Source organism: Camellia sinensis, chromosome 10, assembly GCF_055761805.1.
Source record: "Camellia sinensis isolate YWXY chromosome 10, ASM5576180v1, whole genome shotgun sequence".
In the NCBI taxonomy this organism is placed as follows: domain Eukaryota; kingdom Viridiplantae; phylum Streptophyta; class Magnoliopsida; order Ericales; family Theaceae; genus Camellia; species Camellia sinensis.
Genome location: NC_138970.1, coordinates 179,404,068 through 179,476,156, shown reverse-complemented (window position 1 = coordinate 179,476,156; position 72,089 = coordinate 179,404,068). Strand labels below are relative to the sequence as shown.

Here is a 72,089-nt window from a genome sequence, read left to right as displayed (position 1 = left end):
TCTGATGATTCTTATTGAATAGCTTTCGTTGATTTGACCTTGTATAAAAGGGTAGAGAAAGAAACAAAAGCAGCAGAAGCAGAGAGTTCACTATCTAAGAGAGTAGACATAGAGTTTGAGATGGTTGAGGAAAAGAGAAAAGCAGGAGAAGCAGAAGCAGAAGCAGAATCAACAATAACTTTCACAACAATTTCTGATCTTGTTAATAATTGTGCTGAGATTGTTAATAACCGTGCTGCTGAACAAACACTGCGGTTTAATCTTGTTAGGTTTTATTATTGGTAATCCCGTTTGACAAGGATTTCTTTAAGAAGTTGATTTTCTTCCAAAATTATGATTACTTTTGGATTTCTATAAGTAATTGGATTTCTTCCAAAACTAGGATTACTTTTGGATTTTCTATAAGTAGTTGGTTTTCTCCCAAAATTGATTTAATTCCTCCAGATCTTCTTTTTGGTTCTTAAGGTTTATATCTAGGGATATTTTTTTAGTTTTCTTTGATGTTTTATTGAGTACTCAACTCATGGTTTAAAGAGAGTACATCAAAGGTTTTGTTTGTTATACACAAGAGAGAGAAAGTTGTTCTTCGGTAGATTCTGAAGAATTCGAGCCTGAAGCTTCGGTGGATTCTGGAGTGGCTCATCGTAAAGACAATTCCGAGGTGAAGACGGGATTGGAAGAGGCACATAGAGGTTGGTTCAATTAGGCGTGGATTCGCTAGGTAATTGAGAGTATACCTATGTAATTCCTTTAAATCTTCTTAGTGGATTGTTTTGTGGATGTTGCCCATGGTTTTTAATCATAGTTGGAGGTGTCTAATTGTGATTTTTCCACGTTAAAATCATTGTGTTGATTTGTCTTGATTGTTTGATTGGGATTGTTATATACTGCTAAAATTGTGACATAATCACAAATCAATATTTGGGGGATTTCTAGATTTTTCAATTGGTATCAGAGCAGGTCGTTCTATTTTTTTTAAAAAAAATTCTTTTAGAACGAGATCTTGTTTGATTTGTGATAATGGATTCAATTCGTGAGGAAAATTCTATGATTCGACCAACCCTACTTGACGAATCCTCAGAGAGTGATGATGAAGAGCTTGAGCAAGCTTATGAAAAGTTATATAAGGAGTCTCTTAACTTATTCAAATTAAATGACAAACTCACAATGAAACTCAAAGCATGTGAAAGTGAGAATGTCAAACTAAAGGAGGAGATTTCCGAGGCTAGGATTGATGCCATCAAGATTTCTAATGATCGACAAGCTCTTTGTGCAAAACTCTTGACTTGTGAGACAGAAAGGAATGAGCTACAACAAATCTATGCAACATATGAAGAAAAAATTGAAACTCTCGAGATGTCTCAAGTTGCTTTGGAAGAACTAATGATCAAGAAAGAGGAAGAACTCAAGTGTGCTATGGCTACCATTGGTCTTTGGAACAGAGGATCAAAGACTTTGGACAATATCATTAGGTCTCAACAAATTTGTTCTAACAAGAGTGGCATTGGCTTTGGTGATAACAAAGAGCAAAAACAGAGTGCATCTACATCTCATGATACAAGAACTCAAGGAAAGGGAGAACACAAATTTCAACATAAGGATGGACTTCTCAAACTTCCTAGAGTTGGTAAGGTAAAAGAAAAGAAGGTACACCCTGTTTTTATTGTCATCATTGTGGTATGCATGGTCATATTTGCCCTTATTGTTATAAGTTGCATGGGAGAGTGTATTTGCCTAGACCTAGAAATAAGAAGTTGGAAACCATGTTGAGACAGGTCCCCATTGAAAGGGAAGGGAACCACAATGTCAAGACACCACCCAAGAACTGCAATTCTCACAACTTTGTTCGTACTAAAGCAGTTTGGGTGAGAAAACTTGATTTGTGTTAATTTGTTTATTTGTTTTAGCTTTTGGATTTTTGTGTGTTATTTTTAATGAAAAAAAAAAGAAAAAAAAAGCGTGCTTGTTCGTTTTTTTGTCTTGCTTTATTTTTGAAAAAAAAAGAAAAAAAAATCCCAAAAAGATTTTCTTAGTATGGTTTTGCAAGCTTGAAATTTTTGAGTGGTCCTTGGTGCATATTGGATTTGATGAGAATATCCATTACATGTTAATATATGTGTGCTTTCTGTGGTCATTACTCGTTTTGGAGTGTGTGTTTTTTGATTAGTATGTCTCATTCTGTACACACTCTTGGATTAGCAAATTTTGGAGTTTTCCGCCTTAGTGATTATTTTTTCTCTATGGACTTCTGTCATTGATCTTTTGCGTTTCTAGAGGAATTGACCTATACTAGCATATCATGGGTGATGTTGAGTCTCTTAACCACCTTCCATCTTTTTGCACCTCCACGGCTTTCCCCTTAATTCTTTGCAGTCTAGCCATGAGGAAAATGCTACCTCAGAGTCACCAACCAGGCCATCCTTATTATATCCATGCTTCTCTGGTTCGGTTTCCATACTCTTGAGCGTGTCAGCCGCCAATGATTGTGCAAAAGAAAAAGAAAAAGAAAAAGAAAAAAAAAGAAAAATTATGCAAAAGAAAGAAAAAATGTGCAAAAGAAAGAAAGAAAAAAAAAAGATTCATTGATTGAGGGGGAGCCTCCGCCTTTACTCACCAAATACCCCTTGATTCCTGGTGGTTTGACTTTCCTTTGTTGTGCTTAGATTCTCTTGTCGGAGGTTCAACTTTCATATCACTACTAGGATTGAATCTAATGTTTGTCGAACTCCAAGAGTCACACACACACTTTTATCATGGGATCTATGCTTTTCATATAATGCATCACTTTCTTTTGTGAGGAATCTTTTAGAGGCTGTGCACATTGTGTTTTCTTGTAGTGGTGCTTCTTGGATAATCTTGTGTGTTTCAAGGTACAAATTAGAAATTCCTTACTTGCTCTACCATAATATTTTTTGTCGTTTTCTTCTTGTTCATTGTTTTTAGTAAGGGTGAGTTTGGTTTATCATTACAAGAGTTTGTTAGCATTAACACTTTGCTTTGTTTGGTAAGGGAGATTGGCTTTAGTTGTTTTGCATGTTGCTATGCACTGTTTGCTTATTATTTCCTTCTTACATGCTCCTGATATTTATATCATCATATCATTACTTGTGTGGTTTATGATATGGCTTTAGTTGATTGCGCTTCCTTTGTCAATTCGTGACAAAAAAGGGGGAGTACGTGTCTTAGTTTTCAGGTTTTCATATTACATGTTCTTAAAATCTCCAAGTCGCATATATTCATGTTTTCCATCTCATGCTTCAAATGCTTCAAGATAATCTAGCCATATGTTTATTGCTTTTTCATATACTCTTGTGAGACTTATAGTTGTTTTGGAGATTGTGGCACTAATTGCTGTTTTGCAGATCTTAATCTTGAGAAAGAAGTTTGTGTTTGTTGGTTGTAATGGGTTGGGGTGATTATGATTTTATTTGTTAGGTGTGTTTTGTCACGGCATTGCCAAAGGGGGAGATTGTTAGGTTTTATTATTGGCAATCCCGTTTGACAAGGATTTCTTTAAGAAGTTGATTTTCTTCCAAAACTAGGATTACTTTTGGATTTCTATAAGTAATTAAATTTCTTCCAAAACTAGGATTACTTTTGAATTTTCTATAAGTAGTTGGTTTTCTCCCAAAATTGATTTAATTCGTCCAGATCTTCTTTTTGGTTCTTAAGGTTTATATCTAGGGATATTTTTTTAGTTTTCTTTGATGTTTTATTGAGTACTCAACTCATGGTTTAAAGAGAGTACATCAAAGGTTTTGTTTGTTATACACAAGAGAGAGAGAGTTGTTTTTCGGTAGATTCTGAAGAATTCAAGCTTGAAGCTTCGGTGGATTCTGGAGTGGCTCATCGTAAAGACAATTCCGAGGTGAAGACGGGGTTGGAAGAGGCACATAGAGGTTGGTTCAATTAGGCGTGGATTTGCTAGGTAATTGAGAGTATACCTGTGTAATTCCTTTAAATCTTCTTAGTGGATTGTTTTGTGGCTGTTGCCCGTGGTTTTTTAATCACAGTTGGAGGTGTCCAATTGTGGTTTTTCCATGTTAAAATCGTTGTGTTGATTTGTCTTGATTGTTTGATTGGGATTGTTATATACTGCTTAAAATTGTTACATAATCACAAATCAATATCTAGGGGATTTCTAGATTTTTCAAATCTGATGGTGGTGGTGGTGATTAAATCAATCTTGGTAGACTCATTTAGAACTCATCGGCCTTATTTAACAAGTCCAGAATTATGCATTCCATGCGTGATCTTTGATGACACAGGGTCCTTCATATGTTCAAGGCCAGACTTGATCAAGGTCAGCTCTTTATATATATGTTTGTGTACTTTTCTTAGTCTTTTATTATCACTACTTACAAAAATTTGTTAATGTTTCAGTGGAATTTCTGAAAGTGTGCTATGCTGATCCTATACAATGCAAAGGTTGGCTGTTTGGGTCAAGCAATGTGGCTTGAAGTCGACGATTCGGGTCATATTGAAGTCTGTTCATGCTAGTACAAGGTTTTTTTTTGGATACTGTTGCAACTTGTTTAGGCAGCTTTATGTTAAAACCCCAGGATGATTGATTTGCAGTGATATAACGTTGGAATTTACCCGCTTTCTATTTTATTTTGCATGTTCTTGTCTGCTTTTTCTTTTCTTTTTTTCTCTTGTCTCTTACCTTGCTGAATTGCCATTATTGAAATATATATACCCACAATTGATCTTTTGATTTCTGTTAGTTTAGGCAGATATCCCTGATTTGTTTCTTAATTCTTATATGATAACCACCTTTGGGTTTTTTTTTTTCGTTCATAAATTGCGTTTAGATGAGTTTTCACTTATTTTTAATAATTTTTAAAATATATTTTAATCAATTCTTTGTATTTTTTAGATACACCTAATCAATATGAATCTAGAAAGTAAAATAAATTTACTAAAATATTTTAAAAAATAAATAATAAATTATGAAAATTTGAACAAAAATCTATGTGCATTTTTGTTTAGATTTTCATTTGTTTTTAGTGAATTTTTTCATATTTTATTTAAACTTTTTTTTTTACTTTTTAGATGTATCTAATCTTAATGCATCTATAAAATAAAATTAAAAAAAAATTTAACTAAAATATGAAAAAATTTCTGTATTGACAAACAAAAACTCGTTTAAAAATAGTTTCTCAAAATTAAAACCAAACAAAGAGTTGTTGTGACTCAAGTTCTCATTATGTTTGGAATGTCATGATCTTGGTTTGAAAGACCCTTAGTATAGGTGCCATGATAGATACAGGAGCTAGCAAATCATATATTGAACAACAAGTAGTTCCACCAGGATGGAGCACAAGTTTAACAACCCCAGCTTTAGTTAGTATAGCCGATGGCACTAAACAGACATACACACATTGCATCAATGGAGCACAGATTAGTTTTCATCATCTAGGTACTCAAGATCAGCATATAGAATGGTTCCCTTTACCTCAAGTTTGGATTGGAAATACCCGACAGAATCATCCTTTCATCTTAGGACTTAATTTCATACTTAGTTTACAGGGTGGCATGTTTCTCAGCCAACACAACATTAGTTTCTTCAAGCAAACTGTACATATACCCACCGCATTTGCCCTTAGCACCATAGCCCATTCATCAGAGTTGCGTGCGAAGCGTGGTGGTACCCTAGGAGTAGATTCAGTCCCCGCTAGTTTTTTATTTCCTAGTAGAAATATTTTTCCCGAGCTAGCCCAAAAATACATACTTGATGAGATAACAAATACTTCTTTAGAAAATTTAGACATAGAAAATTATGAAGATCTAGAAGATTTTGAAGAAAAGGAGACTATTGGAATTTAGAAGATTTTCAACAAATAGTTAACCTAGAATTAATTTTTGCAAAAATAGGAAAATTAAAGAAAAAACCAGTATACAGAAGAACAGAAAATGATTTAGATGAGATAATAAGATTAGCTGAAACAACAAAAATTTTAGGAGAACAGCCCATGAAATATTGGGAAAGAAATAAAATTTTAGCCAGCTTAGATATAAAAAATAAAGATTACAGGATTACCTCAGCACAAATAGATCATACGCCAGCAGATATAGAAGAATTTAGAACACAGATTAAGGAGTAACTAGACTTAGGAGTAATTAGACCTAGTAATAGTCCGCATAGGAGCGCTACATTTATGGTTAGAAATCATGCAGAGATAAAAAGAGGAAAGGCTAGAATGGTTATAAATTATAAAAGATTAAATGACAATACAGAAGATGATAAATACAATATACTAGATAAAGATCAGCTCATAAACAGAATACAGACAGCTAAGATATTTAGCAAATTTGATTGTAAGTCAGGATTTTGGCAGATAAAAATGGAAAAGGAAAGCATACCTTGGACAGCCTTTTGTTGCCCACAGGGACATTATGAGTGGCTAGTCATGCCTTTTGGACTAAAAAATGCACCTTTCATATTTCAGCGTAAAATGGATAGTATATTTAATAAATATAATTTTATATTGGTATACATAGATGACATATTAATATTCAGCCCCAGATAAAAATAGTCACATAGATCATTTATATTTAGCATTAGAAGAATTCATAAACAATGGAATAATAATTAGCAAGAAAAAGATGGTATTAAATAAGCCACATATAGAATTCTTAGGAATGGAGTTAGGAGATGGAAAAATTAAGTTACAACCTCATATAGTCAAGAAAATTCTAGAATATCCAGATAAATTAGAAGATACAAAACAACTTCAATCTTTTTTAGGAATCTTAAATTATGCGCGAATGTATATTCCTAACCTTAGTAAAATAATAGGACCTCTATACAGCAAGACCACACCCACAGGACAAAAATATTTTAATCAACAAGATATAGCTCTAGTTAGAAAAATTAAAGACATTTGTAGAAATTTACCAGACCTACAACTTCCCTTAGAATCAGAATATATAGTCGTAGAAACAGACGCAAATCAATCAGGATGGGGAACAATATTATTAGCTAAACCTAGTAAGTATGATAGTAAAAAAAAAGAACGCATTTGTAGATATAGTTCTGGAAAATTTAAAGAAAAAGACACGACCATGACCAGCCTAGATTTTGAAATACTAGGAGTAGTATATGCAATAAATAAATTCAGATTATTTTTGCACAAACCTTTTACTATTAGAACAGATTGTGAAGCTATAGTTAGATTTCATAATAAACTTAACGAGTGTAAATTGAGTACTAGAAGATGGGCAAAATTTTTAAACTGTATAGTAGGACAAGGATATAAAGTAAAGTTTGAACACATTAAAGGGAGTGATAATAGGTTAACTGATTGGTTAAGTAGGAAGATTTATTTAGAAAAAGAAAATAACCAGTTTAATTTTTGTGCAGATAATAGAGAACAGCAAAACCATGAACTTCGAGGGATTCGCTCTTCCCATTCATGAAGGCAGAAACAAGTTCAGACCACTAACAGGAATAGTCCTAGACCCAGTCCAACAGTGTCTTTTAGATAACCTTTGGAATAGCCATAGCCACCCAGCTAAACGCCTGTCATCCTTAAACTCTCTTAGTATATATTTTTCAAAAATCCAAAATAAACCTTTGTTTAAAAGTTTTTCTTTCTATGTAGTAGCTAAAGGAACCAAGCCTGGTATTTATCATGACTGGATAAAAGTAGAACCCTTAGTTAAAATTTTTTCCATACCCTAGTTTAAAGGATTTTATGATTTCGAGTCAGCTAGTCCTATGCCCGAAGACAAATAGGAACCAGCTATTTTATCAGTCAGATAGCTAAAGATTACCTGGACACATTAAGCAAAATGAGGTCAACCATTCTTGCTACTGGTGGAGTTCCAGTTAGCCAGATAATTGGAAGCAGTAGTTCTAAAAGTAGTAGTTCTAACTCTCAGATAGATTCACAAAATCCCCTCCAGATGTGCAGACATTGCGAAGGCCTTACCAAAAATTTCAAGAAAATTATGGATAAAGGCAAAAGGGTCAGTGAAGAGCTAGACCAGCTCCGAGACAAAGAAAAACAATTGAGAGTCACTATTCGAACCCTAACCAACCAGCTTAAAAAATTAGCTCCAGGAAAAACAACTACCCACTTTCCTAACCCAGAAATCAGACAACTCACCAGTGAGGAATTTGACCATTTAAGTGCTAGAATGTATTTCTTCAGACATTTTATCATTCGATCTTTTTGTGAGAAAAGCCAAGAAATAGAAGACCTCAAACCCCATATATACACCTTAGCCGAAGATAGCAGAAATAACGAGTTAATCACCATACAACAGTTTCTTCAAGATCTCTCTATAGCAGGAGTTGATTGCCCTGGCTTAGCTTACCAATGGACCTATACCTATGAAGATGAAGAGCAACCCTGTTTAGAAGAAGAAAAGTGCAACAAGAGGTCAGAACATTTTGGTAGATGTCAGTGTAACTTAGACTTCAACATTTTCCTTTGCCAGATAAATCTAGCTACACTCGAGCCATTGGAAATAGAGATTAGGGGCAAAACGTGTTATCTAACAGCCTCACAATTGTTAGATTACGGCTTTGTCTCCAGAATAATTTTTTCAGATCCAGATCAAATAGATAGCTTCTGAAATAAACTAGCTCATGGAGTACTTTGTGTAATGGAAGATCATCACCCATATGTAGAAGCAATAATTGATAGCAGATTACCATAGTGGAAAGGAATATGGTGCAATCCAGCTAAACATAAAATGTATCTCAGAGGAACTTCAACATTCCTAGGATTTCCAGGACTTCTCAATCGAAGACCCTGGCCATGCAGAAGATTTCCACTCAAAGAACAGCTTAATAAATGGAGGAAATTTTCCAACAATCCTCTATTAGCATATAATGGAAATTATGGACGACTAGTCTGCGAAGATAGAAACCAGAAGATATATTGTAACTTAGCCATCCCAGGATATCCCTTCAGCAAAGAGATGTTTGTCGATGAAGGTCAATATCCCAACTATAAGCATAGCGTCTCCCATGAGTCACCAATAATAGATGACCAAGATAGTCAATGGCACGATGAACCAGCCATGGGGGATGGAGATGACTTTTACGACCAACTCTCAGTAGCAAACCTGGACGATCTCTCAGACAGAATGTATGGATAAAAAAAAAAAAAAAAGGTGGCACTTCAAAATTAAGACTCATATAATTGATTGAAAATATTTCCAAGATTCTTGACTCTTCAAATTTTGCAAATGTTCCGCAAAGAATCCGCTTTGAAATTCCAGCCTCTAAGCGTCAATAATTGGCACTCCAGCAGAAGAAGACAAAATCCGTAGAAGATAAGGCTTCTTTTCAATTATCAGAAAGATGCACGCCAAGAAAAGACAAAAGATTTTATAGATATTTGTGTCTGTAATTATTTGAGTCTGTCAGTCATAAGGCTTCTCCTTCACTCACTACTTTAATAAAGCAGATAACCCCTACCTTGTTTTATTAAAGAAAAGCTGTGAGAATCCTTACATGTGTCCTGTAATAAATTATAGTGTTAAAAAGAGAGGATTGAATGATGTGCGATGGGGCCCAAAGCAGTACCCGGCATCATTATCTAAACCCTCTATTTTATTTTTATCCGTAAAAAGCTTGTCAAAGTAGGCATATAATTGTATACATATAGTTTTGTCTTATTAGGAAAGCCTAAGTCTAGGCTTGAGTAGGTTTTGAATTTAGGAAAAGTTGGAAAAGTTTGAACGTCAAGCTTTGATTTGGAATTTTGTTTTCATCTTCCTTTTGTATTGTATAAATTGGCATGCTTGCCAATGAAAGAGGCAGAATGAAAAATACCCCTTCACTCTGCGCTATAAAATTTCCAACCCCTCTCAAAAACCTCTTAGCGTATTAAGTCTTTCAGAATCTCAGAGTCTCAGAGTCTGTAATATAATCTTTGTAAGTATATTTCTTATTAATATGAAGTGTGAGTAGTTTCTCTTTTTCCTTAAATATTTCAAAAGGGTAACTCTTCTATTCTAAAAGTTTATATTTTTTTTGGAAAAACTAAGTTTATGGAATGCTTGTTTGCTCATTAATATTACATGCTTTGAACCTTCGTAGTATCTGCTGTTTTCTATTTTGTTACTGAGTGACCTTAGCTGAAGAGCCCGTGTGAGCCGTGGTTAGGCGTTGGAGGGCGAATTGTAGGCAGAAAGGGAAAGGTAAAAAATGGAAAATAAAAATATACTATGTTGAACGAAGCTTAGCTTTAAGGTGGGAGTACATGTAATGAAAACAAACATTGCCTAAAAATAGTTTTGCCATAGAAAAAAATTTTAGAATACAAGAAGAGCAACCCGAGTAGAAATATTAAGGAAATATTGTTCATAAAAGAATTTAAAATATCAAATTGTATGCCTTTAGATGAAGAACTTAGGATTAAAATCAGAATCAGTACTGAGCTTATACAAGAATTAGAAGATCAAAAATTAAGGTATCTATTTCTTTTATCATTAGCATCTGGCAGATCCCTAGAAAATTACAGTTTAAAAATTTCTCAAATAAATAGATAGCTAACTGTAAAACAAGAAGCCTTAAAGCTAGTCATACAACAGCTTGAAGACCTATTAGCATAACTGTACAATTAATTAGATAATTCTCAGCCCAATTTCAAAATAGTGGTAGACCACTAACTCATTCCCCAAAAAAATTGGTATCAGAGCAGTGTTCGGTTTTAGGACACTTTAAGTTAGTTTATGCATTTTGCATATGGTAATAGAGTAGTTTTTATTTTTGGACATTTTAGTTATAAATTTCATGTTATAGTAGCTTGTAATAATTTTAAAGTGGGAGTTAGTTTTGTGTATGAAAAGAGTAGAATATTTAGATTTAGAGCTCAGCAATTATAATCATCGTCTTAGCATAGATAAAAATAAATTTCGTTGTAATTTTAAAGATACTTTTACACATCAACTTCATAGTGAACATAATCCTCAGCTAAACAGTATCATAGATTATCAAATTAACTTTGCAGAAAATATCAAAAAGGACATAGATAAAATTAGTAATCTTTTTATTTCATCCATAGATCATCTTCGAAATAATCGTAGCATAATTAAAGATCAAGATAAAAAATTAGATTATATCCAAGACCAATGTAGTTCTATTTTATAAAAACGAATAGATTTAAATTTAGAAAAATTTCCCACTAAATTAGAAATAGAAACTCTAATTTCAGCCACAAATAATAGCAGCTCAAAACAAATAGAGTTAGAATTTAAACAATTAATTAAAAAAATCCATAGTCAGATAAATCAAATAGTTAAACAAATAGAACAAATCAACCAAATTCAAGATAATCTAAAACAGAAATTAGAAATTTTAGAACAACTTGTGAGATCTTAGTTTATGAGTAGTGATAAAAAAGCTAATAGAGATTACCAGATTATTTTAAAACAAGCATAAGATTTTCATAATAACTCAGAAGGAATCAGTAGATATCAAGGAATAAATCAGTCAGATAAAATATCAGTAAGACAAAATAATATAGAAATTTTATTTCTTATTAGATTATGTAAAAAATTTGAATATTTATCAGAACAACTACATAGCTTAGAAAATCGTTTAGCTTCTTTAGAAAAAATAATACTTCAAAAAGGAAAATGAGTAGAAGGACAAACTAATAGACCTCAATCTCAGGTAAACGAAGAAAATATAGCCAGATATTTTGAAAAGCTTAAATTACCAAGAAAATCCACCTATAGAATTTACAGAAAATAAAAATGTTTAAACAGCTAATAAAAGGAAGTAGCAGTAAAAAGTGTAATGAAGATGAAGATATTAAAATGGAAGAATTTATAGATGTAGAACAACAAATGGAAAAATTTAAGAAAGAGAAATTAGAATTAATTCCAGCTAAACGTATATATAAGCTAGGTAAGATTCATAAAAAACAATATCTATTTAAACATTATGGTGAGCAGATGATTAGTGTAACCCAGGAAGATGAAAAAATAGAGCTAAATTTGATAGATAGAGAAAGTTATAAATATGTAGTAAAAGAACACCTTAAAATGACTCATTTAGGATTAGTTGTGGTAGGAATTAAAGCTTTAACCAGAGAAAATTTAGGAACTAAAGTCTTTGTATGTCTTTATGATGATAAGTTTAATGATGTAGGACAGAGTATTTTAGGCAGCTATGAATTAGATATGAATTCAAAAGGAGATATTGTTTATTTTACACCAGATTTCGTACTACCAACCTCGACCTTTCATAAAAAGATAAAAATAAGAATAAAGAGTAGAGGATACAATATGAAAAAAGGAGAAAATAATTTATTAGTTTGCACAGGATTTTTAGGCTTAGCGGTTTCAGAAAGTAATACCCACTATAGACTTACAAATGATCAGACAGTTAAGTTATTAGGCGCAAAAGGAATAAAGGCATTACCAGCTAAAAAATTTAATTCTGAAGATAATGCAGCACTAGATTGGAAATTATGAGACTTTCTAGGACAAAAAAGATTAGTCCCATAAGATAATTTATTATATCAAATAACAGATGAAAATTATGCAGTAAGATTTACCCAGTATACCTATGTAGCACCAGAAAAGTCTAAAGATGATGAATTTAACAGTATAGATAGGGAAGAAAATCAAGATAATCGTAGTGAAATAAATCAGCTTTATGTAATGACAGAAGAAAAAACTATGTCACAAAATAAGATATATAGTATTGATGAGATAGATTTAGAAAAATTTACCTTAGAAGACATGAATAAAATATTAGATGCTAGATATTATGAATACTTAGCCAGAGGAGATACCCATGACGAAGCAGTGTCATTTTTGGATCAGGAATTTCATACAGAATATGTAGATGATATCATAGAAGATAATATACATCCTAGCAAAATATTTAGAATACCAGAACAATCTAACCTAGAAGATACTTTTTATATGAATGCAGAAAGCTCAGGAACCAATAACCCCCAACCAACCGTAGAAGATCCCATAGAACCAATACATTATGCAGTAGGAGGAAGAAGACCATTAGCCAATTCAGGACGTAGTCACGCAGATCCAAATAAAAGCTATAAGTTTCATGGAAAGTGTAGACAACTAGATATGAGTGTACAATTACAGCCAGTCAATAATCAAGGAACCCTTTTAGATTTAGCCAGATTCGACCCGCAGATATGGCAAGAAGTAACAGAAAGATGGGAAAAAGATGCAGTAAAAGCATGAATGACCAGTCCCTATGAATCAACGGATATGTGGGAATATATGGAGACACTTTTAGGAGATTCAGCTTATAATATTTATTTAACTTTTAAAGGAAAATATGAAGAAACAATTAAACAGCTCAAAGAGTTAGGTAATAACCCGTGGAATTTTACCAATTTTATTAAAGAAACACTTATAGGTTATGATCCTTCTAGAGGAAATGATTTCGCTCAAAGCGTAGCATTAACTGAGCTAGACCAAATAACGTTAGGAAGTTGGAAATATATTGTACCTTTTAGTAAAGAATACTTAGCCATAGCAGTAAGAACTGGAAAAAGTTTTGATGAAGAAATAGGAAATAAATATTTTAGAAAATTACCTGGAGAACTAGGAAGAGAAATAGAAAATAAATGGTCAGTTTATTATGCAAGTTTACCAGCAAAAATAGCCACAGGAGAAATAAAAATAAGAGGCACTTTAGGAATAGAACCTAGAATAGTTTTTACATTTTATAAACTCAGACAAAAATGTATAGAAGTTAAAATACAGAAAGATTTGAAAAAACAAAGTTACGGTTTTTGTAGCAGTGTAATATATACTCCTTAGCAATATGAAGATAAATATAATAAGAAAAAATACAAAAAAAATGAAAAATATAGAAAAGAAAAATATTGGAAGAAAAAATATAGAAAACCATGGAAAAAACAAAAATTCATTAGAAAAAGTAGAACTTTTAATAGGACAAATTATAAGAGATTACCCAAAGAAGAAAAAGATAAAAGAAAACAAAAATATGTTAGAAAACCCAGCAGTAAAAAGTGCAATTGTTTTATATGTGGAGAACCCAATCATTTTGTAAAAAACTGCCCAAAACGACAAAGGCCTAATACTAATAAACAGATAGAAAGACTTCACATTATAGAAGATTTATAAGAAGATATAGTTAGCATAAATAGCGATGATTCAGAAGTCTATAGCATAGTTAGTGATTATGAATATCAAATAGAAGCCATAAGTTCAGACAGTAATTCAGAAAGTGATACAGATATAGATAATCTTTTAGGACAACTCAATCAGGAAATAGGACTAACTCCTTCCCAAGATACTTTCTTTATGATGGAATGTAATGCAGATATTGTATGTCAGCATAATTTTCAAATAGGACTAGAATTTGATACCACTAGATGTAGCTATTGTAATTGGTTTCCAGCCAAAGATAAGAGAACTCAATGTTTATTATGCAGCATAACCTATTGTATAGTCTGTCTTGAAAAATTAAACATGACACATAAGATAACATTAGGAAATACCAGAAAAGATCATAGTCTAGAAAGTAGAGAATTACATTTAACAATTAGAGATTTACAATTACAAGTAAGGGAACTCAAGTTACAAATACACGAGATAGAAACTAAGACTAGTTTTGACATAGAATATTTAGAATTAGAAAATAGACAGCTTAAACAGCAGCTAGAACAATTTCACAATAAGTACCCTTTAAAAGATAAACTGATTGAAGAACATATGAATTCTTTAGAATTAGTCAACCTAGTTGATTCTCAACCCTTTAGTCAATATTCTCAAACACAACCAGATAATATATACTTACCATTTAATTACTCGGTTATATCCAAACCAAATTTAGTTGAGATCTCTCATTATGTTTGGAATGTCATGATCTTGGTTTGAATGCTAAAAAATATATATATGATAAACAAATTTAGAAGAAATTACAAATAAAACACTAGAGTTTGATATTTTGTAATTGTGTTTTTAATTTTGTCAAGTCAAGTCAAATTCTAATATTTTTATTTTTATTTTTAAAATTATTAGCCTATTTCCTTTAAGTAATGTATGTCTACATTAAATGTCTAAAATGTCATTTTTCGTGTAGTTTAACCACTTTTTTTTTTCCCCTTCAGTTTTACTTAATGGAAATAAGTAGATAATTTAGACAGAAAATAAATAAAAAAAATTATAATTTAAATTGATAAAATTAAGAATCATGATTTATTTTGTTACAATGGTTAAATCTTTCCCCTTTTTTTTTTGTAATTTTTTCAAAAATTTAATAAATACATTGTTTATTTGATAAAAAGAATAATATAAGTAAATTACAAATACACCATGAAGTATATTAAAAATACAGATTATCCCCTCATATTTGAGAAATTACATTCCACCCCAAGTTTCCAATCACATAACAAGTAATTTTTTTCGTTAATCAACCGTTAAGTTAAATTAACAGTTTATGACATAGGCAATAATTTTTTTTATTATAAAAATACCTATATTAACTTTCATTGAATTAAACATTTTATTTTGTTTCATTTTGTTTTTATTCTATTTTACTTTGCTTATTCTTTATTTTCTCTCAACTAGTAACACTGTTTTGCCCAATTACCGCACTACCCTCTCCACCGTTAATATTGTCTACTAGCATTTAGACTCCCACCTTAATTTCAGCTATACCCTCTCCCTAACCCACTCTCATAGCCCAACCCTTGCCATTCTCTTCCTAATTTCCTTCATCTACAAGTCCAGCAGTTGTCATCGTCGCCGGCCAGCTCCTCCTCTCCCTCTCTCTCTCTCTTCCTCTCGATCTTCCTGTTCGTCAACCCCTCACCCATCCATTCTCCACATAAGCCCTTCTTCCATTACTCCAACCCTTCTCTTCCATACATCTGCCTTCTTCTGAATCCATTCTATCCAACCATCTGCGACGAAGAGAAAGATCACAAAAAGAAAGAGAGACATGTTAGTGTTGTAGAGAGAAAGAAAGACCTAGTTATAGCGATCCCGGGTTTACCCTTGTTGTACAGTGATCCGGACATGTGTCCGTGGATGTTGGTAGTTGTTTATTATTTTGTTTACATCCTTTTACTTCGTATTTGAGTTATAGGATGTGTTGGGCGGATTTGTTTCAGGTTGGTTGAGTTTAGAAACCAAAACTAGTTGCCCAGATTTTTGGCCTGTACGCTCGAGCGGAGGTGTTGGCGCTCGAGCGGGTAATACACCCATCCAGTATTTGTTGTGCAGTGTTGTACGCTCGAGCGTGGAGTTGGCCGCTCGAGCGGATCTGTGTGAGTGGCCGCTCGAGCGTATGGTTGGGAGCTCGAGCGGAGTCCTGGTTCTGCAAAAGTGCTGGGCGAGTGCATTCTGCGCTCGAGCGGGAGGTTGGCCGCTCGAGCAGAAGTCTGTGAGTGGACGCTCGAGCGGAGACCTGTGTTAAAGTCCCGAAATTGTGACTTTTCAAATCACTTTTTCACTTTTTCTTCTCTCTCTTACTTTTCCAAAATCACCATTGTTGAGCCTCTCACTCTAGACTCTACCTTCTCTCTAGGTTTTGATCTAGTAGGAGTGATTTACTCACCTTTGGCCTTTACAAAAAAGTTGTTGATCGTCGAGGGCTTCATTTTAATCTGAAAATCTCGGGTTTTGGAGCACGTTGGGTTTTGTCGTCTTCTCCTTTGGGACTCCGAATTTGAGGTAGGGATAACCTACTCCTCTCTATGGGTTTTGTCTTTAAATTTTGGTATTTTGAGATGTTGGGCTTGGTTTGGTAATCTTGTAAAGGTTTGGGGCTTTTGTGTAATTTTACAAAGGTTGGGGTTTTATTCATAATAAACCTAGATGCATGTTTGGCATAGAAAAATGGAATGATTGTTGAATCATTGATGAAAATGGGACCTAAGGGTTGAAATGGTAATTATGGAAAATGGCCTAATTACATTGTTTAATTAATTGGGATAATTAATTGGTAAGAAATGAGGAAATGAAATGTTGATTGAATATCCATTTGTGCATTTATTTTCTGTTTTAGAAATAATTGCTTTGGGCTATCGGTGGAGGATAGTCGAGATTGTTGTAGACAATGCATGATGATTAGGTAAACGGAAACTAATCAATGGAATGTGTCATGGAACTTGACGGTTGATAGAATACATTAATTGTATGTATTGTGTGATTGTATATAGAACCAATGTGTTTATATACGTTATGTGTAGAGGAGGAGATAGGGGATGTACTCCGCGGTTTAGGGGAAGATAGGGGATGTACCTCTAAACCGGATAGGTATTGGGAGGAGATAGGGGATGAACTCCGTAGACACAGCTCATATGCTTGTCTAGAGAAGTGAAGATAGAGCTCATATGCTTATCTTTGTGAAGTGTGGATACAGCTTGTATGCTTATCTGTGGATATTGTTGTTATACATATCTGTTGAGAATGTGGATATAGTTTTTATGCTTATCTGAATGTGAGATATAGTTTTTATACATATCTGTGGAAATGATGATAGAGCTAGTATGCTTATCTGTTGTTAAAGGGAAAATGAAAAGTAATTGGGACTTGTAAGTCGTTGACATAAATATGTTATTTATGGGTTTGTATCAGTGTTGACCAACTATCAATTGCTAATGTTTTAGTCATTGTCCATGGTTGGTTTAGTGCATTTCTACTGGGCTGTGGCTCACCCTATATGGGAATATCATTTTCAGGTGCAGGAAGCATGCCACCTCCAAGGACATAGCTGGGAGGCTAGTGGCGGACATACTTTTGTCGCTTAACTTTTGATGTATTACATGTAACTTCAAGCCCAGGGCTTAATGTGTAATCGAGTTAGTACTCTTTTGTTGTAACCAAGTGTTAACTTGGAAAGCTGTAAGCCCATAGGGCATTTTGTTATGATGTTAACATGTAATACTTATGTAATGGAACTCTGATGAATGAAAGAATGTGGTCAGTTTATATGTGAATGTATGTCTTATTTGAGGGCGTTACATAGTAGTGTTGTGTTGGTTGTAATCTGGTCGTGGTGATGGCAGCGATGTTCCTCCCTCCTCCTCTTCCTTCTTCTTTTTCTTCTAGGAGGTTAGGGTTTCTCAAACCCTAAATCTAGATCATTTTTGTTTTTGCAGGAGGGAACTCTGAAGGTCATTGCTTATCATGAGTGAAGCAATGGTTCTCGTAGTAGCTGGTGAAGACCTCTTATCTTCTCTCCTTTATGATAATGGCTATGGAGGTGGCGGTGTGAAAGGGGTGGTCGCGGTGGTGAGAGGGTGGTCGCCGGTAGAAAAGCACAGGGATGGTGGCCGGAGGTGGAGACGACCGGAGGAGGCTGTCAGGCGGAGTGGAGTAGAGGTGACGTAAGAGATGGAGTTGGGGTTGGGGTTAGGGTTAGGGTTAGGGTTAGGGTTGGAAGGATAGAGATGGGGTTAAAAATAGAAATTGATGCTAAGGTAAAATTGTAATAATAAAAATAAATAAATAGAAAAAGTGGGGGTCCAAAAAAAAAAAAGGTAACGGCATTTAGCAGCCTTCTAAATAAATTAAATTGGCCATATAATTTTAATAATATAATTACACTCACAATCATTTAAATAAGATCAAATCAATCAAATTTAATAGGGTAAATAACACATCCCCAGAAGTTTTCGACAAATACATAGACCTTCCATATAGCGATCCCGGGTTTACCCTTGTTGTACAGTGATCCGGACATGTGTCCGTGGATGTTGGTAGTTGTTTATTATCTTGTTTGCATCCTTTTACTTTGTATATTGAGTTGTAGGATGTGTTGGGCAGGTTTGTTACAGGTTGGTTGTGTTTGGGAGCCTAGTGTTGCTGCCCAGATTTTTGGTCCTTCGCTCGAGCGAGGAGTTTGTCGCTCGAGCGAGAGTTGAGTTGTGTCTGGTGGGTCGAGCCAGGGCGGCTTCGCTCGAGCGTGTGTTGCGTCTGGTTCTGGACCTGAGAGTTGCCTTTCTTGGCTCGAGCGAGCTTCCTTCGCTCGAGCGGTCTGGGTTTTTCTTCGCTCGATTGAGAACTTCTTGGCTCGAGCGAGAGTTTTCTGTGTCTGGTCGCTCGAGCGACCAAGTCTTCGCTCGAGCGAGCGTGTTTTATATCAGCGGACAGTAGCGTTTTTGAACATCACTTTTGCACCTTTTCTTTTTATCAAGCCCTAAATCCGAGACTCTCTCTCTCTAAACTTACATTCTCTCTAAGATTTGATCTCCCTAGAGTGTGAATCTAGCCTAAAGCCTTTGTTAAAAAGATAGAGGGCGTTGAGAGCTTTGTTTTAATCTGAAAAAGTTTGGATTTGGAGCACGTTGATCTTCGAGTCTTCATCTCCTTTTTGGCTTAAACTTCGAGGTAGGGATATCCTACTCCTCTCTATGGATTTTGTCTTTAAATTTTGGTATTTTGAGATGTTGAGCTTGGTTTGGTAATTTGGTGAAAGTTTGGGGGCTTTTGTGTAATTTTACAAAAGTTGGGGTTTTATTCATAATAAACCTAGATGCATGTTTGGCATGAAAAAAATGGAATAAATGTTGAATCATTGATGAAAATGGGACCTAAGGGTTGAAATGGTAATTATGGAAAATGGCCTAATTACATTGCTTGATTAATTGGGATAATTAATGGTGAGAAATGAGGAAATGAAATGTTGATTGAATATCCATTGTGCATTTATTTTCTGTTTAGAAATAACTGCTTTGGGCTATCGATGGAGGATAGTCGTGATTGTTGTAGACAATGCATGATGATTAGGCAAACTGAAACTAATCAATGAAATGTGTCATGGAACTTGACGATTGATAGAATACATTAACTGTATGTATTGGGTGATTGTATATAGAACCAATGTGTTTATATACGTTATGTGTAGAGGAGGAGATAGGGGATGTACTCCGCGGTTTAGGGGAAGATAGGGGATGTACCTCTAAATCGGATAGTGTTGGGAGAAGATAGGGGATGAACTCCGTAGATACAGCTCATATGCTTGTCTAGAAAAGTGAAGATAGAGCTTATATGCTTATCTTGGTAAAGTGTGGATACAGCTTATATGCTTATCTGTGAATGTGAGATATTGTTGTTATACATATCTGTTGAGAATGTGGATATAGCTTATATGCATATCTGAATGTGGGATATAGTTTTTATACATATCTGTGGAAATGATGATAGAGCTAGCATGCTTATCTGTTGAAAAAGGGAAAATGAAAGGTAACTTAGACTCATAAGTTGTATGACATAAATGTGTAATTTATGTGAATGTATCCGTGTTAGCCATCTATCAATTGCTAATCTTTTAGTCATTGTTCATGGTTGGTTTAGTGTATTTCTACTGGGCTGTGGCTCACCCTATATGGGAATATCATTTTCAGGTGCAGGTAGCATGCCACCTCCAAGGACATAGCTGGGAGGCTAGAGGCGGACATACTTTTGTCGCTTAACTTTTGATGTATTACATGTAACTTCAAGCCAAGGGCTTAATGTGTAAACAAGATAGTACTCTTTTGTTGTATCCAAGTGTTATCTTGGAAAGCTGTAAGCCCGTAGGGCATTTTGTTTTGATGTTAGCATGTAATACTTATGTAATGGAACTCTATTGAATAAAAGAATGTGGTTAGTTTATATGTAAATGCATGTCTTATCTGATGGGTTTATTGTTATTATTTTGAGGGCGTTACATTCCATGTAATTTCAATAATAAAATAAACCTCCCTTACTTTAACTGGTAATATCAAGACTCTCTCATTTTTTAACCGCCGTTTACACAACTAATAGAAAATACTGATGTCATCAAAGACAAATACTATTGTGTTTGGTGTGATTTTCAAATTAAGTTTCAACCCTTATATTTGAATGCTATGTTTGGTTTGAGTTTTGAAATTATGATTCCAAATCAATTTCAAAACACATTTTGAAAACATGTTTGGTAAACCAGACGATTTTTGAATTTTTGATCTACCTAGTTGTTTGCCTAAACATCGTCCTGGATGTCCGGCTGATCGTCCAGTCGGTTAACCGAAACATTACAAATTTTTTTTTTTCAATTGCCAATCACCACCTATTATTTGGAAAAAAAAAAATTATATTTATTTTTGATATTTTTTAAATATACAAATTATTTTTTTAGACCAAAATGACAAATTATTTTTTTGAATTGAACTTTAAAAAGAGTTTGGTTATGAGTTTTAAATAGAATTTTCAATAAAATTTTGAGTTGTGTGTTTGGTTATGAGTTATAAGTTTTTGAATTAATTTTTGAAAATTCTTTTAAAAACTCATAATCAAACAACTTTTCTTATTTTATTAGTCACATTAAAAATTCAAAACTCTTTTTAAAACTCATAACCAAACAAATTTTCTCTTTTCAAATCATAATTTCAAAACTCACAAACTCAAAATACAACTTTATTCTCAAATTATAATTTTAAAACTCTACCAAATACTACTTAAAATATCCATAATACTCTCAAGTGTTTTGAAACCATCTACATATATTGACGTTTTTTCATACAATATTTTTCAAACATAATGGAGTTTAAAGACTTTTTGCTTTTTTTGGGATCAATGTCTGGAATGTCATAAGCAAGGATTTTGCATATCAATCTTTGATTGAATGCTAAAAAAATATAAATTTTATAAAAAAAAAATAGAAGAAATTACAAATAAAACTTTAGATTTGATACTTGTAATTGTGTTTTTAATTTTGTCAATTTAAATTTTAATAATTTTATTTTTTTAATCTAAATTATTAAGGAAAATTACCAGAAAATCCTATTTCAGATTCTTTTATACCAATTAGTCCATGTTTTTTATTTTTATTTTATTAAATCCTAAAGTTTACACTTTTAGACCCGGAGGTCCTGTTTTCAGTTTTATTATATTTTTTTGACCATTTTAGCCTTATATATATAGCTGCTTGTTTGAATATGATATTTGGGAAGTCAGCGATCTGCGTTTGGATTCCGGATTCTTTGCAATTTATGATTTCTTGTGGAGGGTAAGGAAGAAATTGATACAATCTGGAGATTTTGCCACCATAAGGAGAAGATATTGTTGTCAGCCCCTTGGGCAAATGGTATTACGCATGCGGGACAACGACTTGTTGGAGGTGCACAAGAATTTTGTGATGTTTTATATAAGCATGCCATCCAATATGGGTTTCAGTTTACGTATGTCAAGAACGAGACAACAAGGGTTACTGTGGTGTGTGCGATGCGCAAGGAGAGAGGCTGCTTGTGGGCTATACATTGTAGAGCACAACGAGCAAATGGTTTTTTTTCTACATCAAGAGGTTCAGTGATGTGCATAGTTATGGTAGGAATGTCCGAACATCGAAGAATCCGAGAATTAGTTCTGATTTGGCATTGAGTACTATATCTGAAATTATGAGGGACAAGCCGTTGACTCAGCAGTATGAGGTGGTGACTATTTTGAAGAGGGATTATGGGCTAGATGTGAGTTACCACATGGTATGGTTGGGTGTGGAGAAAGCAAAGGTTGTTATTCATGAAGATCACTCATTATCGTTTCACCAGTTGCGGTGGTATTCGGATATTGTGATGGGTTACAATCCGAGGAGTTATGTCAATATTGACTATAATGCGAGTAGTCAACAGTTTTGTCGTTTCTTTGTATCATTTGTTGCGTGTATTTCTGGGTACAATTCTTGTTGGCCTTTATTATTCCTAGATGGAACATTCCTCAAAGGAAAGTACAAAGGTCAATTATTTGCGGCAACGACGAAAGATAGAAACAATGGTTAGTATTTTTTTAGCTGTCTATTCATGTAAATATTCACATTGAGCGGCATAGTGTAGACACATGACAGACCATTACACAGTGTAAACATTCACATGACCTGTTTCCTTTATAGTGTTTTGGTAAACTACTTATGTTACTATTCACAATGAAATATTGTGAACAGTTGTTTAATGGTGTTGTGTTGTAGGTAATAGTGTAAAAATAGTCCGTGGCCCGTGGACAGCCCGAGGTGGGTCTGGCCTATTTAGGCCCGGGCCTAAGCCCAGCTCGAGGCCTTGGGCCTGGGCTTGGACCATCATTGTGAAGCCCGACCATGCCCACTTGGTCAGGCCCGTAGCCAGGTATATCGGTCCGCTCAAGGCCCGACAAAAGCCCGGCCTGGCTCGCCCAAGGCTCAGTGTTATTTTTAATGAAAAATAATAAAATTTTGGTAGGAAAAATTAAAAAAATTGTTTAGGCCCACCCAAAGCCCGAGCTTAGGCCCAGGCCTAACAGCCCAGCCCGAGGCCAGGACCACTGGCCCGCCTAAAGCCTGAATACCCTTGGGCTTGGGCTTGGGCCTAGTTTTTTTGGCCCGTGGGCCAGCCTGGCCAGGCCAGATTTTTTACAGGAGCCCACAAGGCCCAACATGAACGCAGCCCGGCCCGAGACCGGATGGGCCGGACCGGGCCAAAATTACACCCCTAGTTGTTGGTCTATTCCCTGTTGTATTTGCGATTGTTGATTCAGAGACCACGACCAATTGGTCGTGGTTCTTGCACGAACTTGGAAAAGTTGTTAATGGTAAGCGTCAAATTACTTTTATTTCAGACCGCAATCTTGGTCTGTTAGAAACAATGCCGAAGATGTTCCCATCAGCTCACCACGGTCATTGCTTACAACACTTGAAGAACAATCTAAGAGACTGGATGAAAAGAATTGATAATGGATTTAGGGACCACCTCGTTAGTAGTTTGGGTGATTGTGCTTACGAGCCAATTGTGGTAGGGTTCCATGAAAAGCTTGAGAAATTAAAAGAGGAGGGTAAGTAATGAGCACATAGTTTTTTTCAGGAGTTGGCACTTGAGCACTGGGCGAATTCATACTTTAGGTAATAGTAGTTTCATGACGTATTCCATTTGTTAAGTTTAGAATGGTAGCGATGTGAAATTTCAGTTATATTTTGTGAAGATGTGAAATTTCATATTCAGTTTCGAATAAATTTAATTCAATATTGTACAATGTTTGTGATGTTGTGCAGGGGCATGCATTATGGGGAGATGACATCCAATGCGGTGGAGTCATTTAATAATTGGATTAAAGAAGCACGCAATCTTCCTATCACTCAGATGGTGGACACAATTCATACTCAATTGATGCGGCAAATGTTTGCGCGGCGTGACGAAGCAAACAAGTGAAATGAGCTTATTTGTCCTACATTCGAAACAATGCTTCTTGATTCGTTCAATGACAGCAGGTCTTGGCAAGTGAGCAAATTCAATGAGGATGTGTTTAAGGTTCATTTAATGCCATCTGTTACAGTTGATACTACAAGGCATACGTGTTCTTGCTTCAAATGGAAAATCAACGGATTTCCATGTGACTATACTGTTATTGTTATTCAGAAGAGTCGCTACAATCTCAATGATTGTATAGAACATTACTTTCATGTAGAGACGTATCGTGCAGCCTATTCGGGTGCTATATTCCCTATACCGTCGGTGGAAAAGCCGTCTTTTGATTCCACGGACTTCACTATATACCCACCAACTGTGAAAAGACCACCCGATAGGCCGAAAAAGAATAGAATCCCGTCAAAGGATGAGAAACTGAAGCAAATAAGGTGCGGAAGATATGATAATTGGGAAGCCATAATCAAAAATCATGCAAGGAGCCGATATATGATGTACATTTTTTCATTTCAACATTGTGTTTTACATGGGATTCTTTTATTGATTTTTGAAATAAGATTGTGTTATGTTGGCAAATATTGTGTTGCAATAAGATTATGTTGTGTTGAAAAACATAATAATGCATTGGCCAACCTAATAATGCATTAGTATTTGATTTGTGTTTTTTTTTTTTTTTTGGGTAGCAAACTAACATTTTTGTTATTGTGTTAAGGATAAATACATGATGTGAACATTCACACTTGTGTAAGATAATCACATTATGTGAATACTTGCACATGGGTTGAACTTTTTAACATTATTGTGGTGTGAATATTTACATTATTGTTACCATTGACAGCATCAAAGTAGATGACATGAATATTTACATCACTTTAACCATTCACATCATCAAATCAGAAGATGTGAATATTTAGATATGTATTATGAAATGTAATTGTGAGTGTTTTTTGTTAGCAAAAATAAGATGTTCTTGTGTATATTATGATGCATGCATGTGCGTAGTGTGAATATTGACATCGTTGCTGCCATTTACATCACATCATCAAATCAGAAGATGTGAATATTTAGATATGTATTATGAAATGTAATTGTGAGTGTTTTTTGTTAGCAAAAATAAGATGTTCTTGTGTATATTATGATGCATGCATGTGCGTGGTGTAAATATTGACATCGTTGCTGCCATTCACATCATCAAAAGTTATGATGTGAATATTCACATTATCAGAATATTCACATCATTAAACTATTTGCTATGAATATTGACTTATGTGTTAAGAAATATCATATTCACACCTGTCATATTGTGTTACAATAACACTTTAAGCCATATTCACATGCATGTAGTAGGGCTTTAGACATAAGAATGTGTATGATCCTTACATGATGTGGAAATTCACATTATGTTGTGTGTCAAAAAAAATATATATATAATCTCAATGTGCATGATCAACACGAAATAGGCCTCAAAATGCATATACATATATTGAATGAAAAACAACAGTACAAGTAGTGATATAAAATTGATTTACAATCAAGCTAGTCTGCTCCAATATGTCAAATCTATTGATACTAAATCGTCTTAAATGTGGATAACAGTTTTGGATAATAGTGATAGGTGGACACCCCCCACCTATAGGTTTTCCTATTGCACTGTCTTTCTGTGATTCAGAAAAATGTGTATTAATGAGTCTCTTACTTGACACCATTCAAAGTGATTAAGGTTGTCAACAATTTCCTCACGATATACATGCGCTCGCATGATGTAACACACTGTGGGCCCGTAATCCATCCTGAAAATGCAAAGTTGTTATTCTTAGATTTTGAAATTTAGGTGTGTATAATGGTTGTGGAAGATGTATACAAATTGATTTGAGGCTTACGAATCGGATGCTTGGTGAGGATAGACGTCTACTGATATGATTGGTTGCGGTAGATTTTGGCCTGATAATTTGGTCCATAGTGGTGATGATGGTCCGATGTTGCACACCACTGCCTCGATGTAGTCCCTCTGCCATAGAAGGAACAATGAAATTTCATATTAGGTACAAAGCAACATAGTGTATACGTCCAAGTTCAAATATTACACATCATGACAAGTATTATATGTGTTAGCCATTTACGACTATTTGTGCTTTGTCAATATATGGGTCATGTATAGCGACCCCGGTCTTTTTCCATTTGACTATTGTGTCCGGACATAGGTTCCGTAGATTCTGTCATTGTATAATGGTTGTTGTTGTCCCTTATTTTCTCATTTGGAATTATAGGATGTGTTGGGCAGGTTTGTTTCAGGTTGGTTGGGTTTAGAAATCAAGTGTTGCTGTCCAGAATTTTGGATCTTCGCTCGAGCGAGGAGTTTGTCGCTCGAGCGAGCTGTTGTTTTTGGTTCTTCGCTCGAGCCAGGGTTTGGTAGCTCGAGCGAGAGTTTGCGTCTGGTTTGGACCTGTAGCTTTGCATTCTTGGCTCGAGCGAGCTTTTCTTCGCTCGAGCGAGTTAGTTCGTTCTTCGCTCGAGCAATAGTTCCTTCGCTCGAGCGTGTGTTTGGTTACAGACCTGAGGGTTTGAGTTCTTCGCTCGATCGAGCTTTCTTTCGCTCGAGCGAGCTTTTGGGTTGTTGGCTCGAGCAAGGCTTCCTCGGCTCGAGCGTAGTTTCTCTGTGTCTGGTCGCTCGAGCGACCAAGTCTTCGCTCGAGCGAGCCTGTCCAGTTTATATACGCAACAGCGGGTTTTGATCAGTCTTTTTCATATTCTTTTTGATTCCAAACCCTAGGTCCGACTTCTCTCTCTCCCTATTCACCTTCTCTCTTAGATTTGATCCACTTAGGGTGTGTTTCTACCCTAGATTCTTCATTTAAAAGATAGAGGAAGTCTAGGGCTTTCATTTAATCTGAACATTTGGCGATTTGGAGCACTTTGGTATTTGGGCACTCATCTTTGTCTTCACCATTTGAGTTATTTTCTTCGAGGTAGGGATTTCCTACTCCATTTTATAGGTTTTGTTCTAAGTTTTGGTATTTTGATATGTTGGGGATACTTTGGTAAATTTTGGGAAAAACCCTAGTTGTATTATTGAATTAATTTGTATAAGTAATTCATGGAATTGGGAAAAGAGGGTTAAATTCATGGAATTGAGGAATTCATTGATTAAATGGCGTAATTGGGTAATTGGAATCATTTATCTATTGAATTGTTGACATAGTTATTTTCAGTTTAGAAATAACTGTTTTGGGCTATCGGTGGAGGATAGTCGTGATTGTTGTAGACATTGCATGTGGATTAGGAATAACTGAAACTAATCACATTGGTTAAGTCATTAATTTTGACTATGGCATTGATACAGAAAATACGTGTATTGATTGAGCATTGCATTTGCATACATTATTTTGTGTGTGGGAGGAGATAGGGGATGTACTCCACGGTTTAGGGGAAGATAGGGGATGGACCTCTAAACCGGATTTTGTTTGGGAGGAGATAGGGGATGGACTCCATTAGCATCACTTTTATGTGTGCTTATTTATATAGAAGTGTTTTATTGATACAGCACTAAAATGTATATCAATCTGGAAGTATGAAGTGTTTGATTTGAGCTTGAGTCTCATTTGTTTGTTGATAATGGAAGGATGTGAATATGATATATGTGATTCACTGTTGTAAGTTTGGCCAAGTTCTGAGCCATGTTGATAAAATTGGAAAGTAAAACGTATCTTAGACAATAGTGTCATGAGACTGTAAAATGAAGTAATTGATTATCTTGGTTAACCATCTGTTGAATGCTATTGCTTTATTCATTGCTTATATATGATTTAGTATATTTCTACTGGGCTGTGGCTCACCCTTTATGGGAACATCATTTTCAGGTTCAGGTGATAAACTACCACCAAGGACTTAGCTTGGGAGGGTTTGGCTTCTGGATTGAAGAAGACTACCTTTAGTTAATTGTCTTTAATTATTAGTACATGTAAACATTCAAGCCTAGGGCTTTTCTTGTATTGAGTTAGAACTCATATTTTTGTATCCAAGTGTTGGCTTGGAAAGATGTAAGCCTGTAGGGCATTTTATTCGATGTTACATGTAATGCTTTATTTAGTAATACTCTGATGAATGAATTAATAAATTGTCTTCTTTAAATAATGCCTGTCAATGATATATAATGGGTTAATTTTGAGGGCGTGACAACTTGGTATCAGAGCGTACCGGGTTTGAATACTTTGGGTACGTGGGAAGTGATTAGTATCACATTGGGTTCGTCTCGTTTGATAGAGACTTAGTGTAATGTTATATGCTTATGTGATAACATGTTTATGTGATTATGTGGGTATGGAATGTAGTTTCTAGGATGTTGATTGGACCCTTGAGTTTCTAGTAGTCTTGTTGGAAAGGCACTTGATCACTGCTGCTTCCAACCGGAACTATAGTAACGCATTGGGACTATCATTATCCGGGAATGAAATTCGTAGGTGCTTATGTGATTATGTGCTTACGTGGAATGAATTATTGTTGTCCATTGCATTAGGACGCGAGTGTTTAGCTTCGGCACATTTATTAATGTGCTAATGTCTCTGTTTCCTTTATTAGGATGTCAGGACGAGGACGAGGACGCGGTAGGCGTGGTAGGCCGGGTAGGCAGGAGGTGCCTGTGCCAGAGGAGATTCCGGCAGTTCAGGAGGGAATTGGCCAGGCTAATGTGGCCAAGCCAGTAGGCCAGCAGGCTATGGGCGCTTTAGCTCGAGAGATAGCAGGAGCATTCAGGGAGTCAGTAGGCATTCTCAGAGCTGAGAATCAAGCTCAGGTTGTTGCTGCTGATGCAGGACCTTCCTTTCTGAAGAGGGAGTTCTTCCGGTCTAATCCGGATGAATTTGTAGGTGATCCTAAAGAGCCGCTTAAGGCAGATGAATGGCTCGAACAGACAACGAAGACGTTTGAGATGCTTGGCATCGAAGACGAGGGGTTGAAAGTGACCTTGGCATCTTTCCAGTTGAAGGGGGATGCAGGTCAGTGGTGGAAGTTTACTAAGGGGCGTATAGGAGGTACGTGGGAGGCTTTTGTGAATGCTTTCCAGGAGAAGTTCTTATCTCCAGCAGTCAGGGAGAAGCTGCGAGACCAGTTTTGTCAGCTTAAGCAGGCGAGTTCTTCAGTGGCCGAATTTGAGGCTGCATTCACTAGTTTGTCTAGGTTTGCACCTGAGTTGGTGGCGTCTGAGGAACGCCGTTGTATTGAGTTTGAGAAGAAGTTGAGGCGTGGCCTCAAGCTGAGAGTTGGGGGAACTATGATTCGGGATTATGGACGTATAGTTGATGCTGCAGCCCATATGGAGATCATGATGCAGGAGGAGGAGGAAGGGCAGAAGGGCTCCAAGAGGAGTCAGGATAGTCAGAGTGATGGTAGGAGACAGAAGGGTTTTAATCCCCAGCAGTCTCAGGGTAGCTTTTCGAGATCGACTTTCCCTGTACCGAGTGCTAGTTCGGGGAAAGGCAGTCAGGGAGACATTACCTGTTTCAAGTGTGGCCAGCTGGGCCACAAGTCTCCAGTTTGTCCTCAGAGGAGAGGAGTTCAGAGAGCAGCATCTTCTTCGGCTCGATCTCAGAGCCAGAGTCAGGGTAGAGGTCAGCCACTCTCGTGTTATCAGTGTGGTCAGCCAGGGCATATGAAGAGGTATTGCCCGCAGTTGGGTGGCACATCTGGTGCACCTGGTTTGAGGCCGATTCAGGGTCAGCAGCCAGCTCAGTCGGGTCAGGCCTCGAGGGCCAATCAGGGGGGGGCTTCATCGTCTCAGTCGGTGCAGCAATCTTATGCTCCTAGGGTTGAGCAAGTTGATCAGAGGTCGTTTGGGCGCGTGTATGCTGTTACCGCGCAGGATCTTGTGCCAGCACCATCAGTTGTGAGAGGTACCTTCTTGTTTTGCAACTCGGTTGCTAATGTTTTGATTGATACGGGTGCATCTCATTCTTTTGTGTCTGCTGCATTTGCATCTGTTTTGGAGTTGGAGTTAGCACAGCTAGCATCTCCTATTTGTGTAGTGTCACCTCTTGGGGGTGAATTGATTTTGAAACAAGGCATTAGGGGTTGTGATATAGAGGTTGATTATCATAGAATCCCATTTTCCTTTGTAGTTATGCCTATGAGGGGTTTCGATGTTATTTTGGGTATGGACTGGTTATCGTCATACCAGGCAGTTATTGATTGCTACCGCCAGAGGGTCACTTGTTGTACTGTGAGCGGAGAGTATTTTCATTTTCTGGGGGACCGGGTTGGTGATGTGTTGCCACCGGGGTATGTTCCACGAGGACGGAGTGAGCTTAGTGGTCTACTTGCTAACCTTTCGATTAGTGAGGATAAGGAAACACAGATTGTGTTGCCAAGGGTGGTTTGTGAGTACTCGGACGTCTTTCCCGAGGATCTTGTTGGTTTGCCACCGCATCGGGAGATTGAGTTCTCCATTGACCTAGTGCCCGGCACGGCGCCGATTTCGATGGCACCTTATCGTTTTGCCCCAGCTGAGTTGGTTGAGTTGAAAGTTCAACTCCAGGAATTGCTAGATAAGGGTTTTGTTCGCCCTAGTGTTTCACCGTGGGGAGCACCAGCCCTCTTTGTTAAAAAGAAAGGAGGCGCTTTGAGACTTTGTATAGATTACCGGAAATTAAATCGGGCTACGGTTAAGAATAAGTACCCTATGCCTCGTATTGATGATCTGTTTGACCAGTTGAAGGGTTCCCGTTGTTTCTCTAAGATAGACTTGAGATCGGGTTACCACCAGTTGAGGGTCAGGGAAGAGGATATTCCGAAAACGGCATTCCGTACGCGGTATGGCCATTATGAGTTTCTGGTGATGCCATTTGGGCTTACCAATGCACCGGCAGTCTTTATGGACTTGATGAACCGGATTTTTCGGGAGTTCTTAGACCGATTTGTGGTCGTCTTCGTGGACGACATTCTTATCTATTCGCCTTCTGAGGAGGAGCACGAGGCACACTTGAGATTGGTGCTTGAGTTACTTAGAGCCCATAGGCTGTATGCCAAGTTTGGGAAATGTGAGTTCTGGCTGAGGGAAGTCAAATTCTTAGGCCATGTGGTATCCGATGAAGGAGTGTCTGTTGATACATCCAAGGTAGAGGCAGTGCAGGATTGGTCACAGCCTAAGAGTGTATTTGAGATCCGCAGTTTTCTGGGATTAGCTGGGTATTACCGTCGGTTTGTGAAAGATTTCTCCAGGTTAGCATCACCGTTGACTAGACTGACTCGGAAGGGAGTCAAATTTGTATGGAGTGAGACTTGTGAAAAGTCGTTTCAGGAGTTGAAAGTTAGATTGACTACCGCTCCAGTATTGATTATTCCAGAGAGAGGGTTGGGTTATACAGTCTATTGTGATGCCTCACGAGAGGGTCTGGGTTGTGTGTTAATGCAAGAAGGGAAAGTAGTTGCCTATGGCTCACGTCAGTTGAAAATTCACGAGCAGAATTACCCTACACATGATCTAGAGTTAGCAGCTGTGATATTTGCCTTGAAGATTTGGAGGCATTATCTTTATGGTGAGAGGTTTGAGGTGTTCTCGGATCATAAGAGTTTGAAGTATTTGTTTACACAGAAAGACTTAAACTTAAGGCAGAGGAGGTGGATGGAGTTTATAGAGGATTATGACTTTGAATTGCATTATCATCCGGGAAAGGCCAATGTGGTGGCCGATGCCCTTAGCAGGAAACCTGTTGGTGACATAGCTTGTATAGCCATCCGAGAATGGGAGATGTTGGGTGCACTTGGGGAGTTCGATTTACTTCTGGGCGAATCCGTTGAGGCTGCGGCCTTGTTTTCTGTTGTTGTTCAGCCTACACTTGTGACTCGAGTGTTAGAGGCTCAGAGAGGTGACCTTGAGGTAGAATCTCTCCGTGAGAAGATTTCCGGTGGAAAGGTTGAGAAAGGTTTGACGGTGTATCCCGACCTCAGTGTGAGATACCGAGACCGTCTGTTTGTGCCGGAGTCTTGCCGAGAGGAAATACTCCGAGAGTTCCACCATTCACGCCTTGCGGTGCATCTGGGAGGCACTAAGATGTATCGGGATTTGGGTCGCCAGTTCTGGTGGCGGGGTATGAAGAGAGATGTGGCAGCTTTCGTATCTACGTGCCTTACTTGCCAGCAAGTGAAGGCCGAGCATCAGAGGCCAGCGGGTTTGTTGCAACCCTTGCCTATTGCCGAGTGGAAGTGGGAGCATGTCACTATGGACTTCGTTGCAGGTCTTCCGAGGACTCAGCGGGGTAGTGATGCTATTTGGGTGGTTGTAGACCGGTTGACTAAGTCGGCGCACTTTATTCCTATGCGCGTGAGAGATACGGTAGATCATCTTGCCGACTTGTATATTCGGGACATAGTGAGATTGCACGGGGTCCCAGTGACGATCGTCTCAGATAGAGATCCTCGTTTTACAGCCAGGTTGTGGCAGAGTTTGCAGAGTGCCTTAGGCACTAAGTTGACCTTTAGCACGGCTTACCATCCTCAGACTGACGGGCAGTCCGAGCGTACTATTCAGATCCTTGAGGATATGCTTCGGGGTTGTGTTCTAGACTTTAGTGGGTCATGGGAGAGGCACTTGCCGTTGGTGGAGTTTGCCTACAACAACAGTTTCCAGTCTAGTATAGGTATGGCACCATTTGAGGCCTTGTATGGCCGACCGTGTAGATCTCCTGTTTGTTGGGCCGAGGTGGGTGATGCACCTCTGTTGGGTCCAGAGTTGGTGAGGGAAACGACGGAGAAAGTTGAGCTTATCCGTAAGAGGCTTGTTACCGCACAGAGTCGTCAGAAATCTTATGCCGACCGTAGGAAGAGACCTTTGGTGTTTGAGGTGGGTGATCATGTCTTTCTGAAGATATCACCTAGACGGGGTTTGATGAGGTTCGGGAAGAGTGGGAAGTTGTCCCCTCGGTTCATTGGTCCATTTGAGATTCTTGAGAGGATTGGCGAGGCTGCTTATCGTTTAGCTTTGCCGCCGCAGTTGTCCGGAGTACATGACGTTTTCCATGTGAGTATGCTTCGGAAGTATGAGCCGGATCCATCACATGTGTTGGATTGGACCAATTTAGTAGTTGATGAGGATGTCTCGTATGAGGAGAGACCGGTTCGGGTCTTGGATAGGCGGGATCAAGTTTTGCGAGGCAAAACCATCCCTTTGGTAAAAGTTTTGTGGAAACACCACGGAGTGGAGGAAGCCACTTGGGAACGTGAGTTGGAAGTCCGCCAGAAATATCCGGACATGTTTGCTGATTTGTAATCTTATAATTAGATTCTGTTATATTGTTAAACTTAAGAGCTTTATATATGTCTTAAGTTGTGAAACATTGAGTATGTTTTGGTAAATGGGTGCATTTTGAAACTTGCTTCACTATAGAAGTTTAGTGTAACATTGCATATGTTGATTGCATTGTTAAATGTGTTGTATATATCGTGCAATTGAATATGATATGGAAAGTGCTAATATTGAAAGGAATAATGCATAATAGTGATGCAGGTTGAGATATATGTTGTTTTTATATATATATTGTGAGATGCCTCTTGATAAAGAGATGAAGTGACCAGTATTGGGTCAAGTTGTTTATTATTGTTTTATAATATCTTTGGGAATTGAAAAAAAAAAAAAAAAAAAAAATTATGCTTAATTTCGGGGACGAAATTCTTTGAAGGGGGGGAGGTTATAGCGACCCCGGTCTTTTTCCATTTGACTATTGTGTCCGGACATAGGTTCCGTAGATTCTGTCATTGTATAATGGTTGTTGTTGTCCCTTATTTTCTCATTTGGAATTATAGGATGTGTTGGGCAGGTTTGTTTCAGGTTGGTTGGGTTTAGAAATCAAGTGTTGCTGTCCAGAATTTTGGATCTTCGCTCGAGCGAGGAGTTTGTCGCTCGAGCGAGCTGTTGTTTTTGGTTCTTCGCTCGAGCCGGGGTTTGGTAGCTCGAGCGAGAGTTTGCGTCTAGTTTGGACCTGTAGCTTTGCATTCTTGGCTCGAGCGAGCTTTTCTTCGCTCGAGCGAGTTAGTTCGTTCTTCGCTCGAGCAATAGTTCCTTCGCTCGAGCGTGTGTTTGGTTACAGACCTGAGGGTTTGAGTTCTTCGCTCGATCGAGCTTTCTTTCGCTCGAGCGAGCTTTTGGGTTGTTGGCTCGAGCAAGGCTTCCTCGGCTCGAGCGTAGTTTCTCTGTGTCTGGTCGCTCGAGCGACCAAGTCTTCGCTCGAGCGAGCCTGTCCAGTTTATATACGCAACAGCGGGTTTTGATCAGTCTTTTTCATATTCTTTTTGATTCCAAACCCTAGGTCTGACTTCTCTCTCTCCCTATTCACCTTCTCTCTTAGATTTGATCCACTTAGGGTGTGTTTCTACCCTAGATTCTTCATTTAAAAGATAGAGGGAGTCGAGGGCTTTCATTTAATCTGAACATTTGGCGATTTGGAGCACTTTGGTATTTGGGCACTCATCTTTGTCTTCACCATTTGTGTTATTTTCTTCGAGGTAGGGATTTCCTACTCCATTTTATAGGTTTTGTTCTAAGTTTTGGTATTTTGATATGTTGGGGATACTTTGGTAAATTTTGGGGAAAACCCTAGTTGTATTATTGAATTAATTTGTATAAGTAATTCATGGAATTGGGAAAAGAGGGTTAAATTCATGGAATTGGGGAATTCATTGATTAAATGGCGTAATTGGGTAATTGGAATCATTTATCTATTGAATTGTTGACATAGTTATTTTTAGTTTAGAAATAACTGTTTTGGGCTATCGGTGGAGGATAGTCGTGATTGTTGTAGACATTGCATGTGGATTAGGAATAACTGAAACTAATCACATTGGTTAAGTCATTAATTTTGACTATGGCATTGATACAGAAAATACGTGTATTGATTGAGCATTGCATTTGCATACATTGTTTTGTGTGTGGGAGGAGATAGGGGATGTACTCCACGGTTTAGGGGAAGATAGGGGATGGACCTCTAAACCGGATTTTGTTTGGGAGGAAATAGGGGATGGACTCCATTAGCATCACTTTTATGTGTGCTTATTTATATAGAAGTGTTTTATTGATACAGCACTAAAATGTGTATCAATCTGGAAGTATGAAGTGTTTGATTTGAGCTTGAGTCTCATTTGTTTGTTGATAATGGAAGGATGTGAATATGATATATGTGATTCACTGTTGTAAGTTTGGCCAGGTTCTGAGCCATGTTGATAAAATTGGAAAGTAAAACGTATCTTAGACAATAGTGTCATGAGACTGTAAAATGAAGTAATTGATTATCTTGGTTAACCATCTGTTGAATGCTATTGCTTTATTCATTGCTTATATATGATTTAGTATATTTCTACTGGGCTGTGGCTCACCCTTTATGGGAACATCATTTTCAGGTTCAGGTGATAAACTACCACCAAGGACTTAGCTTGGGAGGGTTTGGCTTCTGGATTGAAGAAGACTACCTTTAGTTAATTGTCTTTAATTATTAGTACATGTAAACATTCAAGCCTAGGGCTTTTCTTGTATTGAGTTAGAACTCATATTTTTGTATCCAAGTGTTGGCTTGGAAAGATGTAAGCCTGTAGGGCATTTTATTCGATGTTACATGTAATGCTTTATTTAGTAATACTCTGATGAATGAATTAATAAATTGTCTTCTTTAAATAATGCCTGTCAATGATATATAATGGGTTAATTTTGAGGACGTGACATCATGTATGCTGGGTCTTGGTCGTAGTGAGTTATAATGCCTTCATAGATTGTCTTTGATGTCGTACACAACAATCGTACAGTGGAAGTTGTGGTGTATTGGGAAGATGAAGTATATTTGGCCTTGATAGTCATTGATATATACATCAATCTGTTTATTTCTCTTGTGGAGGGTACTCTTGCATGACTTTCTGCACACAATGGGTATACAATGATGTATCAAGTATTTATATCAATGTTCACTATGAATGATGTAAATGTTTACATCTGTTAATTTGTCAAACAGTCCTATAATATATTGCAGATGTGAATGTTCACACTTGTTAATTTCTCAATCAGTCATATTATGTTATTGTTAACATTCACATTTGTCTATCATTTAAGTTAATAATATAAGCATATAATGTTCAGATGAACATTCACATCTATTCGACATGCAAATCAAATACTGTTCATGTGAACATTCTCATCAACATCAAACATAAACAAACCAATAGTCTAGTTGTTACCAAACATGTACTTGTAAAGATGAATGTCGAATCCTCCAAAGTTGGGTTGACCAACTCTTGTAGTTCGAGTAGTATTTCACTATATGCATCTATCACCTACACAAACAGAGGGGTGGCAGTACATTATTTCTAGTGGATTTACTCTGTGTGTGTGTGTGTGTGTGTGTTTTGTACACATTTACGAGTGCCATATGCTGTTGTGTATTAATTCTCCCTTGATGATATGTATGATGTCATCAAAATACACGTTTCTAGACTTTGAGTCCCCTCGCCACGTAAGCAACCTGTGCATTGTGATTACGAAAAATGTGAATGTTAACATTGCACAATTATAAAATGATCTAATCTATTAAGTACATATGTGAAACTTAACATCATTATAAAAATAAATTCAATCTCAATATGTATGATCACTTACTCATCACCGCCGTTCTTGTGCAAATTTTGGACCTTCTACTTGTTGATTTTGCTCATGTTGGCCCGAACCTTCAGTTTGTTGGTCAATATTAACTTCTTGTACTTTGTTAGGTGCTTTTTTTGTGGATGTTTGTCTAAATCTTGTACAATATGGACTGTATGGGATTACTCTTCAGCTCCCTCTTTCCCTTCTTTTGACCAGGCAAGTCGGGATATTGAAACTCATCCAAGTGGTGCTCTCTCCTTACCTTCTGTTTGATGCGCTTTACCCTAGATAGTGGGCTGAGAAATGTATTTCAGTGCTGCAATGGGATGCTTCTTAAGGCTGTCATGAGCCTTTTGTGCTTTGACTTGCCTCTTGAAGAATCATTTTTTCGTATTCTAGGTTGATAACCAATTTTGTCAACCGCTAAATTTCTGTATCCTTTCACTCCATGCAATTCTTGTTCTCTATGTTCATATTGGATCGGCCTAATTGGTCGAATAATTTAGCTTCAAGTGCAGCGATCACGCTTGCCCTTAACTCCCATGATTCTTCCAACTGTTTGTATTTTGCTTCCCATTGTCATTCGAGACCCCAAGCGTTTTGGTTTTCTTTTATAAGTATATCCACGATGTCCGGTTCACTTGGTCATGCTATAATGATACCTCTCTCAACGTTGGAGTTGTTAAAGCTGGTGTTGATGTCATCTTTAACATCATTTAGGTCAATTACATCACCAGAAATTCCATCGCTGTTGTCACTGCTTTCATTGTCTTTGCTTTCATCTTGCTTGGTGGTGCACTCGACAAAGCCTTATGTTTGGGCTCCACATTCAAATTGGTACAATGGTGCATCTTTGCTTTAGTTGGAGATGCCATCAGCTCGCCGCCATATACCTGGAGTTGGAAACATTATGTTAGTTACATAGTTCCTTGTCTTACTATGTGAATGGACACAACATTTTTTGTTGTACTTTTACCTCATTTAAACCAAGCTTCGTTAAAGATATGGACTTCATGTTGGTATGTAAGGCTGTGAGGTCCCACTTCACACACCGCCGAATGACATTAGGTTACAGGGTTATAAGATGGTTATGTGCTCACACAATCAGTAATGAAACAAATAACAAACATTAGTAATGTGAATGTTCACATTAATAAACACTGACGTGAATGTTTACACCAGTGTCTACTAATGTGAGTGTTTCCATTAATGAACAGTAATGTGAATGTTCACATCATTGATGTTAACTTTCATACCATTGCCTAGTAATGTGTGTCCACATTTGTTTTGGTGCTAACATGAGCAAAACACTGGTGTCAATGTGTACATCAATACACATTGATGTGAACAACAACATAATATGACTGATTGAGAAATTAACATGTGTGAACATTCACATTAATAAACACTGATATGAATGTTTACACCAGTGTTTACTAATGTGAGTTTTTCCATTAATGAACAGTAATATGAATGTTCACATTATTGATGTAAACTTCCATACCATTGCCTAGTAATGTGTGTTTCATATTTGTTTTGGTGCTAACATGAGCAAAACACTAGTGTCAATGTTTACATCAATACACATTAATGTGAATGTCCTAAATATTCCACACTGTCATGAACATTCACATCAGTGTGTACTTATGCCAACCTTGCCACCAGTGTGTACCAATGTGTACGCCACATTTGTTTTGCGGACAACATGAGTGGACAGACCCCGCAAATGTTCATATTAAATACAGAATAAGATTTATGGGATTTATCATTAACAACATAACACATCCGGTGACGCATTCTCGTTTTTCCCAATTTTGGCCCACTGACCCCATCGGGTTGCCCAGATGCTCTCAGCTCAGTCATACTCGATCATGTTGTCTATTGGGTCCATGTATTAATAGAATGCTTATCCAATTGTTTCTCCAAACGTGAAAAAGAACAGTTTGACGCATGCATACATGCAAACTAATCTTACAACCTCTTAATTTTCTTGTTTCTTTGCACCCTTTAATGTTTCGTTTAGAATTTCACATATTTTTGCTGCACTTAACCGATTGACATCCTTGCACGTTCGGTGTATGATGCTGGCCATTGGTTTTGCACCATAAGAGAGGTCCATTGGCTTGGTGCCACAGTCCACCCCAAAAATAAGTGATATATCAGTTCTAAAAATCTGAATGCTCTTGTCCCTGATGTAAAACCTCCCACTAGATGGCTTGAATATCTACACCATACGTATAATGAAATCATCGTATTTCACGCAATGGTTGAGGTCGACTTCATTATTGATCAAACAATCAAATGAGGGCCAAAATGGTGTTTTCCTAAGGCATTTCAATTGACCATTTGTAAATTTTGTAGCCTTCAATAGTTTTGACTTGTAGTTGACCTTTTTCATGTTCATTTGTTCGGGACTAGCTGTTTGATCGGGTTTGCCTTTGGCACGGGATTCCTCTCTCTTTCTTTTGTCATCAAATCTACGGGAAAGACTTGTTTGTTCAAATACAAAAAAAAATTAATATTATTGTTCACAAATGAATAGTGATAACAAGTGTAAATTATTACATGCCATGTGAATAATGGGATGGTGATGGTGAAATAGTATGTGAATAGCTGGTGTAAATGTTCACGTGAAAAGGTGATAGCACATGACAAACCAATATTGACATAAAGAGGTGAGAACAATCACACATTACAACAGCAAACTTGCAAGAACAAAATATGATGTAAATGTCTGTGATGGTTACAGTCTTGTGTTGTTAAAATTGTCATTGATTTGGAGTCATTACTAATATGTAACAATCTGATGTAAATATTGACATTATGTTTAATGGAATTCAAATTAAACCAAAAGATGTTACAATGTGAATATTAACATTATGTTCAGAATGTTACAATGTGAATATCAACGTTATGTTCAGAATATAAATATTGATATTATGTTCAGAATATGCATATTGACATTTATGTCACTCAATAACAAGTGAAACAATAAGATGTTATTATTTAACATGCCTACAAGAATTCACATGTAACCAAAATAGGGTTGACAACCATCCAAAGTTTGAATGATGTGACCGTGGTTACATTGAGCAAAACCATGATGTCAATATTCACATGAACACTGTACAACATAGGATAAAACAATAAAAATCAAATAAATTGTGTGAACATTCACATGGATCATTTATCATGTCATTAGTTCATGTGTCTGAAAAATAAACAAAATTTTGGGAATTCAAATCATTTGATCATAATCAAGAACTCCAACAAGGATAACAACCAAAAAATGAGAGGAAATAATAGATGAAATATGGAATAATAACATATTACAACTATTAAACTAACACGATGTATATATGATGTTAATCTTCACATCATTACACTTATATATTTGACTGTGAATGTTCACAACCAAATATATGGTGTGAATATTCAATGTGAATGTGACAATGTGAATATTAACATTATATTCACAATGTGAATATTAAAATTATGTTTAGAATGTTACAATGTGAATATTAACATTATGTTAAGAATGTGCATATTGACATTGATGTTAATCAATAACAAGTGAAACAATATAATGTTATTATTTACAGCATGCTTACAAGAATTCACATGTAACCAAAATAGGGTTGGCAACCATTTATAGTTTGGATTGTAATTATTTCATGACCATCAACAACCAACAACACCAACAAGTCGGACATTGACACCAGTGAGGAGGCAAGGTGTGATGACTCGGGGTGTTATCCATTTTGTTTCTTTTGTTTAACCTCGAGTTTGTCTCGTTAGTGTGTTGGGTTTCACTTAGAGCCTTGTCAATCATTTCGGTTTGTAGTGATTCAGAAACTTTCCTCAAAATTCTTATTCTTGTTTGTTCCGGTGATGGGTTTCACTTGTTTCGAAGGGTGCAAAGTCGGTCCGGTGTGTCAGGAGCTGAACAAAAAAAATTTTTGGGCTGGTTGGCTAGCCGCATGTGCGGGGGCCTTGGGCTGCACGTGCGGGATGCTAGGCTGCACGTACGAAATACAGGGGAGGACTTGGGCACTCACTGAAATAAAATCAAAAGGCACAACAGGTGCGGGAAAAGGGGGGGCCGCATATGCGGGGTTGGAGGCCGCATGTGCGGGACGCTGGCAGTCTAAAAACTCTATTTTTTTATCTCATTTTGGCCGAAATTGTATCATTTTCTAACCATTCTCTCTCACTCTAAAAGTCATTTTTACTTCTCTTTCTCTCTAAAAACTTCCAACAAACATCCAAAACCCTTGATTTCTTACAATCCTTTGGGTCTAGGTCCATCTTCTCTCACAAGTATTGAAGATCAAAGCTAGAGCCACATTGTGTACGGTGGAGATTGAGTTTGGAGCATCTTGGATTTCTAGGGTTTCATTTTTTTTCTTCATCAAACCTTGAGATAGGGACTCTTTTGAGTTATATATACATGTTTTGCAAGGTGAATGTTGAATTAAGGGTTTTCTTAAGGTTAGTATGTTGGTTTTGATTTTGTTTCAAAAATGTAGAGATTTTCAAAAGAGGGCTTTCAAAATCTCAAATCTTTTTAGTTAATTCTTCTTGGTTTTTACTTACATTGTGTAAAAGATGATGGTTGAGGTGTGTGTGTAAGTGTTCTTTTGAAAGGTGAGGAGATACCCTCCCCCCCCCTCTCTCTCTCTCTCTCTCTCTCTCTCTAATAGTCAAGACACAAATTATGGATTTTGTTTTGAAATGGGTTGGAGTCTTTGAAATTAACCAAATTGTTGTTATGTGTAAGAGAAATAATGCATTACATAGAATGTGTGAAACAAGGAGATGGATAGTTACAAATTGAAAATTATAGACAAGTTATGGGTTGGCGAATTGCCGATCAAATATGAGATGCGTAGGTATTTGTTTGTAATGAAATTGGGTGGAATTATGGATATTATGTTTGATAATATTAATGAGGGATTTGGAAAGTTTGATTATGATGAATCAATGTTGAGAAAATTGATGATGAAGAAATGCTATATAATGATGATGATTATTGCATTGCGTTTTCGTTCGATTGATTCTTATAAAGTTAGTATTTAGCTTTGACATATCATATTGGCATTTCTATCTTTGCATTGTTGCAAGTTTTAAGTTGAGTTTTGATAAATCATCTGCATTGAGAATGAAATAACTATCGAAGTGTTTATGGGGTAAATACGTTGGTAAGTCCAGTTAGGAGGTGTAGATAAATTTGATAAGTTGGCCTAAGTGTCCAGGATGAAAGATCGAAAACACACGCGGAGGAGGTACCACTTCCCTTCTGGTTAGCAACCGGTAAAGTAGGGTATTGGTAGTGCTTGTTGAGCCTACTTGCAGACACCAACCTAGGGATTACCTGAGTCGTATTTACGGCCCCAAATGATTAAAATTGGAAATTTGAAATTGATGAGATCACAAAATGTTATTGAAATTATGGTGTTTTTCTTTTTAGGAGAGCATGAAATGAGATTACCTTTGAAATGGCACTACATGGCATTTGCATTTGCATCAAATGTTGGAAAATTTGCATAACTGTATATACTTTGTAAGGATTTATCTACTGGGCGTTATGCTCACCTCTATAGGATTTGGTGCAGGTAAAGATGTGGTAATCCCGCCAAGTTAAGGGCGTGGATACATTTTTGTGAACAATGGACGACTTTATTTGTTGTATTCATTTTGCTAGCCAATGGCTAAACATGTATGGGTCTGAGAGACCATTTTGTGTAACCAGGCTTATGCCTTGAAAGATGTAAGCCATTAAGGGCATTTTAATTCCTTGAGACTAGATGCTTCATATGCTTCATGTGTTTTTCATACCTATGAATGTATATTCGCATGTGAAATTTTTGTAATAACTCTATTGATTAATGATGTAAGGGTTAGAGATTCGTCATTATTATTTAGTGGATGTGGGAATGATGTATTATATATGTTGGATTATTTTCGGGGCGTTACACAAGGAGTGTATTACAAAACAATAACACATGACAATTTAAAACAAACAAGTCATTACTAATATTTGACAATTTGATATAAATTTTGACATTATGTATAATGGAATTCACATTGACCCAAAAGAGGATTGACAACCATAATGTGAATATTGCCATTGATGTCACAATGTGAATATTTACATCATATTCCATCACATTTTTTGGTAAAGATTGGGGGTTTTATGGACATCAACAATCAATAATACCAACATTGACAGAAGGAAAAAATCAGAGTTCATTACAAAATCACAATATCAAAATCAACATTAATAACAAATGAAAGTAGGGAGTTTATTACAAAATCAAATCAAAAAACAACAATAATAATAGGGCAATGTAAATATATACATCGGCGATCACATTATGTTATCATTGACTGAAAAACAGAGGGTGGAAAAGAATGCAAATTGTGCATTTACTTTTTAATGTTATTCATATTCAACAAAAAAATCAATATCACCAAGATGGACAAAGAGTGAAAATAGTGATTTCATTACAAAATCAAATCCAAAAACAACAATAATAATAGAGCAATATAAATATATACATTAGTGATTACATTATATTAATAGAGGGTGACATGATGGTGCTTATTTTTGTTCCTCATTGTGGGTGGGTACAAAAATCGACAGACTACACTCAGTCGACCGATGAGAAACATGGAACAACGAACTACTCTCTTTCTGATGTAAACCTTCAAAACGGTGAGATAAAGTGGAATAGCAGTGGCCGACGACAGTGGACGGTGGAGGACGACAGTGGTGAGGCAATGTGAATCTAGGGTTCCAGTTTAGGAGTTTTTTGGGATCGACGATGAAATTTTCTTTGGAAAATCAGTGTTTTGTGGATTAAATAGATGGAATATGAATGGTTTGTTTTCAGAATGGAGTAGACGCGGGAGAAGTGGAGGAATGGTACTTTCATCCTATTACAATGAATGGACCTAATGGAATAATAAAAAATGATTTGGGTTTTATAGTATAAAATTCTTAGAAATAGGATTTATGAAAAAGGTTCCCAAAATTTAATAAATACGTTATTTATTTGATAAAAGAACTATATTAATAAATAAATTACAAATACACCCTTGAGGTATATTATAATAAAAATAGAAATTACTCCATTGCATTTGAGAAATTAAACTCTATCCCATGAAGTTTCCAATCACATAACAAGTAATATTTTCTATCAATCAACCGTTAACTTAAACTAACAATTTATAACATAAGCAATAATTTTTTTCCCCAAAAATTACTATATATTAACCTTCATTAAATTAAACATTTTATCACCATCTTGAAAAAAAAAAAACATTTTATTTTAATTTTTATTCTATCTCACTTCCTTCTTTATTTTCTCTCATCTAGTAACACTATTTTGCCCAACTATCGCACTGTTCTTTTTGTCTCAACCAACACTATCATCATTATTGTCTAAAAACATTGTTTGGTTTGTTTTTGGGAAAAATTTTTGAAAAAAATCTCTACAAACAAATTTTCAAGAATAATCAAACCAAACAATTTTTTTCAAAAAAAATCTCAAAATTTTGTTTGGTTTGCTTCTTTCTAAAATCACTTTCTCTCTCTCTCTCTCACACGCATTAAATCAATCACTTTTTTTAAAACTTTCTCCCCAAAACAATTTTTCAAAATCATTTCTGAAAAAAGATAAACTAAACAAGTTTTCGTACTTTTTATCTCAAAAACTATTCTACAAACACAAACCAAACAAGCCTTTTGTGTGTCGTTGAGGAAAGTTAAAAAATATTGTGATGGTGTAGAGAAGGATTTGGTGATGGATGAATGAAAATAAGAGTAATATAATAATTTTATTTTAATATTAAAAATATTTGAGTAATTTTATTAGGTCAATTGCATGAAAATTCTAATAAAAAATATTTTATAATTAAAAAAAAATCAAAAAATGAAAGCGTTATTTGTCTTATGAAAATCAACGGCCCACAATCAACCTCAACCCATTAATGATGTGATATATTGAGATACTCAGCGGCGCGTTTGGAGTCTCGTAATTGGTATAGCACTTTGTCCCACATCGATTAAACGTAGATTCACAAAGCACTTGATAGAGAGAAGCGAGAGAGTACATTGTGTCCCTTCGGGGACATCCGATAAAATTGGAACGATACAGAGAAGATTAGCATGGCCCCTGCGCAAGGATGACACGCACAAATCGAGAAATGGTCCAAATTTTTTTGACTTTTTTGCCCTCGCATTAATTTTTTTCTGCCACTTTTGCCCTCAGTTTTCGAACTTAAATTTACATATTTGCCCCGATTTGACTCAAAGCATTGGCTGGACCAGCACACCAGAGCAAAACCTGCTTCATCCCCCCCCTCCCCCCCTCTCTCTCCCTCCCTCCCTGGCGTTGCTGTGTTTGTTCGAAGCTTGAATCTCTTTCATTGCTTAAATTTTTGCGTTTGAATTCAAGTATATGATGATTCGAAGCCCTAATTCATTTCTGGTAAGGTTTGGTTCTCGAATCTTCGCTCTGGCTTTGCTGTGCTTGATGAAAGCTTGAATCTCTCTCATTGCTTAGACACGTTCGATTTATCTACTGATGATTAGAAGCACTAAGTCATTTCTGATAATCTTTGGTTCTCGAAATTTCATTGCATTTTGATTCAATGGTGACAGTTGAGGTACTCAATGCAGTACACGATTTATCTTCATCTTTGCTTTTGAATTCAAGTATCTGATTATTCGAAGCCCAAATTCATTTCTGGTAAAGTTTGATTCTCGAAATTTTCGTTGCATTTTGGTTCAATGGTGATATGTAATTGCTCATCAATGTAGTACACGATTTATCTTCATCTTTGCCTTAGAATTCAAGTATTTGATGATTTGAAGCCCTAATTCATTTCTGATAAGGTTTGGTTCTCGAAATTTCGTTGCATTTTGGTTCAATGGTGCCAGTTGAGGTATTACGTATTGCTCAGCACGTCTATATTATATATGCATATGTTTTTGGGGATAATCTTCAAGACGAATAAGCTTTTGTTTGGTTCGATTGATTGATAATGAATCATTTGATGTGCGAGCCTGCGTTTTCCACTTTATATCTCTTTAGAGCAATTTTAATTAGCAAAACATCCGTTGCTAATGCTAGGTATTGAATCATTTTTTGAAATTATTGCTGAATACTGGATAGTTTTCCTTGAAAAAGTATTGATCAATTTGTCAGAATTCTGGAGAAATTACTCTTGTGGATTATGAGAATTCTTTGCTATTCTCACCGATCAACCCTATATGAATGGCAGGTTGATGATTTATTTTGTATTCGACTAGGAAAACAGAAAATACTTGTGTTCTGCTGTTTGAAGTAGTGGATACATTTTAAGGTCTAGCCTAGGTCATTTTGTTGACTTGAACTCCGCCTATGTCATGTTCACCATTTAATCTTTTATATAGCCGGTCCTAAGCCTAGATGGAGGAGGGTTGTGAGTTAAGTAGGTTGATAGCCAGCATGTAAAAATTCCTGTAAGTTCCCTTATGAACATGAATCCTAATATGATACAGCAAAAAAATCGAAAAACAATTCATATAGCCGTACTCAGTTGATTGGGATATAAGGCTTAGTTTGGTTTGATTTACGTTTGGTTGACTTGCTTGCATATATGCATAATAAGATGTTGGCTTCCATTGTGCAATATTGGCTTTGATATGGAGATTTTAAGTTGCAATATTGTTGTTTATTAGCTTTTGGGCTCAACATTAATGAAAATGATAGTCAACGAGGACCCCAACTCATGGAGCCCTTAAAGAACACTCATATCTCTTTGCCATTGAATCAAAAAATATCTCTATGACATTCAAGCACATGTGGTTATTTTAACAATGCAAATATTGAATTTATTCATTAATTTTTCCTTTAAAAATCAATAGAAGTGTTGGAACAGTGTGAAGAACAAACCAAAACTAAGCACCCATCCATAGAATTACTATGGTGAGAACCAAGCTTGAAAATGAAATACCAAGTTGCAATTTTTGTTGCAAAGCATACGAAGAGCGAAGGATGACATTGTCAATCACAGGACCACAGAACACATGATCACTTGTTTGGCTCTCATTATAGCTTACAAAACTGATTGGAGTTGCACTTGAGTCTGCCTTAAACGTGATAAACTGCTTTTGTGCTGAGCCAGTGCCATTGCTTCGCATTGTAAAATTTTCCGTAGACGTTCCTATTTGAGCATACACTATTAAATCTCCCACACACGAGTCATTAGCATCTCCTACCATGAACTCCAAGTTGTATGTTGAACCCTTTGTGAGGGCCGGGATAGTAAAGATTCCCGATGGAGCCCCCCTGGAGACTAGCTCTATTGCTGCTTTTCCTTCTGGCACCGAGTAGTGTTTAGAGTCTATGTACTTAACAGTTCCTATAATAGACCACTGTTGCAATGGAGATTGCAGTGAATCTGGCTCTTCATGTAGTAGAATCCCCTGGGATGAATTACTTAGAAATGCTGGGCCCACTTCAAACCCACCGTTCACCAGCATGTTGTCTGCAAAATATGTATTGGAAGGTTTAGCAATGACTAAATATCAAGTTGACTGTTTTTTGATTTTGACATTTTTTAAATCGAGTGTTGACTATGTATAGAAATCTTCGGACCTGGAACTATGCCTATCTATGATTTAAAATGCCTGACAGTGCTTGAGACAACTTTTTCTTCAAATTTTAATTTTGAGCTGTCAATTTAAAAAATTATAAGAACCAATTGGAGGGCAATGCTTGGGTTGGGAGTTCAAAACTAGGTGTTACTATCATCAAAAACTAGTCAATCCTTGGGTCTGGTTATTGTTTGATGGTTTTGGAATAAAAATTGAAAAATGATAAATGTGAAACTAAAGTACACAAATTTATTAATTTGAATTGAATGCTAGAGAAGTGGGGATTATAAACATCATGGATTGCTACAGTGGTTATGATTCAATATTTCTAAATGATAACCTGTGTTTTAACTGTTAATTGTAAGATACTCCTATTATGTTAGACATTTGAAAATTTTGAACTTCTATTAACATGATGTTAAATTTTTGTTAGTCTATTTCTTGTTGACATGTTTGTGGTGCTTTATGTATTATCTTTATTGCTGTTCTGTGAAAATTGTCTGGAAAAATAAATAGAAGTCCTTATTCATGTAGCAAGCATGCTAAAGCTTCTTTGTGTTGGTTGTGTCATTTTTATTTCGCCACAATCATTATTTCATCTAGTTTTGAGGCTCCTATTGTGTTTACAGCCTAAATTAGATCTTCACATATAGAATTTGAAGATTACGTACCCCCATATCTGATTGGCATACCGATTCTTGTGATAAGAAATGTGTCCACTATGGGGTCACAAGTGAGGTTGGAGTCTGTGCTGATTGATGCCCTTTGAATCTCAAGGTTGATTTTCTCCCTTTCATCACCCCAGCTTCCCAAGTAGCAAGCATGGCTTTCCCACATATCCTTCCCAAAATGCCCTTCTAGGAAAACGACCTTAGATCTCACAGGAGCCGAAACATTTACAGCGGTGGAGTTATTAGAGCAGTCCTTGCTGTCCGGAGCAAGGGTGAAAGTAAGGACATAGTCATTGTAATTTCCGTTAGCACTAAAAGCCTGGTTGATCATGCCACCCTGGCCCAACTGCACAGCATGGCCATTCCCTGGCAATGAAACGTTGAGACCTGAAGTTACGTACCAGACCGTGCCATTGAATGACCAGCCTGGGATGGTGTTTGCTTTGGTTAGGAGCAAAAATGGGGACGTGGCGTTTGCAGTTATGTTGGTTGGTGGTGATTCGAAGTCTGGATTCTGCAGCATATCTGTCGAAGAAGATTTTGTGTGTTAGTGAGTTAATTTGTGGAGATTGAACAATAGGCTATGAGAACTTTACCTGCAGATGAGATTGCCAGGACCACGAAGAGAAAGGATAGCCGCATCAGAGTCATCATTAGGGGGTTGGGGGTGGTGGATTGTGTGTGTTTTGTGGTGGAGTTGGGGAGGGGATGAGAATATGATTTTCATGCCAAGAGTTGACTTTGAAAAATATGAACATAGCTTCAAGGCAATTGAGTTGTAATGAAATACTGAAATATATCATCCACTGGGCAGACGGAGTTGTAGTTTCAAAGACTCTGGGATTTGATTAACATTTAAAATGATTTTGCAGTGTTGAATATAAAGGCTTTGCAGTGTTGAAATTGACCACCGTAGGTCCCATTGGTCCCGTTTCAATAATTTGAACCATTTATTTTGTAGGGCTATCCATTTATGTCATCCATGAAAAAAATTTAGGCAATTTGATAATTCTAGCTTTTTTTAGTTTATATAGGTTGTCTCTAAAAAAATAAATTGTTTGTTTTTAAAAACACGCTTATGATTCTTTTGTTTGGAAACAAACGCGATAAAATAAAAATATTCTAATTATTGGATCAATTTTAAAAAATATATGTATGAATAATATACACAGAACGTCTTATAAAATGAACGACTTGAATCTAAACATTTATTGTGGGGAAAAAATCAATTATGAGAACATTCCTTGCCATTCTGTACTTTTTGAGCCGGTGGTATGAGATTATGTTTGAAGTATTTCTTCGTGTAGAGCAGATTAGTCGTGCAGGTTTTTTTATGAATTTGTTATCAAATAAATGGCCAAATGTCTCACATGGGTGTGAAATCTGTAATTTTCTTTTTCTTTTTATTTTTATTTGTTACAGACTTGAATACAGCTGGCCACGTTTTTAAGGGTTGAAAGGTCTGCTCTGGCCAGAGAAGCAAATTGCGTGGTGCCCTTCCCTTGGGCTGGATTAGGTCTCCTCCTACACCTTTGAAGCAGCTGTTGCTGCTTGATGTTTCCTTGTATCGTTGTAACTTCAGAGATTTTACTAGTTTAAAAAAATTTTAAAAAAATAAAAATAAGTCTGCTCTGGGGCTGAGTTAATTAGTTGGTGTTTGAAAGAGTAATCACTTTGCTTGGTTTCCATTTTTTAAAAACAGTTTTCAGAAAATTTTACACTCTTATTTTTCGTGTGTTTTTGTTTTTACTGAATTTTTTAAATATTTTATGCAAATTTTTTACTTTTTAGACACACCTAACATAAATATACCTAAAAAGTAATAAAATTGTAAAAAAAAAAATTTAAAAATTCACTAAATACCAAAAATACAAAAAAAATATATAAGAATTTAATACATTTTTTATATTTTTATGTATTTCTTAATTTTTTAAAATATTTTTTCACAATTTTTTTACTTTTTAGACACATCTAAGTAAGGTGTATCTAAAAAAGTAAAAAAAATGTTTAAATTTTTAAAAATATTCACTAAAAACAAAAAAACACGAAAATAAAAAAACTCAATTTTAAAAAAACTTAATCCAAAAAACTCAAACCAAACACAGTGAATAATTTTTTGTTTTTATTTATAAAACTTTTTGGATATATATATATATATATATTTTGGAAAACGGGGGGAAAAACAAAAAGGTATGGTATGCTCAGAAGTTTTGAAAACAAAAATAAGAAACACATGTTTTTAAAATGAGTAATATTAGCGATTTTAAAAAATTTATCAAAAATTTTATCAAATATCTCACATGAGGTGAGATCCACACAATGTAGGTCCATTTTGTTTTAAAATATGCAAGATCTAATATTTTGGTATTTGAAATTTTTAATTTTATCACTTTAATTCTGAATTTTGAATAAAAAAATGAAACATAACCTTACAATAGGGAGGATCAAAATTGACAAAAGTGATACTTTAATTAAGAGCCAAATGACACAAAATAAATTTCAAGAATCATAATTGAAATTTATAATGATTCTATTAACAATTAAAACGACTGGTTAGAATTGAGCTAATTTGACTCAAATTGAAAACATTCAGAACAAAATTAATAAAATTAAAATTTAAAAGACCAAAATGACACCAATCTTTTAACAACTATTAGTGCATTTTTTCCTTATGAAAAACAGGGGAAAAAAATCACAAAAGAAAAACATAAAAAAGTGCTGGTTTTTAATTGTCATCTTTAGTGATTTTTTTTTTACAAATAATTTATGCTTTAGATACATTTTTAAAAAAAAAAAATTGATTAAACTATGAAAGGAAAAAATAAAGTCCCTAGAAAAAAAAACAAAAACAAAACAAAACATGATAAATAGAAAACCAACAATAAACAAATGGATTTCTTAAATAGAAAAATCTGAAACAGATTTGCATAACGATTTAACTTCAATCCTCTGATACCAGTTACATCCAAGCTTTTCCAACATTGAATTGATCAGAGAATCAAAAGCAAAAGCAAAAGAAAAAGACTACTCATCTCATCAAAGTTTCTCATATACAGAAGAAGAAAGACAAAAAGATTACCTTATTAAATGTCCTCGTACTTTCCCAGTACTCACCATTGTTAAAAGATTAAAAAACTGTTGCAGAGAAAGGAGTCGAAAGAGGTGTATGAAAGAATAAACCAATTGGACGGTTGTGTCATGTGGAAGACGGTAAGAGCTCCTATAATAAAGATATATTCAATTTGAGACATCCCTGGCCTGCAATGCTTTGGATTGGCCACGGTTTAAAAGAGCAGGGTATAAGAGGGCATGTCTTCGATCCGTAGGACATCGTCCATTAGAAGTTCCTTCTCAAGCTGAGCCCGAGTTGATTTCAAAACATCCTATGGAAAATAATATTTCATGATTTACTCAATTCTAACTAGTACCCATCAGGAAAAAGAGAAAACAAACAACACATACACACGCACACACAAAACAGAGGTTACTCACATTGAACTGCATGTATGTGGCATTTTTTTCCAGCCATTGCTTGTCCATAACCACAAAAGCCACACAATAAAGCAAGTCAAATGCCCACTCATTTTCTGAAAATGCATAAAGAAAATTCTAATTAATTTCAAAACACACAAAATTAAATCTGCTGAGTATGTGTGAACTTCTGGGTTGGGAAAGCCTTTCGAAAAACAACTAATTTTTTGGGAAACATCAAACAGTTTTTTTTTTTTATTTTTGAAATATGTTCTAGCACATAAATTGAAAATAATACGAAACGGTTGACTGTTTTCAAACTATTCATCATTTTTTTTTTTTTTTGAAAAAAACAGGCACGGAAAAAAAAAAGACAAAAAATTAAATGAAAAATTACAAAATGAAAACACAACCAAACAGGCCCAATGTTTTACACCAAAACATGCCTCAAACTGTCTCTTAACATGTTTGATCAGTAGCAGATAAAGACCTTCCAAAAATAATTTTATGATTTGAAACAGTGGTTAGGATTCAGTTGCAGCCCCTTACCTGACAGCATCTGCAAGAAAACAGTTCTGACAAACGTCCTGGGTTTTGCTGCAAGTATTGCAATCACTTGAATTAGCAGAGCACCCAAAAAAACATCCAAGAAGAAAAGGCGATGTTTGGATTCATCTGTCACCTCAAGACACATAGAGGAGACTAAAGGGTTACAAGAATCTTCTTGCATTTTGTGTGTGTGTGTGTGTGTGTGTGACTTGATCAAATATTTTACACTCGGAATAAGAAATATTTTTCTCATTACTGGCATCTAGATCAAGCATTTGCATGATCATGAATGTGATATTTACACCAGCAACAGCAAATGGATACTCCCACGCAGCTCGCTTCCCTCCTTGCTTTTTTAATAGACACTGGAAAGATGTCTGCAGCAAATTAAACGAAAACGAAAACTTAAACAAAGCATAATATGTTTTTCAAAGTATGTTGCATGGTTGCAAAAGATCTCAAATAGGTAGTTTTATCATTAAGAAAAAGTCTGTCCCGCCAAACTCGGATCTTACTGAAAATGTCTTGGCAAAAAACAATAAGTTCTCCAACGAAATGAATCCCGCTCCTCTGTTCAACATATAAAAACTGTTCACATCAAACAATAAAAACAAAAAAGTTGATGATAAAACCGCATAACAAAACATGCAAAGCAAAACGGCAACCTGAAATCGGTTGATGGATCTTTGCCCTGCCAACCCATTTCTTTCCATTGATCTGATACTAAGCCATGGAGCTCCTGACCAGGGTATGTGGCAGACCATAGAGCTTTCAAACCTTCCTGTGATCGTGTAAATCTTGAAAGTAAGTCAAACAAAGCGAAATTCGAAAAGAACATTGGAAGGTTAAAATTTACAATGTATTAGCCCTAGCCTTCTTCTATAACAGTGTCCTATTTTCTGTCTGGATATGGTCAAATAATAAATCTCTGCTTTTGATGATCCATGTTGTTGTCACTCCACGATGAGTCTAGTACTAAATACAAGGTTATAAACTAATTTGGCAGTGGAAAACACACCTGATGTTCTACTCTGGAAGCATCAAAGTTAACCTTCATCCGATGCTTCAACCTTCTGAGTCTCTCTTCCTGCATATGGCAAACATTAACAGAATTAAGAGGACAAATTTATGCAGAAAGGCCAAAATCCCTGACATCACAAATAAATTCTTTTTGAGAAGGTGTTTTACAAATTTTAACATTAAGAATTTTTGAAGAGATGCAAATAGGAATGCCTTGAAATGATTTCTTTCAAAAAATACAAAAACAAAAAAAAAAACACAAAAACAAAAAAACAAAGAAAGCAAGAAAGTAAGAGAATCAGATCAGACAATGACGGAAATCACTAAATCTGGTATAGTTCTTAATTGAGATAACTGCTTACAGCTATAAGCTTACATGGTTTAAATGCAATGCCACGTGCTTTATGTGATTAGACAAGAAAGACACAAAAAGAATCATATAATGACATTAGCAGATGGCACTCGCAATGCGCGTACAATTCAAATAAATTAATATAAAATAAAATATTTACTAAATGTTGTGTGCTAGTCAAGTACTAAGAGTCTTATTTGACAAATTCAAGGTCTAAGGTTTGAGTTTTGTTTATCAATTTTTTTTTTTAATTAGAAAATAAAAAACACGTGACAGAAGAAGAAACCACCAAACATTTGGACAACAGGTCCAGTGTTCACATATATAATAGTATAGATAAATTAGTAAATCTAAATAATTCTTCTTTTAGGTGACCTACTTAGAGCTACAAGCTTTACGTGGTTAAAACCCACACCACATGCTTATGTGATTAAAAAGAAAAAAATAAACACTATGTTTGGTTATCATTTTTCAAAAACACTTTTCAGAAAATTCTATTTTCTTATCTTCCGTATTTTTTTGTTTTTACTGAATTTTTTTAATATTTTGAGCAATTTTTTTAATTTTTAGACATATCTAACATAAATATACTTAAAAAGTTAAAAAAATTTGAAAAAAAACTTTTAAAAATTCACTAAATACCAAAAATACAAAAAAAAAAAACGAGAATTCACTACATTTTTTGTATTTTTATGTATTTATTAATTTTTAAAAATATTTTTTCACAAATTTTTTACTTTTTAAATACATCTAAGTAAGGTGCATCTAAAAAAATAAAAAAATGTTTAAAATTTTAAAAATATTCACTAAAAACAAAAAAATATGAAAATCAAAAAACTCAGTTTTTAAAAAATTTAATTCAAAAAACTCAAACCAAACACACTGAAAGGTTTCCATATCACATTTTTTATCGTATAGTACAAACATAGTAAGGAGTGGTTTGGGATGGTCTAAATAAGTGCACTTTTTGACTTTTTATGAAATATGAATTGGGTATGGATTGGGTTTGAAGTGATGAGAGGTGATGTGACTTAAATAAGATAATGTGATTTAAATAGGATAGTGACTTTTTGACGTTTCTACATCATGCCAAACAAGGCTTAAGTTCTTCAATACACAAATAAAGAGCCAATTAATGGTAGGAAAACAAAAGGAAAATTTCCATGGGCCTTTCCTCTTCCTCACTTTTTATCGTTAGAGATCATTGATGCTCACCTGTAGGGGTGTCAAATTGATGCAAATTCTTTCATAAGTTCCCCTGCTCTTGAAGCAAACACAAGTGAGGCCTTTCCCCATCCGAGTTGGTGACCCAAAGGTTGCATCATCTGCAACCAACAAGTTGACTTCTGCCTTTAGCCTAGGATTCTAAATCAGCTGACTACCTAATAAGTAATTATCATTACTTGATCAATTTCACGACCTTTTGTGCAACACTCAGGAAAAAATGAATATAGCCCACAGAATGCATCATTATACAATGGGTGAAGCAGATTTTAGTGGAAAAAGCATTAATCCATTTTCTGGTCTGGCACATCAAAAGTGGTGACCACTAGCAAAAAATGGTGATGAAGGGCCTGGTACATCTTTCATCAAAATGACATCATGGCAGGCAAGATTAATTTGGTGGCGAGACAAATAATCATTGACTTGTCCGTTTGAAGTGTCATACAAGAAAGTAATTCTATAAAAAAGTGGGGAAAAGAAAAAGTTAAAAGGATACGAAGCTACTTTAGTGCAACTACTTGCTTTGCAGAAAAGTTTAGTTCTTTTAGGAAACTGTGGAATAACCAAACTTGAAGTTCTCAAGGATGAATTTATGTCGGGATCTAAGTTACAGAATTGATGCTCTAAGAGTGAAACCTTCATGAATTCCAGCTCTCATTTTTCCAAATCCACAGATTCAATTTTTGTGATCTACAAATTTAATATTTCTCATTTGCCTTTTAATAAATTACAGCTACTAAAAATTGTTTGACAGCTTCCGTTATAAATTTAAGAAATAAATGAAAGACACACTTACCTTTTATAACATATTCTTGCCTTCATAATTTAGTAGCTAAAAAAAATTGTTTGATTTTTATGTCATTTCTACTTTTTCATGAATTGCACATTTTGGTGGTTGTATTTTTTGTTTTGTTATTATGCTCTGGAGCTGCTCCTACTGTCAAAGTTTTTTTAAGATTCGCCATTTTCACGCTCCCGCTGTGTGAGTTAGGTTGGGATATGTAGTCCAACCACTATTGTCCTCCCACAGGTTAGGAGAATAACATTTTTCTGTAAATATGTACATGTCATAATAATTGTATTGTATCTACTAATAGTTAGCTTAAATGATCATGCTAGAATTGTAACACAGTACTGCACTGTAAAGATATTAGCTGTAGGAATTGAATTCACACAATTACAAAAACAAAGGCAAAAAAAAAAAAAAAAAAAAAAAAGTTAGCTTTCTATTGTAAGGGCATCTAAGTCAAGCAGGATTAGGTGGGATTTCAACACAACCATATCGAATTACCTAAAAAATACTTTCTGAAATCGAGATACTAACACATTAGTAAATTGCAACCACCAAAAAATGCTTTGAATTTGGTGGAATCATGAACTCAACTGAAAACACTCCTCATCTGCTCTCAAAACTGTCCTTTTTTCCAATTTTAATTTAGAGAAAATAACTTCAGTTGCATCTGCATTAAATTAAATAGAAACAGTAATCAAGCTTTTTGTTAAAGAGATCATGACAAACACCTAGACTAGCTAAATATGAAGGCAATCCAAAATTACTCAGATAAATTAAAACCTAGAAAAAGCACAAAACGTAACAAATTTATTCTATTTTTTTATAATAAAATAAAACTAGCTAAATATGAAGGCAATCCAAAATTGCTCAGATAAAGTAAAACCTAGCAAAAGCACAAAACATAACGAATTTATTCTATTTTTTTATAATTAAATTTAAAAAAAAAAAAAAAAAGACTATCTAAATATGAAGCAATCCAAAATTGCTCAGACAAAGTAAAACCTAGCAAAAGCACAAAAGATAACGAATTTATTCGATTTTTAAAACAATAATAATAATAAATAATAATTAAAAAAAAAAAAACACATATATTCAAGTAAAATTTTGAAACCGTTTGATTGCGGTGAAAAATCAACCTAATCTCTGAAACCTTTGGATTGAAAACAAGCCTCGAAGCAAAAACCACACGTACATATATTTGCGTGTATATATAGAGAGAGTTGAAGCTTCGAAGTGAATTTACGAATGCCGAATCGAATCAACCACAACAGAACATACTGTAACCGGTATCAAAACATAAAATCGATCATCTCAAAAACGAAAAAACATTTTGAAATTCGTGCAGATTTCGAATCAATCAAAACATCAACCTCGCGAGATTAATCAACATTTATACACACTCGTAAACACAAAAGCAACAATACATCTATATATAAGCAAGTAAGTATATACATGAATATGAAGATTAAGAGAGAGAAAATTGAGGACCTGAAGAAGAGTAAACACATCTGGAGAGTGAGGATAGTGGAGGAAGAGTACGGATTGTAACGCAGCTTCCCTGAGTCCTATCTACGCTCATTGCCACCGCACTTTTAGCTTTCGTCTGTAGTCGATTCGACTTTGGTTGCTTCGCAATATACACTGTTTACACACACACACACAAACAACAAACAGAGGGGAGAGAGAGAGAGAGAGAGAGAGGTTCGTCGTGTTGTTCGCGGCTATTGTTGTTGTAGCCTGTAGGTGAGGCTAAAGTGTTTTTAAATTGCGGAGAAGGACCCAAAATGCTTTTGGCAAATGCCTTTTTTAATATATTTTTTATTTTTATTTTTATTTTGGAAAGAAAAAAGTCCAAAATTGTTTTTTTTTTTTTTTTTTTGAAGGGAAATTCTAATGTACCCTTTTTGAAATTTCTACAATTTTATCATGTTAAATGTCTAGGATTTTTCAATCTATAATTTTTTTTTAAAAAACAAAATATGACTTTGCCTCCGTTTGGGAAGTGGGTTGGCTTTTTGGCTTTTTGGTTTTTTTGGCTATTGTAGCCTGGGCTAAAAAGCTTGGTTTGGGAAGGATTTTTTGGCTTTTTGACTTTTTGACTTTTTTTTGTGAGAGAAGAGTGTAATGATTATGGGTTGGATGTGATATTTTGTTTGTTGTGGCTAAAATAGCCTGTTTTGTCTTTTGTGGCTATTTTAGCCCCAACCCACTTGCCAAACACCACCTTTGTTTGGTTTAGATTTTTCAAAAATAGTTTTTTAAATTTTCAATCTATATATTTTTTTTTATTTCTAATGAATTTTTAAATATGTTGATCAATTTTTTCTTAATCTTTAGGTTCATTTAATATAAATACATTTAAAAAGTACGAAAAATATAAAAAATATAAAAGTTCAATACGTTTTTATATTTTGTTATATTCATTGAATTTTTAAAAAAATTTGTAGAAATTATATATTTTTTAAGTGTTTCTAAATTAATTATATCTATTAAAAAATGATTAATATGTTAAAACAATGAATTGAAAACTCAAAGAATTATTTTTGAAAATTTCAAACCAAACAGAATAAATAAATTTGATAAAAAAAATACTAAAATAAAAAAAATGCTCAAACGTCCATTCATAGTTTTTCTCTAATTTCGTTTTTCCTTCTTTCATCTTTTTATCTTCATTTTTTCATATCAAATGCAAGAACTCAATAGAATTTTTAAAACTTGTGATTTTAAAATATAGATGAGATGGAAAAAAATCATATTTCCAAAAATATAAGATGCCCGTTTTAATCATTTTCCTCAAATCACTCTCAATGATTTATTTTTTTTAAAAGGGAATATTAAAATATGGAATATGGACAAAAAAAAGTTTAAATTCATAAAGGTAAGAGATTCACTTGCACAAATTTAGTCCATGGTCTACTTCTATTTTCCTAAGTTTAAAATTAGTTTTCTTGCTTTCTACTATTTAGAATTGCACCTTTTAAAATTATTGAATGTCCATAGAACAAGAAGACTAAACAAAAAAACCCTCAAAAAAAATAAAATAAAATAAAATGAAGAAGAAGAAGATTAAAAAGTGCATTCAAGATTTAACCGAAGTAATATATTAATGACAATTCATTGGACTTTCAATACAATTTATATGCATCTCACTTATTTTAATATACAATTTATAAATTGAATATTTTTTAAAAATAAATATGATAACAGACGTTGGATACAAGAGTCAAATAATTGAAATAAATAGGGACAGAGGTGACACGTAACTTTTATTTTTTAATTATTATTAGAGTTTCCGTCAGATTATTTAGCATAATTTTTATCTTAATTTATTAGGTATAAATAGCTGGTTCTAAAGAGATAAGCTCCCATTTCATACCTCATCTCTCCATATTCTTCTTGTAAATTTAAATCTGGCCCATATTGATAATTCAAACGATCTATCTCGCAAACTCTAAAATAAAGATTATCTATGTAAAAAAATCAATTTCATCAGACAATTATAAATATAAAAATAAATTATATTTTATTTTATAAAATGAACAATAATTATAATTAAATTTAAACCATCTATTTTATAAAACAAAATGTGATTTGTTTCTATATTTATAGTTACATGATTAAGTTATTTTTTGTATGAATGACATTCATTACGAGACCTACAAATAAACTGTTCAGATCATTAGTGTGGATCCGAATTGTAATCCATATAAAGGATATAAAAAAATATGGAGAGATAAGATATGCAGGGAAGCTTATCCCGAATCTAGATCAATCTAAAAAAATAAAATATCCTCGTTAGTATTTTTTTTCATTTAGTAGTTGATCAAAAATGTCACAATCCAATCAATAATTATTTCACTAGTCATAGTTTTTGAATCAACTATTAAAAAATGGTTAGATATCAAAAATAAAAAAATAAAATAAAATAAAATTCTCTTACGAAATAATTTAAATAAATTCTTTAAAAGTTAAAAAATATTTTTTAACTTATTGAAATTTTGAACACATGTTGAATATTGGAGGTTTTGAAAGAAATCGCCACGGGGGGATGTATGGGTGCATGGAGACAAGAAGTCCACGACAGTCCATTGGTCTCACACTCCACTCCCACATAAAAAAAATTAAAAAGTTAAAAAAATTAAAAATTCTTTATCCTTCATTTTATTTATTATACATCTTTTCATAAAAAGTTGTTCCAAAACCATTTCTTTCTAAACAAGCTCTTAATGTGTTGTTTAAAGTGTATTAAAATACTTCAAAGTATTTTTATTATTGAATGCCTAATTTTTTTTAAAGAAAAATGCTAAATATGACAAAAGTGTTATTTTAAGGCCTCAAAAAATCTTAAGAAAATTAAGCTCACTACATTAATATAAATAAACATAATTTATTTTACAATACTAGGAGTAGGGGTGTGCGCGGTACGGTTCGAGCGGTTTGTGAGTAAAAATATAAGTCGAATGGCGGATCGCAGTTTGGGCGATTTTAAGTGGATTGGCAGATTAAAGAATATTTTTAACCAATTATCAAGTACTTGCATAATAAATAATATTAATTTTATACAATTTTTCATATATAACATAAACTAATTTTACATAATATTTTTCATATATATAACTATTGATTTATAACAAATTTTACATGTTAAATCTATTTCACAAGCATTGTTACTTAATATTTCATTAGAGGTTAAAAAATATATATGTATTAACTATGGCGGAGTGGAACGATTTTGAAAGCGGATTATAAATTTTAAAATTTAATCCGCCGTTAGCAGATGAAACGGTGCAAATTGGTGCGGTTTTGGCGGATTAGATAGTATTTTGTACAATCCTAATTAGGAGGGATGAAATCTAAGAAAAAAAATATTAAACTATGTTTAAATAATAGAAATAAAATTAAATTAAAGAATCTCAATATCAAAAACAGGTAAGAATAAAATTCACATGACAATTAAATTAAAGTGTTTACGTTAACTATAAAACAAAAAAATCTATAATAAAATTTTAAATATTATAAATTGACTTCGTTTTTTTTTACCTTTTAAATAACTCACACAATCCTGATGTGAAATTTCCATAAAAAGAGTGAAAAGCAATTCCAACTTAAATTGATAATAAAAAATTCGGAAGTGATTGAGACCTCCTCTCCCTACCACCCCCACTATCCCCACACACACATGGAAGTTAGTGATTGGAGGAGAAGTAAAAAAAAAAAAAAAATTGACCAATCACAAGCCAGAGAGGATCATGAGAGTGCCTCCATGTAAGGGTCCAAATCATTTTTTAAAAAGATTACATTCATGTTTTAATTTTTACATTCATATTTTAATTTGTTATGAGAATTTAAATCATAGTAGTGGTCAGATATCACATTCACATTCTCTCCAAATTAATGTCATTCACTACCGAAACTTGAAAGTGCACCAAAAAGCTTAACCAACTTTGTGTTCAGGAATGTCACCCACGCTGCACCTATGTATAGGTGCCCTAGTGCTTTGATTGGCAATTTGGCACCACGCCGATTATATATATCCTTACATATAAATAGAATGCCAGAAATCACAATTTAAACTCACAATTTACGCATAGAAATGGAATTGGAACTCACAATTTACTCAAATATGACTTATAAGACCATCTCTAACGGTTCATCAAACTTGATATCAAATTCAAAATTTGATGAAAAAGTTACTTTTTTGAGCTCCAACGGTTTCACCAAATCGATATCAAATCCAGAATTCAGCAAATCTGGTACCAAAATGAGAACAAGCGAAGCATTTTACCAAATCACTGTTCCTAACTGTTGGGAGAGACCAACCGGTCAACCAGCCGGTTGCCCCGCCGGTTGACCAACCGGTCGACCGCCTAAAGGTTCAAACGGTTCGAAGAAAAAGGTTCAACAGTAAAAAAAAAAAAAAAAAAAATATTTTTTTTGCCTAACCGGTCGACCAGCCGGTCGACCACTAAAAGGTTCAAAAAGTTCAAAAAAAAAATCAAAAAAAAAAAAAAAATTTTTTTTTTTGCTTAACCGGTCGACCGGCCGGTCGACCAACCGGTTGTCCCCGGCACAAATTTGATGAAAGTGCACCGTTGGAGCGAGTGGTATCAAATTGGTAAAATGGGTCATTTTTTACTCAAATTTAGTGAAAAATCTGATTCACCGTTGGAGATGCTCTAACATGTCAAATTGTGTAATTTCTTTTCAAAATCTCAACCTTTTCCCTTTATTTTTCAAGAAAAATGTTAGGGGAAGAAAAGAGTTATGTTACGGACTCCAAATGAATTATTAAATAGAGCAATGGTAGAGGGCCCAAATTCTGTGGCTCAAATGTGGCTCAAATGACCAAAACGACGTCGTTTTGAGTACAAAACAACATCAAAATGACCAAAACGACGTCGTTTTGGCCATTTGAGCCACATTTGAGCCACAGAATTAGGGCCCCCAAACATTTTTCTATTAAATATTCTACCAAACCTCTTACATGGTGTGAAATCTACACAAATCACATGTGTGTGACTCCCACGATCATGGGAGAGATTTGATAGAATATTTGATAATTCATTTGGAGTCTATAGCATTTTCCGAAAGAAAAACATATGGAGAAAAAAAAATTACAAATCAGTCGGACTTTCTAAAATAATTGTGGAATCATCGAAAAGTTTATGACTTCAATCATTAAAGTTTACTATTAATCTGATTTTTTTTTTTTTTAAATTCACTCATTTGTTATTTCCTCAAAAAAATAATTAAACATGTCTTTAGTATAGATTTTGAAAACTCTTACTAAAAAAAAATGACATGAAAAACCTGTTTACGTAAAATTTATAGATGAGAACGTATTTACCTTGTATTAATATTGTTTATGTATTACTCTGGTTAATGAAAATTTGCAAAAACTATCATCCATTCACTCTTAACAACTTAATAAAAGTTGGAGTTTAAATGAGCCAAAGTCAAATTAAATAGTAAGTTATTTAAATTTGACTTGAAAAACCTACAAAATTTTAAAATGTTTTAAAATTTAGTTCATCTATGGCCGTGATCTCTATAATTTAATACAAAATCGTGGATTCCAAACCCTCCATCAATCACGATACTCTTGAAGTAATGACTATACTTAAAACTATCAAATAACTTCTCTTACGAGAGACGTCGATAGAAAGTGAGACCAACAGCTATTGGAATCAGAAAAATGTCCACACGAGAATCCAATGGCAGAGCCACGTAAGGACCAGGGGGTTCATGTGCCTCTCCTGGATTTTGTGATTTTTTTTTGTTGCAAATATAAGAAAATATTTTAAATAAAAAGAATTACAAAAATATTATTAGAGTGAAATGTCAATGATATTTTAAAAATTATGAAAATAATAATAGTTGTTTTGATTAAAAATAAAGAGATTACTATAAATCATATTATCTATGAAAATTTTTAATGTAACGGTGATGTTATTATTATTGACATGTAAGTATAAGTAATCTCACTATAAAGATATGAAATTTATTAGATTATTAGTTACATTTAACATGTGAGGTTCACTCTCTATGTATTTATTTACTATTAGTTGGTAATATCGTATACTAATGATGACGTGATATTATCATTATATTGAATTTTGAATCAAATTTTGTATAAAAAAATAATTTATCATTATATAATTTATTTTGAGACTTATATCCATATTTTTTTATATTGTCCATGATACACTAGTTATAAATAACATTATTTTTTTGATATTTCTCGAAATTAATTATTAAAACTTGTGTGAAATATTTTTGTAAAAATTTTCGATAATATAATTAAGAAGTGTCCCTTCTAATTTAACTTTTTACCTCCGCTACTGCGAGAATCGTAATAGAAGAAAGTGGGCTTTCTCATAGCATCTCTTTTATTGTCATCCCCTTCTTCTTGATGATGATCAGAGTCGTTAGATGGAGGGGCTACAGTCCCACCCCATAGGGTGTTGTCGTAGGCTATAATTCCTCCAATCGTCACCAATTTCAACAGTGGTTCATGGTAATTGATGTAGGTTTCCTTGTCAGCATCAACAAATGCAAAGTCGAATTCCCCTTCTTTTTTCCCCTGCAATATTGTTATTACACAAATTTAAGGCTTTGTTTGGTTGGCCTAATAAGCTCGTTTTGTTATAAAAAATGGAAAAAAAAGAAAAAAGAAAAGAAAGGTAGTCACGCACATTTATACTTCCAATTTTCCAAAACACAGATTTATGGGAGAGAAGTTATTGGATGGTCCAACTGCAAGGCCAATTGATGTTCCAATAGCAGTTGATTGATGAATGATCTGACAAATGGATAATATTGTGTTAGCATGAATTTACGTGGCATTGCCCCTAGACCAAAGTATAATTTCTCCACCTAGCAAAGTATAATTACTCATTCTGTAAGGAAAATGCTAGAGGTCCCAAATTTTCTACCAAATAAATGACCAAATGTCTCACATGGGTGTGGAGCCCACAAAATTACGGACCCCACACCCATGTGAGACATTTGATCATTTGTTTGGTAGAAAATTTGGTATCCTTAGCATTACTCATTCTATAAACCCCCACACACGTGTATAATCACTTTCTTTAGGTGTATCTCCGCTTTCTCTATCCCAAATCATCTTCCCGGCATTTGATATACCAAAATAATTAATTTTTAAATAATTGGTACATCTATAATATATATTAACTAAAATGGAGTTTTTAACTCTGAAGTCTTGTGGAGTTTTAATATCTCAATCTGAATTTTCTAAATTTTTTATTTTTTATTTTAAAAAAAATTCGGCATTAATTGATTTGGTCAAAATCTTCTGATTAGCATTTATTAATTTTTTTTCAATTCACATGTCTTTCCACATGTTTGCATTTATTGATTTGGTCAAAATCTCCTAATCAGTATTTAAAATCCCATCATATAAATAAGAATAATGTTTGAGAACTCGAAATTCTTTCCCCCTAATCCCCATAATGCCCAAAACGACGTTGTTTTGGGCATTTTCTTTTTTTTTTTTCCTTTTTCCTTCGTCTTCTTCATGCAGCTCTGAGACCCGGAGAGGGAGAGGGAGAGGGAGAGAGAGAGAGCGAGAGGGAGAGGCAGGTCGCAGCTCGTCGCCGTCGCAGGGAAGAGCTCGTCGCCGGGATGTCACAGCTCGTCGTCCCCGTCGTCGTCTAGCCCAGCCCGATCGCCGCCTCTGCCCAGCCCCGCCTCTGCCTCCTCCTCCCCTATGATTATGGCCCCCTCTAATTCCTCTCCTCCTCCTCCTCCTCCTCCTTCCTCCTTCCTTCTTCCTTCTTCCTTCTCTTCTCCTTCTTCCTTCTGATTTTCTACTAAAAAAAAAAAAAAAAAAAAATTAGGAGGATTTGGGGAGCTCATTTTCGAGCTCCCTAGCACGACCGTATAAATAATTATAGATACAATGTATAGTTACTGTAGTACCCTTTTCAACTTCTCTCGTACACTATGGTTAATGATAAAATTGTTAAATTATTTTTATAAAAAATCTTAAAAAACATAATTTATATATTAAAAAAATCTAAAATAAATATAAATATCTATAATTATCCCATGCATGGCATGGGTGATAGGCTAGTTATGATATACGAAGAATGTTTGGAACATAGAATAGAAAAAATAAAAATAAAATATCTCGTATAGTAAAATAGAAAATGTAATTTTTTTTTTTTTTTGTTACAGGAAAATCCTCTCTACCCTCCCGCAGGTCCAAGGTAACGCCCCTTGCAGAGATCACTAGGGTGTCCTGTTAGCCGTTCCGAGTGAGGAGACTAGAACTTGAGAACTTGTCCCGACCTCCCAAGACAAACTCTGCTTAAGTCAGGACTCGCACAACGAGGGAGCATTGAACTCACACTAAGTGCTGATTAAACAACTTGAGGTCCAACCTCCTGACCAACTATACTTTGCCCAGGAGATTGGCCCAGGAGAGGGGAAATGCAATTTTAACAAGAGGTGAGTGATATTTTCATAAGAAAATTTATAAAATGCGTAGAATTGAGTCTAATTTTATGATCGGATTTTGTGTAAATAAATAAAATTTGTTCTCATAATATAAATAGTTGCAATAAATATAATATGAATTATATGCATGCATGTGGTGTGGAGGGAACAAATTTAAAGGCATGGACTTACAGTTGTAAGGAGGTTGTTTAGAATGGAAATGCCATCAGATTGAATGAAGTTGATCTTATGCTCTACACCAGCCTTCTTTATAAAAGGCAGTCCTGTCTCACAGGCTTCTCTATTTGGGTCTCTTAAATTGGGATTCAATATTTGGTGCAAGAATCTTCTGTTCCCAAATAATTATGTCCATCTGTCTCAATTCACTCATTATTATTGGATCATATGAGAATCTTAAGATATGAAAATCTCAATAATTATAAGTAGATTGGAACAGGGGAAAAGAATAACTTGAGGGCAGAGGATCCTTACACCAATATTTGATATAATATTAAGTATCAAATGGGTATGGGTTCACCTAGAATTTATGGAGATGTTCTAATCCATAAAAAAAAATATGAGAAAATTATTTAGAATTTCATATTTAGAGTATAGATTTAATTTTTTATAATGAGATTATTTCATGAATGAATGTTGATTTTAAATTTTAAATTTTATGAGTGTGTAGACGTACTGATTACTAATACATATTTAACTAACGCATGCCAATCCAACCTATAGAAAAAGCTGACACTAGTGCTCTTTTTTTTCTTTTTTTTTTTCTTTTTTTTCTTTTTTTAACTTATTTTTTCATATTTAGTGAGTTTTTTTTTTATAACTTTGAGTAAATTTTTTATTTTTATTTTTTAGGTCAGTTTATACTAAATGATTTTTTAAAAAAATAATTTTGAAAAAAAAAAGAGTTTACTTTAAACAAAAATAAGTCAAATTTTGTCAAAAAAAAAACGTAATACAGTTTACTTAAATTTGTTACTAGTGTCCAAATTTTTAAAAATATATGATCAACCAATCTAAATATATAGACCTTAAAAAACTACTCAAAATTAGCAAAGACAAAATAGGTAAAAATAGCCAATAGACCTATTTTTGTATGGCTAAAAAAGTTGTGTTTGAGAAATTGACTTTTTTTTTTTTTTAGTTGATTTGATAATTGTGAGAAAAAATAAAATGATTATGGTTTGAATGTGAAATTTTATCTTATTAGTTATTTTAACTTATTTTGTCTTTATTAAATATTTTAGCTCAAACCTAACTTCCCAAATAGGGCCTAAATGATCAAAATAAGTTGAAAAAATAAGTCAATTTATAAATTACAGCCAAAAAATTTGGTCAAATCCCCCTTATAATAAAATTTTAATGCTTTAAGGACAAGCATAAAAAAATTTCTTTGAAAAGTCCAACACATACTATTATTATCAAAATATTAAACTTTAAAATAATATAACTTTTGATGTAGATGTAGATTTTAAATAAAATTAGTATTTTAAAAATTCTCTCATGAAGATCTATCAAATAAGATCCACGTTGACTATGAAATTCTTTATAAAAAAAAAATTATTACCGTCGAAATTGATGTAAACAGTAACATCAACATGTTATTTTGTCTCAAAGTAACATGTTACTCTGTTTGACAGTTACATGTTACTCTATCTCACACTAATATATTACTCTATCTCGCAATAATATGTTACTCTGATTCACAGTAACATGTTACTTTGATAATATTATTTAAGAAAAAAAAGATATTTTACTGTGTAATTGCTCAATTACGTGTTTCTTCTTTAGTAGATTTATGAATCAAAATAAATTGTGCGGTCCCTTTTACCAAATAAGAGTCCAACAAAAAGAATTTTCACTAAATTTACCTATACTTTATTGGTAATAATTGAATTTCCACAAGGCTCCCGGCATTACAAAAATTATGGAGGATTGAGGTACGAGGCCTCATCCTGCATTTAGAGCGACTATTTCTATTGTTTGGAGATTATTTATGTAACGGTGGGTTTGCAATGTTATTATGGCCCTCTTTGGTAGAATTTATTTCCAGCTTATTTCAGCTTTTAACTTAATTTAAGCTATTTTGATGTATTTGGTTTAACTTAACAATACAGCTTATTGCTTTTTGTAAGTCAAAAATCAACTTATTCTTTGAGTGGGGGCGGAGAAGCTTAATTTATAAGTTAAAAATCAGCTTATGTTCACAGCTATAAGCTATAAGCTGTTAGGCTATAAGTTATAATCATTTTCCCACATATGAATGAAAAACTTACCTTGCCATCATGTGGGAGAGCGAGAGCAGTAGTAGTGAGGAGAGAATTACCAGTAAAACACCAATCTCCAAACTTTTATTGGCATTCAAGCATTGAGATGAGTTGTCTTTCATCAACAGCGATGTTCATTAGACTCCTGCAAGACATTTTTTTTTTTTTTGGATAGTACCTGCAAGACACTTTTTAAGATGCAATAACACAATTGAAGATAATGTATTGGCATGCATTCGCTATTTTTGTCAAATCATGAATGGAATTGGTATGGTAATTATTTTTCTAGTGTAATTTTTTAATTTTTTTTAGAATTTAAAGAAGTTAATTTGTTTGGGGTTTTTTTTGGCTATGGGTAAAGTTTTGTGGGTCTTTTTAAACTTATAATTTGGGTGTAAAATTGTCATATTACCCTCTTATGTTGTAAAACCTTTGTTAACATAACCAATAGAACACAGTGAAATTTCTCAAACTATTGAAGGTACAACCGTCTTTATGTAAATTTGTAATTACTCTCTTACTGATTAATAATAAAAAAGAAAAGAAAACCAAATCAAACAGGTTTTTTAAATTTTTGAAAAAAAAATACAATTTATTTTGGAGATAAACCAATAGAAGCCATACTATTCCTTGTACTTATTGAAAGAAGCTTCTCTGAGTTCCTTCAGTTGCGGATGCTCTCGGGGATAACCAGTAGTTTCCACAATGTACTGCAAAGTGTTGGGAGAAAACAAAACAAAATACCAATTCGAAATATCCGAATCCGGCACAAAAATAGCGGAAGTAGTTTATTCTCCCTCTTTGTGTGAACCTATTAGGAAGTAATTTAATAGAGCACAATATATTCTGAAAATAATCTGAAAGCGATGATCCAACAATCACACAACAAGGCGACAACAAATTTTTAACGTGGAAAACCTTCCCGATGTGGAAAGGAAAAATCACGGGACCGTAGTCCACCAAATATCTCCACTATAAACAAATAATGGGTATACAAGAGCTCTCTCTAGATAGAACTAGAGGCAAACAATCAAGAACAACTTACAAATAAGCTTCCTTGGCAACCAAAGATCAAACTACAAAGTTTAGGAAAAATCTCACCAAAAACGGTACTGTGGGCCAAAAACCAGCAGTAGAAAACTCCAAATCTGATCTCCACCGTCCAGAATTTAGAGTCTTGAGTTGTGAACTCGCCTACCAAATTTCAGCTCAATCGGACCACAGATTCTTGTTGATCGGGTAGCTTGATCACTGCTGGACAGAATTTCTCCTCTCCTCTCTGTTTTGGTGGCAGCTTCTATGTCTCTTTTTGTGTGCAGAGAAAGGGTTTGTAATCCTAAACTTATGGGCCAGATCTTTTCAAAAAACATAACCTCTCCATGTGGGCTTTGGAATTCACATGGGCTTACTAAATGTTTTGGGTCTTCCTCCACATAGGGTGGAAACCCAACCCAACAAATCTCCCCCTTTCCGACTAGGTGGAGTGATTCTTCATCCAGGCAATTGAGCAACATGTCTCAAGCTTCTCCCTTACCAAAGCTTTTGTCAACATATCAGCACCATTATCATCAGTATGAATTTTTCCAAGTTCTAACAACTTATGATTAAGAATTTCTCTTATCCAATGGTACCTCACGTCGATGTGCTTCGACCTCGAATGGAATGTAGAGTTCTTAGCCAAGTGAATAGCACTTTGGTTATCACAAAACAACACATATTGTTGTTGTTTGAAACCAAGCTCCGTCAAGAACTTTTTCATCCATAGCAACTCTTTACAAGCTTCTGTTGCTGCAATAAACTCTGCCTCTGTTGTAAAGAGTGCAACACATTTTTGCAACCTTGCCTGCCAAAATAACCCGAAGTAGACTTACAGGTATCCACATCTCCTGCCATATCTGCATCAGTGTAGCCAACTAAAATTTGTTGTCCATTTCCAAAACTGAGTGTCAACCTAGAAGTGCCTCTAAGATATTTCATTATCCACTTTACTGCATTCCAATGTTCTCTTCCTGGGTTTGAAAGAAATCAGCTAACCACACCAACTGAATGAGCTATATCTGGCCTTGTGCAGACCATTGCATACATTAAGCTTTCCACAGCTGAGGCATATGGAACTCTTTCCATATCTTCCTTCTCTTTATTTGTACAAGGGCTTTGATTAGTGCTTAACTTAAAATGAGTAGTAAGAGGTGAGCTAACCACTTTAGCATTGTTCATATTGAATCTTTCAAGAACTTTTTCAATGTACTGCTCTTGTGACATGTACAATTTCTTCTCTTTTCTGTTTCGATAGATTCGAATACCAAGAATTTGCTTTGTTGGCCCCAAGTCTTTCATGGCAAAGAACTTGCTTAGTTGCTTCTTCAATTTGTCAATTCTTGAAGGATTCCTGCCAACAATCAACATGTCATCAACATAGAGCAGTAAAATAATAAAATCATCATCAGAGAATTTTTGCACAAATACACAATGGTCAGAAGTAGTTTTCATGTAGCCTTGCTCCTCCATAACTGACTCAAACTTCTTATACCACTGCCTGGGTGCTTGCTTCAGTCCATAAAGACTTTTCTTTAGCTGACATACATAATCCTCTTTTCCTTTCACCCTGAAACCCTCTGGTTGTTCCATGTAAATCTCTTCCTCCAAGTCACCATGAAGGAAGGCAGTTTTCACATCCATTTGCTCAATCTCTAAGTCTAGACTAGCGGCTAAGCCAAGAACCACACGAATAGAAGACATTTTTACAACTGGTGAGAAGATCTCATCAAAATCAATGCCTTTTCTCTGACTAAACCCTTTAACAACTAGTCTAGCTTTGTATCGTGGTTGTGAAGTGAGTTCATCATGTTTCACCCTGTACACCCACTTGTTCTTTAAAAGCTCTCTTGCCCTTAGGCAGTTTCACCAACTCAAAAGTGTGATTGTCATACAATGATTGCATCTCATCTTGCATCGCATCAGCCCATTCCAGCTTATGATCATCTTCCATGGCTTCTGCATAACCCTTGGGCTCTCCCACATCAATCATTAACACATAGTCATCTGTAGAATACCAAGTGGAAGGATGTCGGTCTCTAGCTGACCTCCTCGTTGGAATATCTGGTGGTATCTCTGGTGTTGCCAACTGCTCAAGAGTCTCATCACTTGTCTCGATCTGTAAGGGGTCATCAGCATCACCTAGACCTTGTTGGTTATTCTGAACATCATGTTCAACCTGTGCAGGCAAATCTGTCAGAGGAACAGGATCCAAGTCAACTAAACCATCACTATGCCAGGACATTGTGTTATCTGCTTTTTCAGTATCTTGTATAGTTTGATCTTCAATAAATACAACATCTCGGCTTCTCACTAGTTTCTTGTCAAGTGGATCATATAACCTGTAGCCAAACTCATCTAGGCCATAGCCTAGAAAAATACACTGTCGGGTCTTCATATCAAGCTTAGACCTCTCATCTTTGGGAATATGAACAAATGCTTTACATCTAAAGACACGCAGGTGATCATAGGAAACATCCTTGCCAGTCCAAACTCTGTCTGGTACATCGAACTGAAGAGGAACACATGGTGTGAGATTAAGAACATGTACAACTATACTCAAAGTCTCACCCCAAAAGGATCTTGGCAACCGTGCCTGTGAAAGTAAGCATCTAACTCTTTCAACTAGTGTCCTGTTCATCCTTTCAGCTAAACCATTCAACTGAGGAGTCTTCGGGGGTGTTTTTTGATGTCGAATACCCTGTTGTCTGCAATAATCATCAAAAGGACCGCAATACTCTCCCCCATTATCTATTCTGATGCACCTGAGCTTCTTCTCAGTCTGTCTCTCAACTAAGGCTTGGAACTGTTTAAAAGTCTCCAACACTTGATCTTTGCTTTTTAAAGTTTAGACCCACAACTTTCTTGAATAATCATCTATGAAGGTCACAAAGTAACGGGAGCCACCAAGTGTTCTTGTCTTCATAGGACCACAGACATCTGAATATACCAAATCAAGTATATTTGGCTTTCTTGAAGGAGGGGAACTCTTGAAGGAAACTCTATTCTGCTTTCCTGCCAAACAGTGTGTACACCTTTTCAAAAGTGCATTCTTCATTCCAGACAGAAGATTCTTTTTAGCCAATGTTACCAGGCCTTTCTCACTCATGTGAGCAAGCCTTTTATGCCACAATTCCACTGTAGACTCATCATCCATTGCATTAATAGCTTCTTTGGGGAGCCTTGCTTGCATTACGTACAAAGTAGAATGCTTCTTACCTCGAGCCACAACCATAGCACCCCTAGTGAGCTTCCACTGACCATTACTAAAAGTGTTGCAATACCCTTCATCATCAAGTTTACCTGCAGAAATCAAATTCATACGGATATCAGGAATATGCTTTACATCTCTAAGAACCAACCT

At 34.9% G+C, this 72,089-nt stretch overlaps 3 protein-coding genes, 1 long non-coding RNA gene and 1 other non-coding gene across 31 annotated transcripts; 3 read left to right on the top strand and 2 right to left on the bottom strand.

Moving 5' to 3' along the window:
- Positions 1-18,126: 18,126 nt before the first annotated feature.
- Positions 18,127-25,027, top strand: LOC114312683 (uncharacterized). The gene is made up of 7 exons (XM_028258965.2): positions 18,127-18,314; positions 22,271-22,719; positions 23,452-23,745; positions 23,854-23,857; positions 23,963-24,088; positions 24,179-24,544; positions 24,952-25,027. Exons 1-7 carry the CDS (start codon positions 18,127-18,129, stop codon positions 25,025-25,027), a joined length of 1,503 nt encoding a protein of 500 aa, XP_028114766.2.
- A 19,724-nt stretch (positions 25,028-44,751) lies between these two features.
- LOC145801457 (uncharacterized) lies at positions 44,752-49,685 on the top strand. The gene is made up of 2 exons (XR_014343001.1): positions 44,752-45,476; positions 49,462-49,685. It is a non-coding gene; the product is annotated as an uncharacterized LOC145801457 (long non-coding RNA).
- LOC114312700 (U6 spliceosomal RNA) lies at positions 44,844-44,946 on the top strand. Its single transcript, XR_003646910.2, has one exon. It is a non-coding gene; the product is annotated as a U6 spliceosomal RNA (small nuclear RNA).
- On the bottom strand, positions 46,581-49,467 carry LOC145801456 (BIIDXI-like protein At5g11420). Its single transcript, XM_082892961.1, has 3 exons — positions 48,636-49,467; positions 48,040-48,564; positions 46,581-47,259 (listed from the first exon to the last, which is right to left on the bottom strand). Exons 1-3 carry the CDS (start codon positions 48,691-48,693, stop codon positions 46,670-46,672), a joined length of 1,173 nt encoding a protein of 390 aa, XP_082749087.1. The 5' UTR covers positions 48,694-49,467; the 3' UTR covers positions 46,581-46,669.
- Positions 49,686-50,921: 1,236 nt separating the features above from the next.
- Positions 50,922-57,234, bottom strand: LOC114312656 (uncharacterized). Of its 27 annotated transcripts, none has more exons than XM_082892973.1 (10): positions 56,937-57,209; positions 56,040-56,115; positions 54,647-54,756; positions 53,078-53,146; positions 52,725-52,840; positions 52,575-52,629; positions 52,316-52,436; positions 52,060-52,107; positions 51,532-51,626; positions 50,922-51,422 (listed from the first exon to the last, which is right to left on the bottom strand). In XM_082892973.1, exons 2-10 carry the CDS (start codon positions 56,053-56,055, stop codon positions 51,324-51,326), a joined length of 729 nt encoding a protein of 242 aa, XP_082749099.1. In that variant the 5' UTR covers positions 56,056-56,115; positions 56,937-57,209; the 3' UTR covers positions 50,922-51,323. The 27 variants fall into 27 exon arrangements, with proteins under 27 accessions (XP_082749099.1, XP_082749103.1, XP_082749109.1 ...); XM_082892977.1 differs by having other exon boundaries at positions 52,575-52,647; positions 55,947-56,115; positions 56,937-57,182; XM_082892983.1 differs by having other exon boundaries at positions 55,947-56,115; positions 56,937-57,182.
- Between the last annotated feature and the right edge of the window lie 14,855 nt (positions 57,235-72,089).

Excerpts from the sequence above, each read along its gene's own strand:
- LOC114312683 (XM_028258965.2), top strand. The coding sequence starts at position 18,127 with ATGGTTCTCGTAGTAGCTGGTGAAGACCTCTTATCTTCTCTCCTTTAT. Across the intron at positions 18,315-22,270 it reads CGGAGTGGAGTAGAGGTGAC|TTATGGTAGGAATGTCCGAA; the intron begins GTAAGAGATGGA and ends TGATGTGCATAG. Across the intron at positions 24,089-24,178 it reads ACTCAATTGATGCGGCAAAT|GTCTTGGCAAGTGAGCAAAT; the intron begins GTTTGCGCGGCG and ends CAATGACAGCAG.
- LOC145801456 (XM_082892961.1), bottom strand. The coding sequence starts at position 48,693 with ATGATGACTCTGATGCGGCTATCCTTTCTCTTCGTGGTCCTGGCAATC. Across the intron at positions 48,565-48,635 it reads CCTGGCAATCTCATCTGCAG|ATATGCTGCAGAATCCAGAC; the intron begins GTAAAGTTCTCA and ends CTTCTTCGACAG. Across the intron at positions 47,260-48,039 it reads TATGCCAATCAGATATGGGG|ACAACATGCTGGTGAACGGT; the intron begins GTACGTAATCTT and ends CATATTTTGCAG.
- LOC114312656 (XM_082892962.1), bottom strand. The coding sequence starts at position 57,027 with ATGAGCGTAGATAGGACTCAGGGAAGCTGCGTTACAATCCGTACTCTT. Across the intron at positions 52,437-52,574 it reads TTTTTGCCAAGACATTTTCA|ACATCTTTCCAGTGTCTATT; the intron begins GTAAGATCCGAG and ends AATTTGCTGCAG. Across the intron at positions 51,423-51,531 it reads CCACATACATGCAGTTCAAT|GATGTTTTGAAATCAACTCG; the intron begins GTGAGTAACCTC and ends TATTTTCCATAG.